The sequence below is a fragment of the Amborella trichopoda genome, chromosome 3 (genome assembly GCF_054954075.1).
Source record: "Amborella trichopoda isolate Santa Cruz 75 chromosome 3, AtrichopodaSantaCruz75HAP2 v2.0, whole genome shotgun sequence".
NCBI classification, from domain to species: domain Eukaryota; kingdom Viridiplantae; phylum Streptophyta; class Magnoliopsida; order Amborellales; family Amborellaceae; genus Amborella; species Amborella trichopoda.
In genome coordinates, this window is record NC_142338.1 from 59,291,370 (window position 1) to 59,360,141 (window position 68,772).

Genomic DNA, 68,772 nt, shown 5'->3' on the forward strand with positions numbered 1-68,772 from the left:
AGAAAGTTATTTCTCTCGAAGTTTATGCACTGTTTTTTATCTTTCTCCATTTTAGCAGCTTTTAAAAAATTTAGACTCAGCTGGGGACTCGCCCTTGGCTCGGTACCTGACGAGTTCGGAGGCGAAATATCGGTACTCTACCCTGTAATCTTAGTTTCTTTCTTTGACAAGCACCCGTCCGAATCATGAGTCGCCTGAGTCAAACCGGGTAACTCGTCTGGGGACCCTTGTGAGTCCCTGCCCATGCCTGAGTGCTTAAACTCGGATTAAAAGTCTGACTCTCTCTGGGATTTCTATGACCAAAAATGGGTAGAGAAACCATGCCTTGTTCACAGGTACGCTGCACGAAATTTAGATTATTTAATTTTCTACTGTTTGGAGGCGCAAGTAAAGGCAATAATGAACGGGGTTATTAATGAACATGCTGTTGTCAAATAAGTAGGTGATAGAAAGGGGCCTACTAATGAATAGGTAGAACTGACCATGTAATTCTCAAAGATATTTATCAGTGATCGAACTCGGCGAGTCCAACTCAGACTCTACAAGCTCCAGCTCCGGAGTCGTCGGATTCCTCGTTTTAAAGCACTGGTAGTCCTCGTGAACTTGGGGGAGGAAGTGGGATTATTCATCAATAAGATGGTAAATCCAAACAGCACAGTGCTTTGAGGGTAATATGGTATTAAGGTAAATTCTTATGTTTATTAAATTGCCAGGAGGGAGTGGTTTGAGGGGATAGAAAAGGATAGCTTGGCATGAAATAAATACAATACGACATCCATTCCTTTTATTTTCTTGTTCATCGAAGGGATTTATATTTTTTTATCACCAAATATATAAATGAAAAATTAAAATAATAATAATCGTTTTCATCTGAGTCTTATCTCAACTATTTAAAATCGACTATATGAATAAAACATAAAAATTTATGTACAAGATAATAATATAAATATTTTTTTTATAAACACATAATTTATTTGTGAGTTCTAACCTTTCAAATTTCCACGTGGCTCAAAAAAGGGTCCCATTATGGGAGCCAGGTCAAATAATCATTTTGATTGAAATGATTAAAGCATCCGAATCATAATAAATATCTCTTTTTTTCCCTATATTAAAATGGCAAGCTTTCTATGCTTTTTCTACAATATAAAAATTATATACTTCTCCTTATCCAACCGTCCATTCTGAATGGAAGGTTAAGTTTGTTCCAATCATAATGTCACCTCTTTACACTATTTTATTTTTAATGTTTTTTTGTAAAGTATTTTGACACTAAATTTTGTACATCCAATCCTCTATTAAGCAAGTACTAGCAAAAAATATAAAAAAAGTATTTCCAATTAAATAAAATGAGCAAAATACCCCTAAAATTTTAAGGGTTATTTTGATCATTATATTTTATCGAAAATTTATTTTTAACACTTTTTATAGGTGCACCCCAATGAGAAGATTGTATGTACCAAATTTCATATTCATACAATTTGTATAAAATAAAATAAAAATAAAATACTATGAAACTTCGGATCTAAGATCAAACGATGAGTGACTCTCTTGATCAAAATTGGACGGCTGGATGGTAGGAGAAGCATAGATCTTCTCTGTTGTAGGGGAAGAATTGAAACCTTTCGATTTTAAATTCTCAAAGCAGTTTGTATTCTTTATCAAGAAATGGTCAATGCACACCACTCATGGTCTCATACTAACTATAGTATTGTATTACAATGTTTCGGGTAAGTCACCATAATAGAATATTCAGCCCTTTTCGTTCTGGGCAATGATTTCATGCAACCATTGTATAATAATATGCACTAACATTAAAAAAACCACCTTATAACCATTTGTTTGATCCAAATTTGGAAATATATACTCTTTTCCTTCTAATGAACAATCACAAAAGAAAGAAAAAATTGAAAACATAACCTAGAAAGTATTTTTTTAGCCCAATTAACATAGGTCGTTCATTTTGGTAATATGCTTAGATCTAGGCCTTAGAAGGATTTTTTCATTTCCAATTTTTTTGGATGGCTTTATTATTATTAGATGAACAATGTTAAAAAAGAAAAAAATGATTTTGAGTTTATAAAGGCTAAGATCTTGAAATTCACAAAATGAGTGGTCTAAATTCGTTTTTGGATGGGACTTATTTTGTCCATATCTAGAATTCAAATTGAAATTTGTTTTGGGGGGAATTGATTATTGAGATGAAGAGAGTGTGTGTACAAAATTTGGGGTCATACAAATACCACAAATATAGTTTTCTAAAAGTATCATTGCATTATACTATAATACAACCGTTCCATTGGATCATTGCTCTTTGGTTCCTAATTATGTATATCTAGAGCTAGGATAAATGTAACTCTATAAAACTACAACATGTCAAAAGCTCCCATTCATATAATTTTTTTTTTTTTTGAGTAGTAACTTCTTTTCGTACATGATGAGCTGCCTCTCACATGTGTCATGGAACAAATGTTTTTTTCATAATAGAACTCTAGACATCACACTGTGGCATCTATCACTACCTCTTGAAGATTGTTCTTGCCTTTATCTTTTCTTTTTTTTTCTTTTTTTTCTTTCTTTTTTTTTTTTCATTTGACCTTTGTTCGTTCACCACATATAATATGCCATTCTTGTCTTTGCGTCTTTTTCTCCTCTACAAAAATGCAGTAGGATCCCATGGAGTACGGTAAAATCATGATCAATTGGAACATCATGATCAATCAATGGGCAACGGGTGATGAAGAAATAATGGTTTTAAATAATCCAAAGGATTATAGTGTTCATAGATCCATACCATGAGATCTGAACCTTTTTCTCCACCTCTAGCTTCTTCCATCTATTTCTCAAGACCATAATAAAGACTATACTCAACCCCAATTTCTATCTCCAAATATGGTAAGGGTCTCACACAGTGTCTCTTATTTTTATTTTAATGAAGATGACCAGGAACCAACTTTCTCAGCTGATTCACCCAAAAAAAAAAAAATTATCGCAAAATTTAGGACAAGAGCGAAATTGACCTTGAAAATTTAATAATTACGAAAATTACATTATTAGGAGGGGGAGTGTAAGGACCAATTTGGAATAGCCACTTATTTTCCTCACTTTTACTCTAGAGTATATGACATGGTATTTTTGTTTATAATAATACATCTATACATTCTAGAACAATAATATGAGATTTTACCATCTATGTCTGTCACTCAAGGACCATCATCCCCCATTATTGGAGGGTGGAGATTATTTCAACAAAACTTCATGGCACCAGGTTTACTCGATTTCAATACAACAAAATTATAGTGAGTTTAAAAAGAAGTTTTGTTTTCGTTTTTTTTTATTTATTTTTGGTAATTCATTGATGTGAATCGAACTTTCTTACATCAACTGCTAACTACTCGAGCCCAAGACCCATTCTCGAAGTTTGGAAAGGAGTTGGAATCCATTTTGTTCACCATTGTGTTGGTAGTCAACTGACCATCGATTGGTACTTGTGTCTTGCATCCTTATACATTCACCTGGTACATTCTGTTTGGAATAGAGTTTAGACCGGTTAGATGCTTAACTACAGCATAATCTTGACTTTTCTTTTTCTTTTGGATAGTTTAGCGGTAGGAATCGAACTTGAGATGTAATGCTGCTAATCGTCAGCTGCTAACCACTCAAGCCCAAGTGCCGTTAATCTTTTCCCCTCATAACCTATCTCACTTACTAGCAAAGCATTATGAATAATTATTTTCTTTTTTGGTAAGGGTGTGGTTTGTCATCTTAAAATATATTTTCATCTTTAATTATGACATTTAAAGTTTTAAAAATAGTGTAGATCGAGCAGATCTATGAAAACTTGAAAATCTTGAAAATTGACGGTCCAAAAATGCGTTACAACATGTACTATTTCCAAAACTTGAAATCCATTTTTTTCTCATGTCTATGCATCTTGATGTCAAGATGATTAATTTGAGCATATTTGTTCATAAAAACATCTTCTAGTGAAATTTTTGAGATGGGCTTTAATTTGATTGTTTAGAGCCTTGGCTCTATATAAACTTTTTCTTTTTGGTAATTCAACTAAAGCATCATAATGTTCCAATCGTGAACAATAAACCACTCTATAAATCATCACAAAAAACCAACATATTGGACGCATGAGATTAGTTCAAACTTACTTGGTCGATTTCAATAGCTATGGACACGGGATCCTCTCTCATGGTTTCCTGCAATATGCCTAGGAGGCATAGAACAACTTGCCAAATGGAAAACGTTAATGTATTGTGAACGTGTATACTATGTTAATACATGAGCAAATTGTTCAGCTGCTTCCTCAAGTAAAAGACCTATGTGGTAAGATTTTTTTTAATCTAAAAATTTAGGAACTATCTAATAATTACTAGATAATTATTTTCAAAAGAGAAAATTTGAATTTTAAGCATTGTAACTCTTCAATCTCATCTGGAGAAAACTAAAAGGTCTCAATTCGATATTGAGATATTATTTTTTCAAGTTCATAGAGAGTGGGACTTGGAGTTTTTCCTTTTTTTTTTTTTGAAATTACCACATGGGTTGAAGAGGTTACATTCTCACAATTTGGGATCCTAAAATTACCCATAGATTAAATTTTACCCGAGGGAGTAAATGGACGGTGTGCTTTTGCGAAAGCTAAAATTATTTGGGCATGCATCAAATCTATTGTTTACCTTGTGTGAAAATTTGTATTTTTTTTATTTTTATATATTTGGGCCTTATTACATGACACACAAACTACATTACAGATGTCACAGTAGATGTGTGTATAAGCTGCAAGGGTCAAAGATGTCAGGTTGTGTAATGTATAAAGTCAAAATATATTATCACATTCCCGTCAAACTCAACATGGTTTAAGAGAGAGCAAAGCGGAAAACGAGCTTAAATAAGGCAATACCAGAAGAACTCCATTAGCGGCAAATAAGCAATCCGCATAAACAAAAGCCTCAAACAAAGTAGGTACGAGTATCAACAGGTCTCAGGAAGAACGGCCATATCAGAGTATGCTCGAACAATCAGACAAAAACTTTAGATTTTCTCTGAAGACACAGTCGAGAAAATAAAATACATTTGGAAGAGTCAACAAAATTCAGTGTGGATCTGATACGGATTCAACAACTCGTAGACATATATATACATGATGCTCAGTGTGGATCTGATACGAATTCAGCAGCTCACAGACAGATATACAAGATGGGAGTAACAAACTCGATCTTATAGACAAAAACAGACAATGGATGAAAGGAACACAATGACCTCGTTTACTTTTGACGTGTTAGTGAGGGAAAGAAAGGGAAATTGAGAATAAGCGAGTAGAAAAAAGAAGCGAAAGGTAAGAGAGAACATCTTCCTTTCCTCTCTGCAACCGAATGAATCATATCCGTAAGAGGAAGAACATGTTGGCGGTGCTTTCATATCATGGTAGAAGCAGCGATGGCGGAGTTTCAAATGGACGATTTCAAATATTGTTCAGAGCGGATTTTCAGATCCGGATGCACTTTCAATGGTATTTTTAGAGGCCATTTATCACAGGCCAGGCCAGTCAATTTCAGAGAGAAGGCCATGATTACTAGATATGGCAATTTTTCAGAGGTCAGCCGTTTTTTTCACTTTCACACGGTAAGTAGTTCAGTTCTAATGGTTTTTGGAATATTTTTTTGTTTTTTTTTGGACGGTGGTTTCAAGATCAAAGGGTTTCAGATCTAGTCGAGGTTTTAGATGAAGAAAAAGGGCCTCTCTCTTTCTTCTCCTGTGACTCACGTGATTTGATTAAAGGAAAGGCCACTCATGTTGCTTTTGCTTTCAAGTAAGAATTGCAAAAAATGTAAAAATTAAATGTGGTCCCTGTGGACCACGCTATTTTGGGTGAGAGGCTGGTTTTCAAGATGGGGTTTCAGAGGCAGCAGATCAATAATATCAGACTGGATGGCTGGGTAAAAACTGTGTGGTTGGATCAAATTTCAGGTAGGTATGGACCTTGAGATCAAGATCCAGAGGCAAAAAACAAGCAGAGGGGTAAAAGGATTGTTTTCAGATGGGGCATATAAGCTATTTTCATAGGCTATTTTCCAGATGTTGATGGTTTTTTAGATCAGGCGTAGTTTCAGTGGTAGATCTCAGAGGGTTGAGTTGCCAGGCAGAGGGAGGTTTCAGGCTCACATATCAGCTCGACAGCACATCATACTGTCTTTTTTCTTTCAAAAATATGTATTTTTTCTATTTCTGTATATTTGGACCTTAAGCCCCATAGATTGATGCAATGGTTTAAAAACCGGATCGGTGACCCGGATCGGGCTTTTTAAAAACCGATCCGGATCGGAGAATCGGCGATCCGGATCGACGAATCGGCGATCCGGATCGACGATTCGGCGATCCGGATCGAAAACGGGTGAATCGGTCAGAATAAAGCTTCAAAAAAATCCGAAAAAATTATTAAAATTCATTATAAATATTGGTTTTTAGGAATTCAATAAAAAATGAGGGTACTCCATTAAGAATTTTCATGTTTTTGAATGAATATGCGAATATTGATATGTTCTTTCCCTGCATGAACCGCCATTCAGCATTTAATTTACAGTATTTCGTGCTCATCCCTACACTGTTGCTGTTGGGACTCGATATGTGAATAATATGGCTGGGATAGGGTGGCCTCAGAATCATCATCTCTCTCGTTTTCTCTTTGAATAATATGGATTAAAAAAAAAAAAAAACAAATTTTTAAAAAAATCGATCATGGATTAAAAAAAAAATCACAAATTTTCAAAAAATTCTATCATGGATTACAAAAAAAAATTCGATCATGGATTAAACAAAAAAAATCACAAATTTTCAAAAAATTCAATCATGGATTACATAAAATTCGATCATGGATTACATAAAATTCGATCATGGATTACATAAAATTCGATCATGGATTACATAAAATTCGATCATGGATTACAAAAAAAAACAAACAAAAAAAACAAAAAATTCAATCGTGGATTACAAAAGAAGAAAAAAATAGTTCGATCATGGATTACAAAAAATTCAATCATGGATTACAAAAAACTCTATCATGGGTTACAAAAAAAGCAAAAAACAAAAAATTCAATCATGGATTAAAAAAAAACAAACAAACATTTCGATCATGGATTACAAAAAAAAAACAAACATTTCGATCATATATTACAAAACATTCGATCATGGATTACAAAAAATTCTATCATGGGTTACAAAAACAAAAAAAAAAAACAAAAAAATCGATCATGGATTACAAGAAAAGAAAACAAACATTTCGATCATGAATTACAAAAAATTCTATTATGGGTTACAAAAAACCAAAAAATTCGATCATGGATTACAAAAAAATCTATCATGGATTACCACAAAAAAAAAAAAAAAAAAAAATAAATAAATAAATAAATTTCCGTACGGAATCGCCGATTCACTGTTCGGACTCGCCGATTCCGTACAGTGAATCGGCGATTCACTGTACAGAATCGTCTGGTTCTCTCTAGAACCGGACGATTTCCGATTTTTGGGCGATCCGGTTCCTTTTTCACTATTTCCGAGTCGAACCGGGCGAGTCCGGTTCGACTCGGCGTTTTTTAAAACGCTGGATTGATGTATTGCATAACACAAACTGTATTATTGAACCCACACAAGATGTGTATAATACCGTATTTTATACGGCTACAAAATTGTAGTATACCCTGTTTATAGGTTGTTCAAGCTAGTTACATCATTACTAAAAAAATGTATGTATGTCTACACAGGTCAAAGATGTCAAATTGTGGGGTGCAATTGGCATATGGATGTATCCGTAGCTATAGAGCTAAGGTGCAACTTCAAATTTTATCATGGTATATAATTTTGATATAAAATGTTCTTAGGATCATCTCAAAATCTATTTTTATATCTAATTATAAAATTTTAAATTTCAAAAATGGTTAAAATCAAGTAGATCTAAAAACATATGAAAAATCTTGAAAATGGACGGTGTAGATAATATGTTGTAAAATGCACCATTTCTGAGACTTGAAATATTTTTATTTGTCATGGTCATACATCTCGATGTCGAGATGATCAATCAAAGGGTTTTTCAACATTAAAACTACCTTTTCCGTTGGATTTTTTAGATGCATCCATAGTTCTACTTGCATCCTTGTATAAACTTTTTCCCAAATTGTGCAATGTACAAAGTCGAATATATTTTCATACACATTATTAAGAAAAAAGAAGGGAAGATGTACCATGCACATTACAGGTATAGTGCACCATGTATTAATTACAATGGCATTCGCCCTCCTTTCTCAAGATGGAAGGTGGAGATGAACAATTAGTTTGTGAGGGTGTCTATTAATAGAACCGTGGATCACCTCCGCTGTCTATTAATGAAAACAATGGTGATGTCTATGATACTCTTTTGCATGCGTTCTTTTGTATTAGCAAGTGGAATCTAAGAAAACACAAAGGGATTAAGGTAGCGTGAGTCACCCAACCAACAAAATAGTTGTGAACTTGGCATTATCAAGGGTCTTTAGTATTTTCTTAGTGCACCTAGGTGCACTACTTTCAATTTTCTTTTTTTTGGTTGAATAAATTGTCAACTTTAAACTAAATTAAGGCACACCTCTAAAATTTTCGAAAAGATGATGTATGGGAAATCCTTGCAATGATCTAAAACTCAACTTTCACTTCAAATTATGAAATTTAGAGTTTGAAAAATGGTGTGCATCAAGTAGATACATAGACACTTAAAATGTTTGAAATAGACAGTTTTAAATAATTTTTTACAAGAGCACTATTTTTAAGATGTGAAATCTGTTTCTTTCTCAAGGTCGAGATGATCAAATCCAATATTTTTCAATATTGAAACAACACATATATTTCAAGGTTGAGATGATGAAATCCAATATTTTTAAATATCGAAACAATCATATGGAGTGAATTCATTTCAAGGTTGAGATGATCAAATCCAATATTTTTCAATATCGAAACAATCATATGGAGTGAATTCTCGACCGGAGGCGCACCTTACTTCCACATTATATGGTCAGCACCTCATACTACTTTTTCCTTTTGTCATTGAAGCAAATGTTATAGCTAGTTTTGGTCACTGTCTAGTTTCGGTCATTTAAAAAGGAGACCGTTAGATAAATGACCGTTGGATTCAAAATTCAAATTCGAAAGGTACTTCTCTCTCTCTGAACCCATAAATTCAAAAGCTATTTGCCGTTAATTCTTTTGCCTTCCCCCACTTTCTCTCTCTAGAGCACAGAACCATGACATTGCTTCCCAGCAGGGCCTGCTCTGTGAAACACCACAAACCCTAACCATTTCCCCTATCCAAAATCTCTCTCCACAAAGCAAAACCCTCTTCTGTCTCACCTGCTTTTAAGACCCCCCAAACTCAAAAGTCTCATCTCCCTCTTCTGTCTCTCAATTGATCCCGACAATCGACTCTCTCTCTAGACCCAAAAAAAACACAGAAACATTAGAGGTGATAGATAATAAAATCAAGAAAGAGAAACATGAGCGAGAAGAAGATGAGAGAAGGAACAAAGAAATCTATGGTATGGAACACCACCACCCCACCTCCTACCAGAGGAGCCCCAGAGACCAGCTCCTACTTCCCAAACTGCCTGAAATCCGCAAATTGCAATTGTGAAATGTGCCTAGCAAGCATCTCTGCAACCCTCGATCTCCTCCCCAATAACTCCTCTCTCTCTTCTTCTATCTCCTCTCTCTCTCCTCTCACTTTGGCTTCCCCTTCTCATCCTAAAACCCCAATTCGACGAAATTCTCTTTGTCCTCGCCCAAATATTGCTGGCTCGGCCCTTAGGTCCACTGCTAAGTCCAGGCCTATAAAAAGCAAGACTTTGGAGGATGCTAAATCATGGGTAAATTGGAAAATTTGTGGATTTTTGGGTTTGGTTCTGGTGCTGGGATTAATGGGGCTTTCTGGTTTAGGGCTGTTTCCTTTCAAGGGATTCAGGCCTTCTTTGACGGCTGAGATGGTGGGGGAGTTTGGGTTGGGGGCTAGGATTGTGACACGTGCCAGTGAGAGGATGAATTTTGTGGGGCTTAAGCTTGAGAAGATTTTACCTGGGCAAGTCAAGAATTGCAGTAGTTTGGATTCAATATGGACATTGAACCAGGTAAATTTTTACTGAATTTTATTTTTTTTTTTATTTTTTTATTTTTCTTTTAGTTTGTAATTACTCCCATTATTACAAAATCCGATGCTTAATAGTAATTATGACATTGTGTTGTTGAAATTACTTGACTTAACATTTGTGAAGCCGTTTTCAGGAGGTTTATCTTTATGTATTTTTTATTTTTTATTTTTGGGATGGTTTACTTTTTCTTGATATTTTTCTCATGGATTGATCATTTAATCCTATTTAGTAATAAGTGATTAACTGTAATTCAGCAATATGTCATTCCAAATTATTATTTTTCCGGAGATGTTAGCAATTGGCGTTGATAGTTGATAAAAACAATGAGTTTTGAGAATTAGTTATGAAATCTAATTGAAATTACAGGATGGTTTACTGTTGTGTTCTCGCTGCGTGCTCTACGAATCAATGGCAGAGGAAGTGTCTGTGTGGGGTTGGCCCCTCAAGACCGCAGGGGTGCTCGCTGCCGGATTCAGTGATCGTTCCTTAACCATTTTGTCCGGCCGATTACTCGAGGTCTCTCACTCTGTGTCTCTCATTTTCATGAATTCCAGATTGCTCTGGTAACTCTCTCTTATGTTCATGAAGCTAAGATCTCTCTCTCTCTCTCTGTACATTGGCAGTGGCCCGAAGGGAAATTGGAGGTGACAGTTCGTGGGGAGAACAGTTCATGGACGCAGAAGAGATGGTCGTCATCAGTGGCTGAGCTTCATCCGATGACATGGCTCCTCGAGTATCGGAGGCACATAGCTTTGCAAAATGCAAATGTTTTCAGAGTAGCCTATGAATTTTTGAGCTTTACAATCTCCACCAAATTCAAAGAATTGAAGAAGAAGAATCTTGGGATGATGCTTCCTTTTTCCCCCAATTTGTATCTGGACCATGCTCAGGGTGACGATGCATTCAGATTTCCAACTTAGAGTGTGTGACAATAATTTCATCAGTTAGAAGAATTTAGGAATTGACTTTTGATTTCAAAAAGAGAGAGAGAGAGAGAGAGATCTATAGTTGTGGGAATTGGGGAGTATTGAAACTTAGGGTCATGCCTTAGTTTGAAAGTGAGAAAGGGATACTCATTCCTTGCGAGGACAATTTGTGAATGAGTTTTTCTAATTAGGAGAGAGGTACTCATACCTTATGAGGATCATGTTACAAAATTAAGTTAAATTTGTGAGGACTTATTTTTAATTTTTTCTTTAAAATATAATATTAGGTGCATTGTACAAATTTTATTTTTTTATGTTCAAACTAACCAAGAAAAAATCGTTGTACAAACTGCATTGGGCTATAAAAAAACATTTGTTCAGACTTTACAACTGCTACTTACATATGGTAAATGTTTATAAAAAGCTGCAACCTTACTAATAAATGTCCGGGTTGCAGTAATCTACACCATCTATTTTATTTAGTGGGTGTAGATTTGATACTACAGTAAAACACTATTTTCAAATAGCCAAAACTATTTTTTGACCAAAACACCATTTTTTCTCTCTTCCTTTTTGAACTTATTATTTTATATTCTATCTCTCTATACTTAAAAACTCATTGACTACGGGGTAGATGTAAGAAAAATTAGTGTTAGGATTTAAGGTATAATACAAAAAATAATAGGGGTACGGTGTGAAAAAAGTTGAAATTGAAGGGCGTCTATAATTATCCCAATATTAAACCCATCTGTCTCTCAATTTGTCTTCATCTCCAGCCTGTTAATTGTATTTAAGTGATCGTACTCTCTCTCTCAATTCGTCTTCATCTCCTGTTAACTGTATTTCAGTGATTGAAATGATGGTAGCTCATGAAAAAAGTCCAACATGTTTCTCTCCATATAAAAATAAGTCCAAAGAACTTTTGAGAAGGACAATTTTTAATTTCCAAACATCGAAGAGTAACATGCCAGCCATTGATCTATTTTTGGAAAACAAACAGGATAAGCTTTTCTTTCAAAATAAGTAGTAAGTACTTTTATTGGAAATCTAATTGAAAAATAAAACTTTTTTTTTAGGATAAAGTTTTGGCGCTGCCAAGACCGCACCTCTTAACCTCGTCAGAATGTATTATGACTTAATGTTTATGGAATTTGGAGCTCCAAAAATAATATATTGAATACTTTTAGTAAGTAGGTAACAGTAAAATGAGATTTAGGTAGTTTTTTTTTAAACCTAATCTTTAATCCCCAAATAATTTAGGATTCTTTAGAAAATAACTCTCTCAATGTGCTTTCATGGATTTGAGATTGTAATTAATGTGCACAGCATGAGCATCGTACTAATATAATTATTTGTAAAAAGCAATTGATGTTTTAAATAACACAATTGGGTGTGCAATGCTACATACGACGATCTGAGCCCCCCACTCGGTTTGAGACGAATCCCAAGTAGGATAGAGGAATTTTAATAAAAAAAATACTTATGAAAAACTGGTAGACTGAAGCGGTCCGAGGGTTTTATGCCTTCGAATTATCCAACTTCCATCTAGTCAACCTTATAATGTATTAGTAAGGTGCACCTCAAAATTTTACCCTAGAAGATTGTTCCGGCGTCCAAAAGCATTGTAATTAGTCATCTCGACCTCAATATGATGAATTTCAAATCATAAAATTAAGATTTAGAGGTGCGCCTTGTTTTGATTCTTTAAAGTTGAGACCTCATACAAACCTATATATATATATATAGAGAGAGAGAGAGAGAGAGAAAGCTGATACTCTAAACAAACAAATTTGAGCCCACCTCAAAAATTTTATTAGAAGAGGTTGTTTTGATATATATATATATATATATAGAGAGAGAGAAAGCTGACACTCTAAACAAACAAATTTGAGCCCACCTCAAAAATTTTATTAGAAGAGGTTGTTTTGATGCGCAAATATTTTTAAATTGATCATCTCGACATCAAAATTCATGTACATGAGAAAAACAATGGATTTCAAGTTTTAAAAATAGTGTATCTTGTAGCGTGTTTTTTTACCGTCGATTTTAAAGATTTTCAAGTTTTCATATATCTACTGGATCTATAGTATTTTTTAAGCTTTAAATTTTATAATTAAATATTAAAATATATTTTAAGGCTATCACAAATATTTATATTATTCAAACTACTTTTCTCGATACTATTTGAAGATAGGTTCCAATGTGATTGTTTAGAGCCTCGGCTCCATGCAAACTCCACCTATATATATATATATATACTTTGATTCTTTAAACTTAAGACCTTGTACAAACCAATACATATAGGGTGAGTATGGGGTAAATCCGCTCCCGCACCCCATTGAGATGAGCTGAACATTGGTGATGAGAAGTTGAAAATCGGACGGTCTAAAATGCTGTAAAAACAAGACGCTTTGTCTCTCTCTACTCGCGCCCTTCTCTTCTAATTGCGCTAGGCCTCTCACTAGACCTCTTTTACAGCGTTTTAGACCGTTGGATTTTCAACTTCTCATCACCACCGTTCAACGCATCTCAATGGGGTGCGTGAGCGGGCTAACCCCATACTTTCCTATATATATAATTTGTTCATATGAGTTAATGGGCTAATCCTAGCTTTTTCCATATATATATATATATATATATATATATATATATGGTTATTTTAGAATGCTTACACTATGAACTAATTTATCATTGTACTCAACAAATTTTAGTAATGAATCATTTTTTTAATAAGGGTATTTTTTGTTACGGGTTGTGATGTCATCCACATAGGGTGTGACATCACCCACATTGAGCACACTAGTGGCATTTAATGCTCAATGTGGATGATGTGACACATCATATACATGATGTCACACCCTACCTAATGACAAAAAATACCATTATTAAAAAAACATTCATGTACAAAACAAGAGTATATAAATTTCCAAATTTTTTAGTACAATGCTAAATTACTCGTTCATCATAAAGATGTATGCAAGTAGGTATACCATCTAAAAACAATAGAAACTAATGGTCCAAATGTTACCTAATGATAAAAAATACCATTATTAAAAAAACATTCATGTACAAAACAAGAGTATATAAATTTCCAAATTTTTTAGTACAATGCTAAATTACGCGTTCATCTTAAAGATGTATGCAAGTAGGTATACCATCTAAAAACAATAGAAACTAATGGTCCAAATGTTTTTTTACTAAAATTATTATTTCTAGCTTTTAAATTTTATTTATTTATTAATATTCATTATCTCCATGTTAGAGATTACATGTCCTTAAAAATTAAGTTTTAAAATCTACCTCAAAAATAGATTTATTAAGAGGCCCACATTTCTACATATGCAGGTTTGAACTCATAGAAATCGGGTCATATTATATATATAACGTCTTCACACCTATAGGACAAAATGAACAGTGATTTTTCATACTTTCATCACCGTCTAAAGTTCATCGCACGGTCACAATTGTCCGGTAGTGTTTTATTTTTCTTTTTTCTTTTTTTTTTACAAATCGAAATGATCTATAATTTGGAACATGTGTACATCTCAATGAAGCACACCTAATAAAAATATAAAAAAAATATTTCGCGAAAAAACAATTGACCAAAATACGCCCTAAAATTTTCGAGGGTATTTTGATCAATTGTTTTCATGCAAAATATATATATATATATATATATATATATATATTAACCTATAACTCCATGACCGTCAAATGACAGCCACATTCTAAATGATCTTAGTCAACCTCTAAATATCGTTACAATAAGCAATAATCTGAGTGCTAAACCTCTCACAGGACTGAAGCCATAAGTCTCATATCTCTATTTTCCAGAAGATATGTTTCCTCTCCAGCAATTGAAGCTATTAGTTGTCTGATTCCAGTTCCAAGTTCTCTTGAACTGCATTTGCATCGTCAAATGGAAAATCAAAGAGAGCATCATTACTCCTTACACATCTCATCTCCACTCCTCAGTTCACTTTGCAGCCGCCTAACAACTTCGTGTGTTCATATCATTTAGTCTTTACAAGGAGAGAGCAGACAAGGAATCTGAAACCGTAGCCCTGATTTCAGGGTTCGATGAGCACATGGCGTCCAAATCAAATGGTTGAACGATAGAACTAATAGACAATAGAAGACAGCAATGGTCAGGATCCAGCCTGGGTCGAGTTTGTTTTCATTGACAGCATTAGCCCACTCTTGACCAGTAAAAGGCCATATCCAATTGTCCCCATATAGATTATTTTGGCTCAAGCTTCTCCATTGTTGGATCATGTGAACTCAATGGAAATAAGGGTTCAGTGAGCCCAAAGGATGCTCTTGCTAAGATTTATTATTTGGTTTAACAAAGCCAGAATTAGCATAATATATAAAATTTGACCCACATATTGTAGCATATAACACATGCAAGACAAATATACAATTTGTCATGTATATAAAATGCTAAACTAGCATTTGGATGGAAAACATTCCGCTATCAACTACTCAACAGTCCAAAGTTGACAACAAAATGAACTTTCGAGGGAAGGAAAGACTCAACCATCTATTGTTGAGGAGTTGCTATAAGACCCTTAATAAAACCCAATTATAGTACAGAATAAAGTTTAATGATCAAACAATGGACCGTATAATTCTAAGTATGTCTCATAGGGCATAACATCAAACTACTATAATATTAAAATTATAAGGGTGTAACACACATGTAATTAGAAACTACTAATGAACCTGTGAAATATGGGCACAGAGGACAGATCACACACACAAATAGCACAGATTATAAGATACAATCATGAGAAATTCTATCCAATTAAAGATATCGGTGTTTAAAAACAAGTCCACTTGCCTAAGTCCAGTTTCCCTAGCAAGTGCCATCGAACATATAGAGACTCATCCAAGTCCAGCATTTTTCAGCCCATTTAGGCTTTTTTATCACTGAGACTCAGCCAAGTCAAACCAGGTGTGATTTGGCTTGGGACCCTAGCAAGTCCTGAACGGAGTCTTGAGAAAATAGGATAAGAGTTCATTAGGAAAAAACATGATCTTCCTTCATCTCAGGCTCTTGTGAAAATAGGAACTATTTTTGTAAGGGATGTATACAATGATCATACTACATTTTTCCTACAATAATTCCCCCATCCAAGTCATCACATCTGGCAGGTGAGTCTGTGAAATACCACTTTAAAAATGTAGTGTGCTCATTGTATGCTTTCCCATAATAAAAATCAGGTCAAACACCTAAATATATCCTCATTTTAAATAATCTAATTAAAACACACACAGTAGTGACAACTTGGAAATCACATTTTCCAAACAAGTACATTTGAAAGATAACAATAAGAATTCAAATTTATGTTTCAAATTTATGAAGGAAGCTATGAGTATCTAACCAAGAAATCAATGAGAAAACATGTGTTGATAATTTAAAAACATGTTAACATGGCAAACTGTGGTTTGATGGAAAACAAGCATACGTACCCCACTTTAATAAGTAGCACAAATATTAGAGCACAAAATATAGTATTCAAAAGTAAAACAGTACTCAATTTTGACATAAAACAATGTTTTTCAAAGCTAAAAATGCATATTAATATTCTTTAAATAACAATGTATAGTACACATGCTTTGCATTAAGAAATACTATATGCTTTCGCTTACGAAATTGTATACTGCGTTATTTAATACAGAAGATACCGTTTACAATTAAGAAACTCAATTTTATTTACCTCTTTGCATATCTATGTACCATACAGCATTTGTTACAGACTTCGCATTTGAACTATCTAGTCATGCTCACAATTTGTGGAAATCCAAGAGCAATGACATGACTGGAGGAAAAAGGAAAGCAAGGGAGACACAAGCGCCGTCAGATACTTCTAGCACAAGCATAGAGACTCCTTCAAGACTACTGTGTTGGACAATTGATGGGCCTAATGCGATAATGTCTCCATGAAGAATTCTGGTCAGGACTCGGGGTTAAGGGACATGCCAAAGTTGACAATGGGGGGCATTCATGTGTACCCAAATAGTTATTTTAGTCTTCTAATGGCAGAAGAGGCTTCAAGACATTTTATGTCAAAAACTTTTGGGAAAGTAAGCAATTGCTTTCAACTTCCAAACTATCAGGCTCCTGAAACCTTCTTGTCTGGTTTTGAGTGAGGATAACTTGCTTTGACGCTTGCTCCTAGAAATGGCGGGTCCTCATTCTATCCGTCCATGCTTTCAACTTCCAAACTATCAGGCTCCTGAAATTGCTTTCAACTTCCAAACTATCAGGCTCCTGAAATTGCTTTCAACTTCCAAATTATCAGGCTCCTGAAACCTTCTTGTCTGGTTTTGAGTGAGGATAACTTGCTTTGACGCTTGCTCCTAGAAATGGCGGGTCCTCATTCTATCCGTCCATGCTTTCAACTTCCAAACTATCAGGCTCCTGAAATTGCTTTCAACTTCCAAACTATCAGGCTCCTGAAATTGCTTTCAACTTCCAAACTATCAGGCTCCGGAAACCTTCTTGTCTGGTTTTGAGTAAGGATAACTTGCTTTGACGCTTGCTCCTAGGAAAGGCGGGTCCTCATTCTATCCATCAATGCTTGCCTTTGAGTGTTGGAGCGGTTGCTAGTAGATGACTCAGAGTTTAGGATTTTTTGGATCAAAATGAGACAAAGGCTCCCCTCTAAAGCCCCAGTTTCAAACTTTGAATCTTTTGCTTACTCAAATAAGCGTTTGAACGAGTAGGTCCTCATGTTCCAATGGCAAGCTCAAAGTTTCTTAGGGCATACTTTACTCCGTCTGTGCCCACTCATGACATGAATAGGTAGATAGTCTGACAAAACATCACAATAATCCATTCCATAAATCCCTGCAGTGATGATTCACATATCGTCCTTGAACTGTCAATGGTACATACAGAACCTTGCTCAGAAGTTCCATCTAAACTTTGAATGTTCCTTGAGATGTTTCCAAAGTTGCTCTGATTTCTTTGCTTATGGGACCTCTCTATCACCTATAAGCTTTGATGTTTCCAATATAACTAACTCAAAGCATAGGTTCAGAACCAATATTTTTCCATACTGAACTTGAAAGGTGGCCCCCTGCTCTACTTTGGCATTGGATCCTTCACATCCTTTAGAAAGCAACATGTTGGGGTATACCACAACAGCCATGCAACAACGTGAATCTATACACCATTTTCCTAGGCATAATTGGTTAAATGGACCATGTTATTACTCTAGGTAATTCTGAACATCATGAAAGCGAAATGAGACACTCAAGAATTGTTGGACTAATAAGTATCTTATGACCTGGATCAATGCATAGGGTTTCAACTAATTTGTTCCAGAAGAGTATGCCCAAGTTATCTCTCATTCAGCATGTGTATGTGGCTCTTTTTCACAATTCTCATTCTCAACAATTTCATTCCCATACATTAAGAATACCAAGAGAAGATTATAAATTCAATTCACTTTCATTCTCATGCTCAACAATTTCATTCCCATACATTAAGAATACCAAGACAAGATTATAAAGTAGTTAGATGACATTAAAATTCAATACCACTGTTCTAGTGTTTGGAAGCAAGTGTGGTTTTCTAGAGGACCAAAATTGATGCTGTCAACCTCCCATAGAGACTAGGTGGGGGCCTCATCATTACTTTCCCATGTCACAAATTTATGCTGAACCTTTCTCACAAAGAACAGGTGCAGGGGCTCATCTTTACCAACACAAAGTTAAATGTGAAAAGAAAATACTACGAGGCATATGAATGTGACGAGGATGCAATTTAATTTAGCGTACAACATCAATTGTCCAAAAGAAAACAAATATGCAGAACTTATTAGAAAATTTCAGCCTTCTTGGTAACATACTGTATCCACATTGCAATTTTTTTTCTTGAGGAATATGCTCCATAGAGATCGTTGATGAGGATTTATTAAGTTTGAAGTATATTGAACGTAATTAGATGTCATTTTCCATTATCACATCAATGCAGAAGGTTCATTGTAGAAGAAGGCATTGCTACTAAGTAAAATACAAGACAAAATATTCAAACGAAATAAACGAAAGAATAAATAATCTGAGAAAGAGAGAAATATGTGTTCCATTCATATGAAGGATTTCACATTGAAGAATAAATAATACAAAAAGACAGAAATCGTGGGATTTCTTCACCTCCGATCCACTCGTGAAGGAAACCCTGGAGAGAAAGGAACAGTATCCTTATCTTCTCCTACATTCTTCAACATAGTAAAGGCCAGAAAAGAAAAAAATTATCCATATCAACTAGCCGCTACTGCATTCAGTCGGCGGCAGTACCCTCCTCCTATAAACCGAGCGAAATGTCTGCCCCTCATTCCTGGCAACCTTCTGGCCCTCCTCAGTAGCTGAATCCAAGATCGCTGCAACAGGGTCGGTACACACTTCTTCCTCAGAAAGAGGCTCAAAGAGGGGGTGGGCATCAAGACACCCTTCCATCCATGCCCCAAGCTCTTCGACATCAGTGAGTGTGTAAATGATGCCGCCAGGGGCGAGCACGTAGGCATACTCGGCCAGCAGGTGGGGACTGATGACACGGCGCCGGTGGTTCTTCTCCTTGAAGTGGGGATCAGGGAAGAGGAAGAAGAGCTTTTGGAGCTGCGCCTTGCCAATGTAGTTAGGGAGGTACTTCATGGAGTTGGTGCGCACCACAGAAATGTTGCCGTACTGGCCAGGGTTGGCGTCTCGTAGGGCGGAGATGCGCTCCTTCACATACTCTGTAACCTTGTCCCGCAGCTCCATGCCGAGCATGAGGGTGGTTGGGAAGAGGGGAGAGAGGCGCACCAGGAGCCCGCCAAAGCCGCAGCCGACGTCTGCAAACCTTACAAGAAGAGGAGAGTCTTTTTGTTGGCCTTCAGAGTTTGAGTTAACGTTCGAGAAGTGGGGGAAGTGAAGGGAATAGTTGAAATCGGAGGGGGTGATGGGGATGGGGAAGTGAGAGTCGCTCAGGGGATTGCTGTGGGCTCGAGCCCGGTAGAAACGCTTCCGAGGCAGGCCTTTGCTACTAGCCATTTGCAAAATCCTAATCTATGTTGCTCTCTCTCTCTCTCTCTCTCTCTCTCTCTCTCTCTCTCTCGCAGGTATCAGTTGCTCTCGCTGCCAAGCCCTGTGTCCCTCACCCAATGCCCCCCCCCCCCCTTCTCTCTCTTCAAATACTATTATTTTTCTTCAATCCCTCCTTCGCTCTACTTGATGGCTTCTCTAGCCCAATCTGTCACTAGGTATATCCTTTCAAAATTTTCTCTACCTAGAAGAGAAAACAATTAAAATGCTCGACTAAGTTAACGATAAAAATCACAAGGAATAGAAAGTAAAAACATGATTATCCCAAATGAAATAAAACAGAAATATAAAAATAACGAAATCAGGGACCTCACAGGCATAAGAAATAAATCTGAGAAAGGAAAAAGAGGAAAAACCCAAAAATATGCATTCCCACATATAGAGAGAGGGGAAAGAAAAAAAATTTAAGACCCAAGATGGAAAGGGCAATGCAATATTATAGCGTGCAAACAAAAATGAAAGCAAAGCAAACACATACTACAGACGAGAATAAATATGATGACTCTTTTACATTAGGAGTGGCCATTGGATTGGTTAGAACCACTGATCCGGCGGTCAACCTGACTCAGAGAAGGTCATGTTGGGACTAGGTCCAGGGCCGGTTTGGGTCCAAATGATGGGACCTGACTCAGAGCAGGTCATGTTGGGCGACCCAATGTGTGTGTGTATTTAAGAGAAGTATAGAAAGAGACCATTTACTTTTCGTATAGAGGTCACAATTACTCTTATCCGCCAGATTTCAGATCAAGTGGTCGTAAGAGTGCCATTGACTAGACTCCCAAGTTTAAAAAAAATTCTCAAACTACGTGACACTTCTAAAGCTATCCAGTGGCTAGGAGCAATGTTAAAAAATGCGGAATCAGCCGCCTGGGTGGCTGCCCGGAGACAGGCGACCTGCCTTTTGGGGAAATGCAGATCCTTGCGGATTTTTGCCCCCCCCCCCCCCCACCTCTCCCCATTTCATTGTATATAGAAATGACTTTTTTACATTTAATAAGTAAGTTTTGTATGAAAGATATTGTTCAAAACGCAGAAGTCAGAAGTACAGATCAAACATAAACATTTACGACTTTAGATTGTAAATTAAATAGTTAAAACTCAAACACAACATTAAACAAACTAAAAACAAGGGTAAAAAACAATATTCATTCGATTTGGGGCCAATGGACTTTTTTATTAAATTTCTTTTCCAAAGGCCCAAACCAATTATCAAAATCGGAAAATAATAATGCAAATAGTTAATAAGTTATCAAATATATATCATAAAATATCACAAAAAAAAAATACAAATAGCAAAAAAACAACATCATAAAACATAGTGAAAAAAACAAATACATAACCTAACAAAAACTGTTGAAATATACCAACATTCTTGAAGTGGAATTGATATCAGGCCAAAACCCAAATGTTTTGATTCCCAAGTCTCCTCTTTTACAACCACTAAAAGCATCAAAAAGATTGGGAATGAATATCCTTTAATTTCGTGACCATTCAAGGAGGTCGAAAGAAATTTCGATCTCCCTACAAATCTTCAAAATCTTGTTTTTTTCTCACTCTAAACTTCACTAACAATGTTTTTGGGAGAAAAAATGGCCCCCAACCCTTTTTCCCCTTTTTTAGGGGGTAAAATGATGATTTTATCCATTACCTGAGTTTTTTTTTCTGCCATTGGGCGAGGCCGCACCTAGGCGGGCGCCTTGAAGGACCCACCTTAAGCAGGCCGCCTAGTCCCAGATGAGGCGTTTCTTAAAACCAAAAAGTTAGGTGTTTTTTCGTTTATTAGCTAAGAGTAATTGTGACCTCCTTATACCAAAGATAAATGGTCTCAAAGATATATTTTATATTATAGATACTCATAAACGATCTCATAGATATAATTTTTATTTTTGTTTTTTAGACCCGAAACCGACCCAACCTGTTGCAACCCGTATTTGACATTATAGGTACTCATTTCAAGAGAATTGGACCATCCAAAACCACCACCCAAAAAAAAATATACAAGCACATTGACGGATGGCCCCCATGATCAGATGTCCTTTTAATCTGGGCTGTTCATTTACATAAAATAAAAAATGAAATTTTGAACATAAACAAGCTCACCATCCACAAATTTATACAGTTTAACATATGCTTCTGCCTTTCTACCCCCATTAAAAGCATTGAATTGGGAGCCACATAAAATATACACAATATATATGATTTACCTACCCCTAAGGGCGTGTTTCGAAGGCACGGCTTCCATGGGTTAGCATGGAAGATGCAGCTTCCCCATTTAAGTGCAATCTATAGCTATTTTGAAAGCTGTGGGAAGCAGCAGCTTCCAAAACATCGTTACAATTCCCATTAACAAACGGGAAGTGCAACAATGACTGGAAGCCACGACTTCCACTTATCAAACACACCCCAATAGTGGTTGAATAATGGATGGAAATGGATAATTTGAGTTTTATCTCAAGGGGCATTCGTGAGCATCCATGACATGTCCATTATGCAGTTCATTACAACCATTTTGGTATCATTCCTAATCATTGGGCTCCATTTCTGTTGGAAACTTGAGAAGCAATAATGCCATCGCAAGCATCCCAACAAAGTGAGGCATCTTGTATTTAAGAAGAGATGCATGTTTTAGAGGCCCATGATCCCGACTGTTTCAGCCGAGAGAGAGAGAGAGATGTTAAGCAACCCTAGTTATAAATTAACTAAGCTTACCATTTTGTATCAGATATCAACCTCAAAATGCATAATACACTTTGTACAACAGGGTACTTTAAAATCCCAGACTTGGATGAAACACCCCTCACTGCTTAGTAGTTGTTACGTTAGATAGATAGATAGATAGATAGATAGAGAGAGAGAGAAAGAGAGAGGAAGAGATAGATTTCACTATTTGGCCAAAAATGATAACACGTAAATCAGTTAAAGATTATTATTAAGCATATTGATCATTTTCCACCTGACCACATAATTGGAACATCATACATGGGCATGTAGTAACAGCCAACCCACCTACAAGAGAGGCTATATCAGCATGATATCTTTTGTAGGTAATGACATCAGCATGACATCTCATGTGTTGTGGATGACACCATCATCATATAAAAACAAGGGAAAATTTTCGAAATGCCAATGAGAGATGCATTATTTATCATTCTGCACATTTGCAACTATTCGGACTCGTGATGCTAAATATTTTCATAAGTATTTTGAAATAAAATCAAACAATATGGGTAAATTGTTAAAAATTTTATATCTTAAGGATATTTTGATAAATTTCCCAAAAAGCAACTTATACTGAGGCATGAACATGAATTTCACACGTCCAAGCCTACTTCAGAAACCATGTAAAAGGATTGAACAAGAACAACTTTCCAATAAATGCAATTAGAAGCTTCATCACCATGGCTAAACCCGGATCCAAAAGCTAACACAAACCCCAATGAATCAACAAATCCATGTATTATCCTGATTACCAAACATTGTGTGTGCACATGAAAACTAATTCAGATATTTCTGAAAACAAGGGCCAAATTGAAAAAGTTAGGGCCAATCTACCCTTTATCATTGGCTTTCAGTGTAACACTCATGTGGAGGATCAAGTCACTAGGACACCTCCATTCATGTATGGTTTTTGTTGACTTGCTAACTCAACATAAGGTCGTACTGAAAGAAGTGGGAAAATACTAAGGTTTAATGATGTCTCAAACAAAACTTCAATAGTATTCAAATTCTACTTGTAGGTGTAACCGTGTAAGTTTGAGAGAGCAAAATGTGGTGAACTTTTAAATACCCAGATCAGTACACAAGTTTAATGGGTGAAATCAACTGGTAGAAACCGCTTAGAGCAATATTTCTGCTAATGCTTGCATTTGAATTTATTTCAAAATATTTCTCAACTTGAAGCCCAAACATTTAGCACAACTGACTCTGTTTTTGTAGTTTTTTACTGCAATCAACCCATTCAAGCACAAGAAATGTATTAAGCTTGATCTTTCACCACTTATGTTGTCACTTGACATGTATCCTCATCCCATGGCTGAAGTCCCATGGCTGAAGTCCTCAGTTTTAGTGAGCCTGAAAATTGTCTACAGTAAGGAACTCTCAACCACTTCAGTCATTGGTCAGTACTTCCAACTAATCCCCACCAAATGCAAGCCACCAACAATAGATCTACAATAAAGGATCATTTTCTACATACACCCAGCTCTATCTCAATCTATAAGAGTAAGAAAAACTTCAAATACGGAAAACTCTGCAGAAAACATTTTTCACAGATTTTAACCACCATTATCTGAGTTTTACATTCTCCCTCGTTTCTAAAAATTTTTTCAGAGAATTCAACTCTAGAGGCAAGGCCAAAGCTATGGAAGATGAATAGGAATGCTATGCACCTTAGAAGTTTCTGTAGAAAGTGCAACTCTGAAAAAACTTTCACAGGTACTCCGGACTCGCTTGTATCCTAATAGTATATTTGTCAAGGCTTGTCAGCATCTTACAAACCCCAAGTAGACAGCATTTAATACCTCAAAGATAGCAGACTAGCATGATTTTGAGTCATTAAATTTTTTTCAAAACCCCTAAATTGAAAACGAAACCAATTCCCCTTGATCGTAGATAAGTTCAACCTCCAGCTAAGGTCTCCAATCGATCGAGGAACTACTTTACATAATTTTCACTTAGTAGTCAATTGTGTAAAAAGAAAACTTCTGTTGTTTTTGGATTATTATCTTTGTTAAAAACAACTAAATCTCTAATCCCAACATATTTTGGAATTCTTTAGGAAATAGTATTGGTTCTTACATGATTTCCCTTTTTTTGGGAAAAATTTTCTTTATAAACATCATTTCCCCACCTTGAATAACAAATCTAAAATAGATTCATCATTGCAAATACTTTTTCTTACTCAGGATATCGTTCTTTTGGCTTGTTTCGTATTAGGTTCGCTTTACTTTCAAATCTTGTATGCTTGAAATAATGCAGTTATAAGGAATTGTCGTTGGAATTCCAACTGAAAAATCGAATAACTCATTAAAATTTTAATTTGCTAATCGATTAATACAAACACTCGTTTTTTTTAGCAAATATTCCTATTGAATTTCAATCTCAACCCTACCTTTCTACTCTCAATGCCCCACCACCGAATTGCCTCTGATAGATATGATCTCGATTGTGAATCCTCCCAATCCAAACCAAGCCACTTGGCCAGTATGCTTGAAATAGTACAGGACCGATCCACTTGGCCAGTACGGCTTCAAAAACACTGTAGTGAAATTACACATAGATTCTCACCTATCCAATTAACCAAGCCCTCCTCAGCTTCATTCCCTCAATCCATATTGCATAAGGAAATGTATACAATGAGACCTCTTATTTTTGGTACAAAAAAGTCTTTTGCCCCTAGCTGTTAGATGTAAAATCCAGAAAAGGGAAATCGATACAGTAACTTTAGGTACAAGGAAGTCGAGATGTAAAACTGGGCAGCTAGAGGCATGCCATTGACTTGCTAGAGTTCAGGTGGGTTGCAGGATCTACTTCATGTTCTACTTGCTGAAATTATTCGTAACTTTCATGAAAGAACATTACATGATCACCAACTTCAGGTATTTCAAACATATGGCCTACAATAGTTCTCCATAAAATTGGTTCGACATTCTTCATAGCAGCCATATGCACTGTATGAATTTACAGGCACTCCAATCTCACGCAAAAGAGTGCCTTACGTTGATCTGAATACCAAAACAACTACATTGTGTCATTTTCCAGTTTCATAAAGAGTAATCCCTATATGGAAAGAATTCTCGTTTTAGAATCAATGTCAATAAAGCTTAAGTTTAAAATCATACAGAATTTCAGCTTAATAGACCCTCTGCAAACAAATGAAGTGCCTGGTAGTTACTCATACAAAATAATGAAAACCATTTCAGTTTAAGGCCACAGAGAACCGCATGGTATGATTAAACGGCCAAAAATAAAACTAAAAATTAAGAAAACACAGCAACGAGCTTCATGAGAACTACAAAATACACATACAAAGACACTATGATATAAACAAAAGTTGAAGCTCTTACTTGTCGGATTTCTTCCAGGTTTTAAGCACCCCGGTCCTCAATTTGGGACCATTCATCATTGAGACGTCCAAATCGGCCGGAACATGGAACTAACGGCGAGATCAGCGAGAAAACCGCAGGAAAACCCTAGCAAAAGCGTCTAGCCGCTTTATAAACCAGAAAGCGAGAGTGAGAGAGAGAGCTACAAACCAGAGGAACTAGACGGCGCGTATAAATTTAAAACTACGGCGCAATTGAGATTTAGGGTTTGGGACGTATTTAAAAGGGGGAATATCATGAAAGGGGTAGAAACCCCTTACGATTTTACTGGAAGGGGTTAAATTTTTTCTAGAGACATTTGAGCGTTTAATTTTATTTTTCTATTAAATCAGATATATAGAATAACTATAGATTTCTCAACAAAATAATAAAAGGAAAAAGTTTATATAAGGTTGCACCTCAAAAATCTATTGGAAAAGGATTTTTCAATGTTGAGAAACGCTTCTAATTGATCATCTCGACATCGAGATGTATGAATATGAAAAAAATAAATATTTTGAGCCCCATAAATAGTGCATCTTGCAACACATTATCTAGACCGACCATTTTCAAGATTTTTATATGTTTATAGATCTACTTAATTTTAACTATTTTTAGAGTTTAAAATTCTATAATTAGATATGAAAATAGATTTTCAAGATAATCCTAAAAATTTAACACCAAAATTACATGTTAAGATAAAATTTGGAGGTGCACCTTAATTGGATTGTTTAAGGTTGCAACCTTATAGAAACCACTCCCATAATAAAAATACCCCTAGTTATGTATTTCAAATAAAAAAAAGACTATAAAAAATTTGTAATGCAACATAATTAGAGGTATTTTTTATAATTTGATAATATAAAGTATTTAAGTGTAAAATGACAAGCAACTCTGTTTGTTCTGCATTTCTGATATTGAACAGTGTGATCCTTATTTGTAATGCCGAACAAATAAGGCTATTTTTGTCATCCGAGGTCAAATTACATAAATGCTTATAATTTGTTCCTCATTATAAATATCGAATAAGGGAAATTTAGGTTTTAAAAAAAAAAAAATATTGAGGAGGTATCTAATTAAAGTAAAAGAAAAATATACCTTCAAATGTTACCGGAGAAAATTTAATCCCTTTAAAGATATTTTAAAGGGTTTCATACCCTTTGATGATATTTTAAGATATTTACTAGTAAGATGAGTATTATATTTTGTGGCCACATGATAAAAACAAATCTAGCGTCATGATTTATTTTTATTTATTTTTATTTTTTATTTTTTATTTTTAAGACAAAAACCCAAAACTTTATTAATCACAAATAGAAAACATTAGTATTACAATGATAAAGAAAAAACGACTGAAGTGGTCAACCACCGCCTCCTCTTTAGCCAAAGAATCCACCCTATCATTTGCCTCCCTATGAACATGGATGAATACCACCACTTAGTGACGACAGATATCCAAAGCTTCCATTCAAAACCTTCTCAAACTCCATAGAAACCTACCTTTCCAAAAGAAAAGTACCAATTGATTATATTTAATGAATCGTCTTCCACCGTCCGACCAAAACTAGCACACCGAATGCTCAATAGTTTTAGTCTACGCAACAACGCTAATAATTCAGCATTATGAGCTATCGCTACACCACATGGCCCATAATATGAGAAGATCTCCGCACCCATGGAATCTTTAACTACTCATCCAAAACTAGTAGGACTTGGATTCCCAAAGAAACTTTTATCAAAGTTGAGCTTAATACATCCATTAACTAGTGGTGTCCATATACCTTTAAGTCTAAAATTCACCAAAAATTGTTGAACCAAATCACACAAATTAAGAATGAGATACATCTTAAAACACCCCATAACGTTCTTTTGTATTGGAAAACCAAAACCATTATTTGTGAATAATCTTATTTTTTATTCAGGCTAAATCTGAATTCATCTCTTTAAAAGTTCATTTGTTTCTTTCCGATCAAACCTCTCATGGCGCAACCGGAAGAATCTGCAACAAAATTAGCGTTTTTTTGGCAGTGATGGAATTACGAGCTGGTCAATAATTCAAGTGTGTACAAAGAACATCCTAGTGCTTGCAGAGCCCACATCCATAATCCATGAACAACGAAGGGATAGATGATCCCCAGTCCTCATCTTCCTTACACAAAATGCAAACATTAATAATCAGATTTCCCGTTCTTCGCAAATTGTGAGAGGTTGGATCAGACATAGGTCATGAAGTGATTTGGGTGGGTCACTTTCAATTAAACAATGATTACGCTGGTAAGCATAGACTTTAAATAAATTTATCTAATATCTTTTAATCTAATTGCAAATAATATATCATTCTTTTGATCAAATTTTAAATAGCTCGTCAAATGACAAATCAAAATTTTGAAATTAGTGAAACCTAAGGGTAAGTAGTTTTAAGTTTGAGGTAAAATATTTTATATGGTCGCATAAAGCATAATGTACTTTGGGTTGAGTTTACAAATAGCTTTTAAATTTTAGAAATTTATCAGACATCTAAGATTTGAACTACTAAAATTCTTACTCGTGTTTATGATCTAATGTCAAACAGCTTGTCATACTTTTGATCAAATTTTAAATAGCCCAGCAAATGACACATCACGATAGATTTTGAAACTCATCAAATCACACCTAAGATTAAACATTAAATTACGCATATAGTGGTATAGAAACATAACTTTTCAAATAAACAAATTAAGCAAATCTTTTAGTGTTTCCCATTAAATTTAGGTTATCTTATTCCACTAAGATATGCATTATCTTGATAAGCAAACATTACGTATGCACACCAAAACTCGTAGGACTCGGTTGGATCTTAGGGTAAACAAAACCATGTTTTGGATCTTAACATGGTTATGCAAATCCAGATTATGCCAAAACCCGGTTATTGATAAATGATTGTTTGGATAGCTTGTAGATAATACCGAGGTTATGCAAATCTCTCGTTTCGATAATCTATTTGAGTAACTTGGGTTTGCACTATTTAAGACACATTTGGTAGGTATGAAACATTTTCGTGCAAAATGTTTTTGTGTGTAAATTATGTTACACATATTTGGTATGCAACAATACATATAAAAATTTTTCACATTATAAAAACTTTTACCAAATTTTTATAGAGAAAAAACTATACCAAATTTTAGAGAGAGAAAGTACCTAAAAAAAATTAGAGAGAAAAACTTTTCAACATGTTTAAAAAGAAAATTGTTTAAAACTTTAAATTTGATATAGTTTCTCTTCAAATATTTTGAGATAGTTTCTCTCTCTAAAAATTTGAAATTTCATATAGTTGAAACTTTCTCTCTCTAAAAATTTTGATATAGTTTCTATCTCAAAAAAATTTCAGGTAGTTTATCTTTCTAAAATTCAACATAGTTTATCTTTCTAAAATTCAGGTAGTTTATTTCTCTAAAATTTTTGAGATGGTTTCTCTCCCTAAAATCTTTTAGACTGCTCTTTCTAAAACTTTATGCAGTTTATATCTCTAAAATTTAGATACGTTCTTTTTTTAAAACTTAAAATGTTGAGATATTTTATCTCACTGAAAATTTTCAAATATTTCTCTCGCTAAAAAATTTTAGTAGTTTCTCTCTCTGAAATTTGATATGGTTTCACTCTGTAAAATTTTACAATGCTTTCTCTCTAAAACATGAAATTTGAGATAGTTCCTCTCTCTAAAAATTCAGGTAATTTCTCTCTCTAAAATTTTATATAGTTTCTTTCTCTAAAATTTTAAGATTTATTTTCTATTTAAAATTCGAGATAATATCTCTCTCTAAAAATTTAATATACTTTATCTCTCTAAAAAAATTGAGTAGTTTCTCTCTCTAAAATTTAATATAGTTACTCTCTTTTAAATTTTGAGATACTTTCTCTATCTAAATGATACTTTCAAATTTTCTCACTCTAATAAATTTCAAGTAATTTCTCTCTCTAAAATTAGATTAGTTGCTCGCTCTCAAGTTTTAAGATACTCTCTCTCTCTCTAAAAATTCAAATTTGATATAGTTCTGCTTTCTAAAATTCTTGAAATAGTTTCTCTAAAAAATTCAAGTAGTTTTTCTCCCTAGAATTTGATATATTTTATCTCTCTAAAAATTTAAAAAATGTTATTCATCTAAAATTTATAATTTGATATAATTTCTGTCTCAAAATTTTTTTAGAAAGGCTTGGTTAGGTACCTCGATCTCGCCCTCTGGATCTAGATGACCTGGCATCACGTGTCTCGGGTTTCAAGGGAACCCGGGACATAAGATCGCTCTATCGAGAACCTTGTTAGGAAACAAGGGCAGGTATACCAACCGATGAGAGAAGAATTTAAGGTGGGTTCGGGACTTACTCGAGCTAGCTCACGTGGGCACCCTCTTAGATCACGAAAAAAGCCCCCCAGTCGTACAACTCGTTCGGAATTGCCTCCCTTGGCTTGTATTCTCCTGTTTCTACGATCACACACGTATGGTTAATTTTACAAGATAAGTGGGCCAAAGGAGAAAAGAGAAGAAATACAGGCCAAGGGAGGCAATTCAGGTTTGCACACTCAAAGGAGAAAATAGAAGAAATGATGAGATGAGGGTTGGGAGAAGGAAGAAAAGAAAAGAAAAAGACATTTGACCGGGTGGCTAACCTAGCACAGTGGCTAGATTGGTATGGTGATTGACCTGACGTGGTACCAAGAAAGGCACAGAGGCAATACTACTCAATGGCAAAACACCAACACCAACCAGCCCAGCACAATGACGAGTTCGACATGGCAGCAAGACGGGCACAGCAACTTAGATTGGTACAGCGGTAAGCTCGACAGCGAGACTACCATGACAGAGCTAAACTTGGCCTGTCCTTTGGTCAAATGAGAGAAGAAGAAGAAAGAAGAGAGAAAAGGAAAATACAGAGGAAAACCAGAGAGAGGAAGAAAGAGATAGGAGAAGAAAAAGATGAGAGATAAAAAAGAAAAAAGATGAGAAAGAATAAGAGTGAAGGAGTAAGGGAGAAGATAGAAGAAAGTGAAGAGAGATTAAAAGAGAAGACGGAAAAGAGAGAATAAGAAATGAAGAGAAAAAGATAAGAGAAGGGAGGAGAAGAATAAAAGAAAAAAAGAAGAGAAAGTAAGAAAAGAATAGAGTGGATAAGAGAATAGAAGAATAAGAGAAGAGAAGAGATGAGAAGAGGGAAGAAGAAGAAAAGAGAATAAGAGAGAGAAAAGATAGTAAAGAGGGAAGAGAGAGAAAAGAGAGAAGAAAGGGAGAAGGAAGAAAAGGAAGAAGATAGAAAAGAAGAGAGAGAAAGGTAAGAGAATAGAAGAGAGAGAAAAAAGATAGAAAAGAAGAGAGAGAAAGAATAAAGGTGAAAGAAAAAAAGGGAGAATGAAGCATGGACGGCGATGAGCTTCCGTCAACCATGACAAAGGAGAGGGAAGAGAGAATGAAGCATGGATAACTTTCTCTTTCTTCCTCTTCTATCTCTCCTCTTTCTTTTTTCTCTCTCCTCCTCTTTCTCTCTCATATTTCTTTCTTTCACTCTCCTCCTTCTTTCTCTCTCCACTTTCTCTCTCTTCCTATTCTTCTCTATGTCTCTCTCATCTCCATCTCAAATATGCATAGCAGTAACCATTGCCGTGTATGTCTCTCTCTCTCTTTCTCTCTCTTTTTCTTCTTTCCTCTGTTCTATCTGCTTTCTTTCTTTTCCTATTCATCATCTTTCTTAATCTTCTCCTTCCTTCTCTCTCTACTTTCCTTTCATCTCTCTCTTCCTTAAGCTCTCTTTTTTCCTCTGTCTTTCTTTCTCTCACCTTGTTATTTATTTTCTCTCTCCTCTCCAGTTATGCACGATGATATTCTTCTCTCTCCTCTCTCTCTCCAAGACGTGCCTCTCCAACTCAACGTAAAAGCTCGAACTTTATTGATGAATTGAAAGTATGAGGGAAGCTCTTTACAATTAGGTTTAGCATGTATTTATAGAATTGAGCCCTTAACATGGGTGGATGCCCAAAACTATCCTAATTGATGATAGTTACAATTTTTTTGAATTAAAAAAATTAAGAAAATTAGTGCAAAATGACAGTTTTGCCCCTGCCCAACAATACATGGAATTCCAAAACAGTCTCTGCTGCTGCTCAAGAACGTGCATGATCTTCCATAGATGATCCAACGTTGCTATTGTGCCCGTTTGACAAAAAGATGATTGCTTTTTTGTAAAGCTCGTCATATCGATCGATTTGATACCAACTTCGAGCCATGGATCATGTTTTTAAGCCACGATCATGCGACTTGAAATTCATGCGAATCTTGAAAACTTCTGATCGTTTTTGCGCTCGTTTCTTAATGTTTTTGCTTAATTTCTTCGTTGTATTGCACTGAGCATGCCGTCACCATCACGTGGCAACAAACGCAGCTCGATTTCGTGCCTGGACAAAGATTGTGCGATATTGGGTTTTTTTGCCAGAATCTGAATTTCGGCGGCCGAAATTTACAACAACTTTATCTGCTTCGCGCGTGAAATCCGATCCGTCATCACGTACGGGGTTCGGACCAATGTTAGCTTTGGACCTTACGCATGCGATGGAACTGGTTTCGTGTCAATCTGAAGGGTCTAATGTAGGCTCACAGGGGACCTGTAGTGGGATTTCCTCTTGGATGGGAGCGCTGGCTTGAGAGTGTTCAGGGAGGATGGCACATATAATGTGGCCTTTCTGTACCTTCTCGGCAAGTATAGCTTCAAACCCATAGCATTCAGGGAGCTCGTGGCCCCATACCTGGTGATATAGACACCAGAGGTGTTCCGTATGCTGGGCAAGACGCTTAAGTTGTCTAGTGGGCTTGGGAGTGATGAGACCCTGTTGGAGCATCGCCTCAAAGAGGGCCTACAGAGGGTCTGGCTTGGCACTTCCCGGGGCTTGTGTCAGGAGGTCTTCTTGCACTGGTGGAGCAAGGACTTGAGGGTGTCATTCTGGGTTACCATGAACTTCTTGATGCTGCTGCATCTTCTTTGCCAAGAGCTTTGTGGAAACCAGTGCATTCGCTCAGGTCATAGCCTCGTACTAGATGATACGGACACCGAGATTCTCAGTTCCATGGGGCAGGAACTTGGGCTGCCTTGTCGGCTTTGACGTGATAAGACCTTCTTCGAGCATCATCGAGAACAGTGCACGGAGGACAGCAGGTGCCTCGTCATCTTCTTGTATCGTCACTATGTGGGAAGCCTCAGTTGCCTTGAATACTTTCTTTAGCTCTTTGAGCTTTATCTGAACCTTGTTAATAAGGGCTTCGATAAAGTCTTTAAGCGTTAGCACTCTTGAGTGGGGTGGGCTACTCTCCTGTGATAGGCGTCGTACCTTTCACATGTCTCTTGTCCAACTTGTTCTGGGCTGTCGACCTCCAACAGCTGGATCATGTTTTGCTCTAATAGTAATAGAAGCAGCGTAGGAACCCGTTCCTTCTCGAAGGGGTACACCTTGTTCTGATGTTGGATCCAGTAATCGCTTCGATTTATATTTTTAGGAGGCGGGACCCTGTTGTAGGACTGTTGTTTGCCCCTGGCCTGAGGTGTATGTGCCTTGGAGAGATCCAGGGTTTGAGGGGCGGCTTTTTTAATGTCAGTCACGATGACAACTATACTAATCACCGCTTTTTCTTGGTTGCCCCGATTGTTGGAGTGGGAATTCGAGCCAGAGGGTTGCTGACGAGATCCACCATGGTGCTCAGGCAGCATATTTCGTATGCAGGTCTGAACTGCTTCTTTTTCAGTCATGGGAGTGGCATGAAAGGTTGCCAACTCTCTCCATCGAGCGATGAACTTGTCAACTGGCTCACCAGGTTCTTGAGTCAAAGTGAGGAGTTCAATGGTTTCTACGTTTCTCTGAACTTCATAGAAGCTTTGGTAAAACAACTGCTCCATTTCTTGCCACGTGTGTATCGAGTTTGGAGGCAGCCGAGCATACCACTGAAAGGCTGGCCCTTCGAGAGTCTCGACGAACTGATGGAGGAGGAGTCGTTGTCTCTCTACAAGCCACTTGGAAGTGAGTAGTATGCTGGTGAGGGGATGTAGTACCGTTGAACAGGGGGAGCTTCCCTTTTTGATAGTTTGGGAGAAACGGCACCTGGTCAATGTATGAGGGTTATGGCTTTGAGATGCGTCGCTGCTGAATTTCCTACAACTTTTATCACGAATCGCAACCTTCTCTCTAGCTTTTCTCCATGTTCAGGGATCGTCACGGGGCGTACCACATATCGAAACGCTCATCTTGACGAGACGAACACGCTCACAAAATTTGAGCTCGATCTGACTCAGGATGAGTGAGATATGGCTCCCGAAATTTATTACCCGATACTGTAAAAACAATCACCATGAATGATGATTTGGTGCAGGGAGGGCACGAGAATAGTGTGTGGCCTACCCCTTTTCGGTCTTTTTACCCATAACTTTGCCTTGGAGAGCCCGATTAAGCCGAAACTTAACTCATAGGGGTTTTCGACCATGCCGGATCCAATGGTGGTGGTTCCATGGCCATTTGATGCACCGAAAATAGAGTATTAGTTACGAGGTCTGTTTTAGGGGTGCTAGAGATTGATTTTTCCGAAATTGTTTCTCATCTGCATTGCCTTAGACATGTCGGGATGCGACGAAACTTGGCAGGTGGCTTTTTGAAGTGCTTAGGAAGATTTTCACTTGTTCTAGGGCAATTCCGAGCTGTCAAGGATTCCACTGTAATTCAAGCATTATTGGTCGGCTTCTCTTTTCATTCTGCATCCAGGACCGGAAGTGCTGAAAGATCTCTTCAAGCATGTTTCTCTCTAAAAAATTTAAGTAATTTATCCATCTAAAATGTGATATAGTTTCTCTCTCTAAAACTTGAAATTTGATATAGTTTATCTCTCTAAAAAATTTGAGATAATTTCGTTGTCTAAAAATTTTTAATAGTTTTTCTCTCTAAAATTTGATATAGTTTATCTTTCTAAAATTTTAAGATACTTTATTTTTCTAAAATTTGATATGGTATATCTCTCTAATTTTGTGGATGTTTTGACATAATTAATTGCATTTAATAAAGTGGGCAGTGTATGTAAATAGTATTGTCGCAAGTTGTGTTCCCTCTTTCATGCTTACACAAAACAATGTTTTGGATAACTCAATTTTTTTCTTGATTTTGTATACCATGTTTTGGCCCTCTTTCTTGATAAAAAAATATGGTTATGTATCCAAAAAGTTGCCAAACATGTTTTTACACAAATTAACCTGGTTATACAAAACATGGTTTTGGATACCTAGTATCCAAACGAACCCCTTAGAGATTTCTAAAAACAAGGACCAGATTGAAAGAGTTAGGGCCAATATACCCTTTATCATTCACTTTCAGTGCAACACTATTGAGAGAGCAGAATGTAGTGACTTCTGAAAAATGAGTGCCCGATCAGTACACAAATTTGACAGATGAAATCAACTGAGAGAACCGCTGAGTGCAATATTTGTCCTAATGCTTGCATTTGGAGGAGCCGCAATGAATGTGATAATAAATACAAAAGTTGCGGTCTATAAGATTTCAAAATATTTCTTAATTTGAAGCCCAAACATTTAGCCACAATTGACTCTGTTTATGTAGTTTTTTATAGCAATCAAGCGTTTCAACATGGAGCACAATAATTGTTATTGAGCTTGATCTTCAACGCGTATGCTGCCGCTTTACATGCATCCATTAACATTTCGGTTTTAGTAAGTACTTTTGACCACTTCGTTCATTGGTTAGTACTTTCAACCAATGGTTTAAAAAACGGATCGGTGACCCGGATCGGGCTTCCAAAAAATCGATTCGGATCGGTAAATCGACGATCCGGATCGAATATCGGGTGAATCGGTCAGAATAAAGTTTAAAAAAAAGCCAAAAAAATTATTAAAATTCATTATAAATATTATTTTTTAGGAATTCAATAAAAAATGAGGGTACTCCATTAAGAATTTTCATGTTTTTGAATGAATATGCAAATATTGATATGTTCTTTCCCTGCATGAATCGCCATTCAGCATTTAATTTACATCACACAAAAGGATAAATATAGAATTATCATGGAATAAGTATATCAACATACATGGACTACAATAAAGCATAAAATTAATAACATACGATCTAAAAATAAAATGATAGACGACGTTATTGTTCTTCTTGGTCACGTTGGTGCCATTGATTGAATTTGTTTAACAATTCATTGATTCGATCTAAAAACGAATCATTGATATTAGCAGGCGTCTGACTATTCTCAAATCTCTGAGTATTAGTGTTTTGTTGTGTTCCCAATCTAAAATCCCCGAAGATTGTCAATCCGTCATGCTCACCTGCACTGTTGCTGTTGGGACTCGATATCTGAATAATATGGCTGGGATAGGGTGGCATCAGAATCATCATCTCTCTCATTTTCTCTTTGAATAATATGGATTAAAAAATAATAATAACAAATTTTCAAAAAAATCGATCATGGATTAAAAAAAAAAATCACAAATTTTCAAAAAATTCTATCATGGATTACAAAAAAAAATTCGATCATGGATTACAAAAAAAAATCACAAATTTTCAAAAAATTCAATCATGGATTACAAAAAATTCGATCATGGATTACATAAAATTCAATCATGGATTACATACAATTCGATCATGGATTACAAATAAAAAAAAAACATAAAAAAACAAAAAATTCGAACGTGGATTACAAGAACAGAAAAAAACAATTCGATCATGGATTACACGAAAAAAAAACAAACATTTCGATCATGGATTACAAAAAAGTCGATCATGGATTACAGAAAATTCTATCATGGATTACAAAAAATTCGATCATAGATTACATAAAATTCGATCATGGATTAAAAAAACAAAACACAAAAAAAAAAAAAAAAGATTCGATCGTGGATTACAAAAAAAGAAAAAAACAATTAGATCATGAATTACAAAAAATTCAATCATGGATTACAAAAAACTCTATCATGGGTTACATAAAAAATAAAAAACAAAAAATTCGATCATGGATTACAAAAAAAAAAACAAACATTTCGATCATGGATTACAAAACATTCGATCATGGATTACAAAAAATTCTATCATGGGTTACAAAAATAAAAAATAAAAAATAAAATTCGATCATGGATTACAAGAAAAAAAAACAAACATTTCGATCATGGAGTACAAAAAATTCGATCATGGATTACAAATAATTCTATCATGGGTTACAAAAAAAAAAATCTGTTCTTCACAGAGCCGTTTTACATAAGCGATTTTAACTCAAAAATCCACCTCTAAGTGAATAAATTACATCCAATTGAGTATATTTTCTGATAAACAACAATATAAGGAATCAAAACCCTTAATTTTTAACACATTATTTCTAATATATCATGAAAACAAAATCAAAAGGCGGAAAAAAAAAAAAAAACAACGAAATTTTGGTTCCGCAGACATCTCAGTGTTCATCTCAAATTTCATGCTGTAATTGACCAGATTACGTAAAATTGAAAATTTTAAATCATACTAGACACAATAAAGATTAAAAACCCTAATTATTGAACTCATTATGTTCAAAATATGCCGTGAAATAAATCAAATGGCGGAAAAAAAAAAAACCCAAACTTCTTACCTGATTTTGTGAACCGAAGCCTTCAATCTCCAAAAAACTCTGTTTTTCTCAACGATTATCACAAATTAGTAACAAAAGGTTTTGATTCACAGCTTTAAGATCAAAATGCCTACAAATTTTGAAAAATTCATGCCCTATTTGGCATGAAACTTTCAGAAAAGGCGAAAACCCTAAACACCAAATTTTTCGTGATCCAAAAACACCAAATTTTTCAACTATTTAATCCTTGAAAAAGCTGAATAAAGCTGTTTACAGTCGGCAAATTAGATCACATGCTAAAAAAAACAAAAAAAATAATCAAAAAATGACAAATTTCAAAGAATCCCGTGAAGAACACTGTGCAACCCGTATTCTTCACGGACTCCCCGATTCCGCACAGTGACTCGACGAATCGCTGTGCAGAATCGTCCGGTTCTCTCTAGAACCGGACGATTTCCGATTTCTTATCCGATCCGATTCCCATTTCACGATTTTCGAATCGAACCGGATGAGTCCGATTCGACTCGACGTTTTTTAAAACACTGCTTTCAACACATTCAAGACACCAATAATATATCATCTAAAATAAAATAAAAGACAGTGTTTTACAAATGGGTGTGGTTTGTACAGAGCCTAGGCTCTAAACAATCAAATTAGAGCCTACCTTCAAATGGTGTCACTTTTAATACTGAAAATATTTATGATAGCCTTAAAATCTTTATGATAGCCAAATATAATATAGATAGACAGATCTATAAACACTTGAAAATATTGAAAATTGACAATCCAAAAATGTGTTACAAAAGACACTATATTTTTAAAACTCGAAATCCATTTTTTTCTCATGTCCATGCATCTTAATGTCAAGATGATCAATTTGAAAATATATGGGCATCAAAACAATCTCTTCTAGTGAAAGTTTTGAGGCTGGCTGAAATTTGATTGTTTAGAGCCTCAGCTCTATATAAACTTTTCTCTTTACAAATTTCAACCATCATTATCAGAGTTTCACATCCTCCCTTGTTTCTCAAATTTTTCTGAGAAATCAACTCTATGGGTAAAAGACAAAAGCTGTGGAAGTCCAATAGGAATCCCCTGTACCTCAAAGGTTTCTTTTGGCTTGCTTCATGTTAGATTCAGCTAAAAGGCATTATTGTCGCCATTCCTACTGAAAAATTCGAATAACCTGCAGAGATTTTAATCTGCTAACGATTAGGACAAACTGTTTGATTTATTCAGCCAATATCCCCATTGAATTTCAATCTCAACCCTACCTACCTTTAGGGTCTCAGGGCCTCCACCACCGAAGTGCTTCTGATCCTAATGAGATTTGATCTGGACCGTGGATCATCACAATCCAAATCAGTAGCAAAAGGACATATCCACTTGGCCAGTCTAGCTTCGAAAACATTGTAGGAAAACACGGATTCTCACCTCTCCAATATTTATAAAGCAATCCCCCTCAGCTTCATTTTCTCGCGCCATATGGCATGGGGAAATACATACAGCAAAACCTCCTAATTTTGGTAGGAAAAGTCTTTCACCCGACTTTAGAAGTAAAATCGGGCATACACGGAATCCATACATATTAATGAATTTAAAGAAGTGTCGATCGAAGCAGTGGAGACCTCTTACTTTTGGTACAAGACAGTCAAGATGTAAAACTGGGCAGCTAAAGGGGTGGCATTGATTATGCACAAAATTATTTTTCTCCAATGTAAAAAATATAACACAACCAACCATCCAATTTCACATCCAACAGCTCTACGAGTGATTAACGACCACCCCACACCAAAAGGTTAAAAACCTGGACAAACCTGGTAAGAACAAATGAACTACAAAGTTATCTCCTTACAAGGGATCTTACACTCTTCAAAACTGTACCATTAAAAAACAGAGAAGCATAGGAAAATATATTTCATACCAACACCAATGTCTAATCCAAAACATCTTGTAATAATCAAATGAGTATCTGATAAATCCAGAAAGAGAAAAAAAGCCAAACAAATTCACATCACAGGACAGCCTTCACAACGATAGAAACAGTCTGCGTATAACACCATCTAGCAAGCAAACACAAAATGAACAAACTACAACAAACTGGAACATTAAGAAAACATCAACCCCCAGAAAAGAGACTAGCATGACATAGAGTGGTCTCCACTGGTAAAACTCACTCCTGACAGAGCTCCTCCAAGGAACATAACACGCCTTCAAGGAAAAAAAATCTTCAGATCTTCAGCCACAACCGAAAAACCAAACGGTGCCTGCAGATTGGGACAAGAAACATAACCATTCGAAAATGGAACTGGAAAAAGAAATAGCTTACCAAAATTGCAATCTTTTTAAAGACCAATATTCATTTTGAAAAGAATAATGGCATTGGTCCTTTTGTTTTTTTTTTTTTTTTAAGATCCAAAGAAAACTTGCCCAAAACAAAACCAATAAAAAAGATTGAATGTGATATCGAGTACTAAAAATTGAATTTAGAGACAGTTTCAAAGAAGAAAATGAACCATTGGTCTAAGTAACAAACCCTTGCAATTTCTAAGGACGATAGGTGTTTAATTGATCATCAAAATATGAGCAACACACTCAAAATACAAAGAAAAAAAAATTTACCTTGTTTTTTTTTTTTTAAAGATCTAAAGAAAACTTGCCCAAAACAAAACCAATAAAAAGATTGAATATGATTGTAAGTGCTAAAAATTGAATTTAAAGACAGTTTCAATGAAGAAAATGCAACAATGGTCATATAAAATAACAACTTGTAATTTCAAAGGAAGATAGGTGTTTAATTGGTCATCATACAAAGAAAAAAAACATTACCTTGTAATGTCCGCTTTCCAGCACTTTCTCAGAAGAACCATTGAACTTGATTCAGACTCTAAACCCTTTGCCATCCCAGATAGAAGAGAGAATAAAAACTGATCTAATCAGACGAAATAAGGAAAAAGAAGGAAAACAATCAAGGTTTCCCCGCCCAATTTTCCCATTTCAAAAAACCCAGGGAAAAAGGGAAAAGGGGTTAGATTCAGAGTCAGGACTTATGATACCCAGGAAGATATTGCAGAGGTGTGAAAAGGTAGAAGAGAAATAAAAAAGGGAAAGAAAAAAAAAAAAGAAAAAGGTAGCCAATTAAGAAGAAACCACGAGTATTTCAGAGAGGATGGAGTGAATGAAGAGAAATGCTACACCTAAAAGGTCAGGAGATGGCAAAAGAGATGGATCCTATGTTTATTTACACTGCGAAAAACAAGTGAAAAACGTAAATCTGAAATAAACCTAAGTAAAAGGTTAACTGGGTAAAGTCTACAGCAATTACTAAGTAAGAAAATATAAAAAGAAAAAATAGAGGAGAAAAAACCAAATGTGCAAGTGAGGATGAGGATCACTAAACTGAAGGCAGATTATGAGAGAACCCACCGCAGCCTAATAGGTACCCAAAGTTCTTAAGAACCTTCCAATCAAAGCCTAAGTCACCCCATCATCCACTTCACAATTTCTACATGCTAAAACTCTAAAACGATCTGGTAAAAAGGACTACACCTTATTGGTTCCAACCTTACTTTCTATACACATATTTTACAGTGTGCAATGTCATTTCCAGTGTTGCAAACTCAATCCTCTTCAAGATTCAGATTGAGAATGCGCCTCAAATTCTGAGTAGCAGAAGCAATATCATCGAAGAAACCATCACTAGAAGGGCATGGATCCCTCGAGGGAGAAGGGGGAGCAGATTTGGCAAATGTGGGGAGAGTAACATCAGCTTCTGCAGGAGGAAAATCAAGAGAATTACTTCTCTTTTGGCGAAGAGAGAATTTGGGGATTGGAAGGGAACTTGGAGGGGGGGAGTTCGAATAGGTTGGACCAGCCCAAAGCTCGGGGGAGTTGAACACATCTGCATCTCCATTCATGTCAGAGAGATAATCAATGGCTGATTTGTTTCTGTAAAAGGTAGGTGTGACATTGATAGGAATTGGATTGCTATGCTTACTTGTCTTCCCAACCCCACTACCACTCTTACTAGTTGATTGTTTCGAGGCAGGCCCAGATGAAGAGGAGAATCCACCAGCTCCTTGATATGAAATTTCATTAGCAAATGGCTTGATTTTGTTACCAGGTGGAGTCATTTCAATAGGAACCAAGCTGCTCTGTTTGTTCTTCTTAGAACCCAAATAGCTATTATTGCTACTTCTTGAGGTTCTATTTTTGTCATGCTCTTTAGACCCAGCATTTATGGCATAGTTGGGCCTAGAACTTGATGTAAGAGCGGATGGGGACTGCAGAATACCTGGTCGAGAATGGAAAGTTCTACAGTTGAGCTCTTTATAGCTCATAGCACAATCCGAACTGAATTCTTCTGGGTTCCGAGATCTGTTTCTCTTGTAATGCATAGTCTGTGATTCATGGTGATTGATGTATCTTTCAGAAGACAAAGCAACTAGGGTTTCCATAACACTATAACCGCAGAGTCCCACCACAACCTTTAACTGGATCCTTAAATCAGCTTTCTGCTTGCCTTCTTCCCTTTTCCAAAAACAAGGATCAGGCACCAGCTGTAAAACAAATTTCTTAGGACCCTCTTTCTTTCACTTAAGCAAAGCAAAGATCTTACCTTGCTCTGACTACTCACTGCCAAATTAGTAGCAGATTCTAAAAGAAGCCCAAACAATAACAATTTGTACAAAACAGCAATCCTGTTTTACCAGCTTTTAGACAAAAAACATGAGATACTAAACACTTTTCACCTCAACCCCTGTCAGAGCAAGAATTTAGTCCTCTGAACACTTAGCATTTAACAAATTCAGCTGAGCCAATTTCAAACAACATACCCTCTCCGATTATTTCAACCTTAGGACAACAAAATAGATCTTTGATTATCACTACAGCATCAAAACTTCCCTCTTCTGCTGAATGACAGGCAAATCTTAGAGGACTGGCTGAAGTTCCATATGCTTTTGTCTCTGGATTGAAAGACAAGCTCAAACACACTTTTGATTCCACTCCAGAAAACACAGTAAATCCTTCAATCAAAAGATATGACGAGCATGCAAAATATTGCAATACGATTCCAGTTGCTATTGCATTAGATCACAAGAACTGCAAGTTAACAAGTAAGAAAATTTTCACCTAAGTGTTCTTAGTCTTAACACAATCTCAACGTCATCAATGAAGAAACATCAAAGTATCCAACAACCACCAAAACATAACCAAATATAGCTGAATACGAAGTAAGCATTAGCTGAAGATCCTTATGCGACTTCTGAAACCAAAAAGTAGATCTCTCCACTGGGGAGGAAACTCCATATCTCAAATACCAAACACCTCAAAATGATCTGAAAGGGTTTTCAATCGTTATGCAATTCCTAAATCACAACCAAATCTCCCCAACAATAAGACAATTTCACTGTACACAAACACCTAAACCTTCAAAACCCAACAAATTTGCACCTATAATATAGTGTGTAAGGGCTAAAACCAGGCAAAACCGTTAAATCTCAATGCTATTAAAGAGTCAACAACCAGATGTGAAATCGTTTATGAACACGATATTTCACAGTAAACCACCAATCCAAACCCTAATTGCATCATAACCCGCAGATACAGCCTCTAATTAACCCGATCCAAAACATTAATCAGTAAATTTCATGGAAGAAGTTCGAAAGGAACCTGATAAAAGGTGTTAATGGAGAAGAAAACGCCTTACTGAACCAGTATGCATTTGTCGATAAAATCAAAGCCTTAAAGAGCATGAAAACCCTTGAAACGGGTACCAAAATGCAGCTTACTGCGAGAACAGCACACTAAAAGAAGCCAGCAAGGATCTGATGCCGAAATCAAAGAACTTCAGGCCGTTTTTACAGATAGAGCTCTGGTTCTGGACCTCCAAATGGAGAAGAAACCAGTAAAAGACGGATCCCAAAGATCTATTCAATCGAGTGTATAAATAACCAGAAAGGGCGAATGTGCAGTATCAAGACCACGCTCACGTTAAAGTGAAGCTTTTGATTGTTACAAAAATACCCCTTGTATTTGCAATAATTTACGAAGGTGTTCATGAGTACGTTTGAATTTTATTCGGGAAAAATGACCTGGGAATCACATCTCTTCCATTAATATATCTAAAGTGCCCCAGTTGTTTGTAATGGATGCAGCAAGGTTTTAATATCCAGATCGGCAGGGTAGACTCCAAATATTTTTGTGCGAATGTTTAATTGTTAATCTGGATCAGGTCTAGATCGGTCTGAATTGTTGATATAAAAAATAAATAAAATAAGGTGTGGTTTGTTGATTTGGATAAGACTCAAATGACAATAAAAATAAAGTGTGAATTTTTTAAATATCTTAAAAATTTATTTTGTTTCAAATCGTGAATTTTAAAACTCTAAACTTGAGCAAATCATAAAACCTTTAAAGGGACGATCTAGACAATAATACACAACAAATTGCACTATTTTTATTTTATAAAATTAATTTTTTTTATATTCATACATCTCGAAGAGGTCATGATAATCAACCAGAGGGTTTTGTAGCATTAATACAATCTGTCTTCTACATTGTAAGGTTGAACCATATGAACTTTCCTCGATAAAATAAAGTAATAATTAAATAAAATATTTACAAGATGGGGATCTAGAGAGTTATGAAAAAAATATTATATAAGATTAAGAGAAAAAAAGAAAAATACATACAAGATTTTAGGAAGGGTCAGACAGGGACCGTATTATCTCAATACCAGTTCGGTCGCGATTTATTTCTATCCAGTGATCCAATTCGAAAAGGGAAAAGTTTATATAGAGTCGAGGCTTTAAACAATCAAATTCGAGCCTACATCAAAAATTTCACTTGAAGAGGTTGTTTTGATGCTCAAATATCTTCAAATTGATCATCTCAACATCAAGATGCATGGACATGAGAAAAAAATAGATTTCAAGTTTTGAAAATCGAATATTTTATGACGCTTTTTTGGACCGTCAATTTTTTAAGATTTTGAAGTTTTCATAGATCTCTCAACTTATACTATTTTTTAAACTTTAAACTTTATAAATAAAATACAAATATGTTTTAAAGTTGTCAACAAAATTTACAATATTGAAGGCACATTTTTCGACACTATTTGAAGGTAAGCTCTAATTTGATTTCGATTGTTTAGGGAGGCTCTACGCAAACCGCGGAAAATTGCTCGTTCTTAAAACACCGGATGCGGTGATACTGCCCTTTGTGACCGTTGAGGGGTATTTTGGGCATGGTAGGAATCTCGCATTAAATAAAGTAGGTAGCATGGACTCGTAATTTGAGAGATAAGGAGAGGGTATTTATGTAGTTTTGGCGGATTCCAAAATGTCACTCAATCGAGTTGAGTGATGGATGAAGACGAATTTGACAAAAGGAAGCGAAGAGGAAGAGGGATAGGGATAAAAATATCACATTTTTGACGGAAACGTGGCAAATTGCAACCGGATGTAGGGCCGTAGCGGTACAGTGCGTGGGACCACATAATGGGCACTTGCCAGTTCTTTACTGGTTGTCCGAAATGACGGATATAACCTCGGAACTTTTTTAAAATATACATGACAACCTCAACAAATATGGAACGACCAAAATGCCCCTTTTTCCAAGATTACAATCACGAGCCCCTTGGGTCACTCTCACTAGGGTAGGGGGTGCCAATAAACCGGGTGGCGCGGCTTCGTTCGGTCTAGCCCGTAAAACCTAAGACGACAGCCATGGAATGTGTTAGACAGAGTTTATATTTTATTTTTAAAAGTAAAATAATAGTTCTCTAAATTTTAGGATATCGATGCATTTACATGAATAGTTTATATAAAGTTGCATCCTTAAAATATAAAATTAAAGCTGTACTTAAAAAATCCATCAAAAAATGTTATTTTAATGTTGAAAAAACCTCTAGTTGATCCTTCAAAATTGAGATGGATAAATACGAAGAAAAAAATATTTTGCATCTCATAAATAAGGCATCTTGCAACACATTGTCTAGACCGTCTATTTTTAAGAACTTCATATGTTTATAGATCTACTTGATATTAACCATTTTTTTAATTTAAAATTTTATAATTAGATATGAAGATAGATTTTCGGATAATCCTAATAATGTTTTAGACCAAAATTATATGATAAAATTTGGAGGTGCACCTTAATTTGATTGTTTAAGGTTACAAACATATAGAAACCTCACCCTTTTTATAAATAAAATAATAAAAATATTTTTGAATGAAAAATTTCACCAAAATACACCTAGAGTATATTAAAGATATTTTAATTAGTTTTTTTATAAAATATTTATTATTATTATTATTATTTGATGTATCATAACTAAATTTCATATAAATTTCAGTTTAAAATAAAAATTATAAAACTCTTTTGTGACTATTGGATGCAGTCGTTTTTAATTTGAACCATTAAAAATGTGCTTGTGTACCTTTTCACAATACACGTGATGCAGAAAGGATACTGTGTGATGTAGAGAAATAATAATAAGCTATAAAAATAAAAATAAAATAAAAATTTGGGATAATATACCCTTTCAAAGGGAAGCCACCCTAAAACTATCTTTTTAACTGTATGAATTTTACTCAATTTCAATCTCCGATCTATTTTACAAATAGGGACCTTTCCCCTTTAAATACAACTCAAATAATAAAACAAATAAATAAAAACACATTTATATATCCTTCTAAAACTCCTTTATTTCCTTAAAAATATTAGCTTTCTAGCTACATGTTTATCACAGACTTTCTAACTAAAAGATTGATTTTTGACATATTACAACATGTCATCAAAGATATTATTTTTTATTTCTCTCTATCTAAAAGATAAATTCTTAATAAATTTTAAAAACTAAATAATACCAAATCTAAAAATATATAATATAAAAAACCTCAAATTTTTTTTTGCATCATTGTGCCCCGTGATAACGTGCAACCACAAGCCAAAACCTCCCGTGAGAGTATATTTTGCAGTGTTTTTTTTTTTTTTCTAACCAAGGTTGCAAATAGTTTTCATTGAAATCAACGAATTCATTGGTTATGATTGAAAATTCCTCCAATTTTCGCAAATTTCTTATAAGATAAGTTTTGTTTTAACCAATGGTTTGAAAAGTGGATCGGTGACCCAGATCGGGCACCTCAAAAACGGATCCGGATCGGCTAATCGGCGACCCGTATTGGGAATCGGCTGAATCGGTCAGATTAAAGCTTCAAAAAAATCCAAAAAAATTATTAAAATTCATTATAAATGTTGTTTTTTAGAAATCCAATAAGAAATAAGGGTACTACATTATTAACTTTCATTTTTTTCATCAATTTGTGAATATTGAGATGTTATTTCCCTGTATAAACTTAAGTATTAAATTTGCATCACATAAAAGAAAAATCATAGAATTATCATGGATAAAATATATAATTATACATGGACTATAATAAAGGGCAGACTAAATTAATGAAAGAATGGCCATTAAAATATCTTTTTGACGAAAAACCCTAATCCACTATAAAAACCCAAATTATTATATCCTAACTAATTATAATCCAAAATTATTACAACCTAACTAATTATAATATTATATACTGAAATTATAATTATTAGTTTACATTTTATAATTATTTTATTAGATAAATAATAACAAATTAAAAATATTTTATAATACTATCTAATTTAAAATGTATTATTGACAACTGTAAGAAATATAGTACATTACATGATTTATAATGTAAAAATTAATAAATAAAATAAAAGATTTGGTTATCAATGTAAAAAATAATTAACTGCGTACAAATTTTGAAAATAACACTTTAATTTATTATACGCCCCAGAGAGAACAAAAATTAGCTCAAAAGGGGTTTGGGAATTATCCCACATCGAATGATGATTATTCAAATATGCTATATAAATAACTATGTAATTGGAAGATAAACACAAGTGTGAAAATACTAAAGCATCCGTGCATATGCGTGTCGCACATGTGGGAGTGGTGTGTGTCGCACGTGTGATGCGTACACACGTGTGACGCGTACACAAGTGTGAAAGTGTTTTTTGAGGCCTGAACCAGCTAGAACCGGTGCACGCGCGCATGTGTGTGTCGCACGTATGGCACGTGTGGGAGTGTGTGTGGCACATGTGGGAGTGTGTACCAGTGCACTCGTGTGCATGTGCGTATGGCACGCACGTGTGGGAGTGTGTGTGGCACGTGTGGGAGTGTGTGTGGCACATGTGGGAGTGTGTACCAGTGCACTCGTGTGCATGTGCGTATGGCACGCACGTGTGGGAGTGTGTGTGGCACGTGTGGGAGTGTGTACCGCTCGTGTCACATGTACACACGTGTGGGAGTGGTGCGTGTCGTACGTGTGACGCGTACACACGTGTGAAGGTGCTTTTGAGGCTAGAACCGGATGGGAACCGGCCATAACCGGATGGGAACCGGACAGAACCAGGAGGGAATCGCTAGAACCGGGAGCGAATCAACGGTTCTGCTTTAGAACCGGACAGTTCCCGGTTTTGTGCTGGAACCGGCACGGGCAGTGCCGATTCCCATGTGGAATCGGGCGAGTCCGGTTCGATTCACATATTTTTAAATCATTGGTTTTAACAAATACTTGAGGACCTCAATTTTTCATGGATAGGTATACAAAGAGATCATTTACTCTTGATACAATGATGTCACAATCACTGTTGTCGTATCGGGTGGTTGTAACAGTATCATTGGCTAGATTCAAAGTTTAAAAAAATAACTGCCGATGATTGTGACTTCGTTGTAAGAGAGATAAATGGTCTCACGCAATCCCATTTTTCATTGTTTCCAAATGGTTGTAGAGTTTTCGAACTAATTTAGAGGCCACCATATCTATGACGTAAAAGGTTCACCAACCATCTCTGAAATTTGAGCACTAGGACTCTCATCATGTCATTTAAGGGGCCAAATGAGAAATTTACCAATTTTTAAAGGACTATCAAGAAATTTTAGACCATTATTTGCAATTTGGAAGGCCGCAAGTAATTCTAACAAAATGTTGGAGTAGAAATTTTGATTGGTTACAACTTAAGGCACTATTACCTCTGTTGCTTAGGGCTAGGGGTTCTTGGCTTAGGTCCTAAGGACCATAAATGTGCCCCACCTCACCCATCTAAAGGGACAGGGAAAATGACATGCAAACTCATTAGGGGAATTTGCAGGGGTTCTGAGAGAGAGAGAGAGAGAGAGAGGGGCCAATGATGAAGTTGAAGTCTGAAACAAGAAGGATCAATGGATTCATACAATGGGGGGTAAAAAAAATATAAATATTATTGCATGTAAGGGCTAAAAGGAAACATGGCAGCGACTCTAAGAAAGTCAAGCTATAAACGTGGTAAAAAAATCGTCGATTCAACTCAGAATTACACAGAATCCAATAAAAAACATTCGATTAGCAATTCTAGTGCCACAGTTCCTAGAATCGTCCTGATTCTCCAAATTTCTATTTGTTTTTTCTTATTTCCACATTACCTACAGCCCAATCAGCTTGATAATTGATCGAGTCAACCCGGTCGAATCAAAATAGACCCTAGCAAGTGGGGCCCGATTCCCATTTTTGAAACACTCCGTTTATTCACACTAGCGGGGTGCATGTCATTTGATTGTATTTAAAATACATAAAAAATTATACATATGCAACGAACTATACAAGTTCGATGATGTTTGAAAGACCTTCAATGACTAAAAACCTAAGAAATTATACTATTTTTTTTTATTAATATAGTATGTAAATTACATTTAAAATGAGATAACTATATTTCTCTTTTAAAATGACACTTCTCTTTAAAAAATAATCTAATTTATAGTATTTGAGATTTCTCTTTTGAAATCACACTTCTCTTCCAAATTACAATTGAACAAAAACAAGCTTTGATTATTTATGACTTTTTATTTGGACTTCTTGTTCCAGATTTTCTAGGATAAATTTATACCATTTATTAAAAGAAATAAGTTAATTTATAGTATTTGAAGCGTTCTTTCGAAGTCAAGTTAGTGTTTCTCTATGAGATTTTATTTTACAATCTTTCTGATAGTGTTTCTTAGGGAAAATATAAGAACTCTGAGATATCTATTATTTTTCTCTAAAATATACCAAATACAAAAATTATTCTTATTTTGTGGAATTAATGTTAAAACCGTAATATCCGTTTCTCTCGTAATCAGTAATAAGCCTCTTAGAATTTGTTATTACGATGGCATTTCATAAAAACAGAGTTAATGGAATTTTAGATATCTTTACGCGCTCCAATCTGAAATATTATTTCATTTTGGTTATTATCAATGAAATTTTTTTCATCTAGGTTTTTTTTTCCCTTCTTCTTTTGGTTTTTGTGAAGGACATTTTGTAGTCTAGGGTTTCCATGTATGTGGTTCATATTTAAAATAAGAAAAAAAAAACCTGTGTTGAAAACGACCAAAATTTAACAAAAAATTGCTAACTTACAGAAATTCCTAGCTTTCAGAAGCTCTAAATTTGGCTATAAGAATATATATTTTTTTTGTGCTCCAATCTGAATCTGTTTTTTGGTATCTATAGTGTATCTTTCAAGGATACCATCAGCCTCATCACAACTTCGGTAGGCATCTATCTCTCTCTTAATCTGCAATCTAGAATAATTTTGTCGACATTTACTTGGTCATTGTAAATGAAATTTATTAAATCTAGGCTTTCTAAGTTTCTTGTATATATTTATGTATAGTTCTTTGTAAGATTTCCTTAAAATAATGTTTAACAAATAATGTTTAACAAAGATTGCCAATAAAATTTAACAAACATTTCCTAACCTTGCATAAATCCCCTAATGTCACAAAATATTCCTTAAATTAAATGTGGTGTATATAAATATATTTTATATGCTCCGATATGAATTTTGTTTTCTTGGATTTTTTGTGAATGAATTTCTGATTTTGTTAAAAATATTTCCTTTGGTATCTACTTTGAGAACCCATAAAATTTAGTATAGATTTGTTTACCCTACAGGAACACCCCAAATCTACTAAAATATTAAACTTCAATAGGGGAATTTCGATGAATGTGGTCATCTTGCTGTAATTTTGGTTGTTCAATATATATTTATTAGTTTTTTTGCAATTGTGCTTGATTTCTATGTTCATTAGGATTTTTATGGGTCAACCTTTAACTTCTGTATCATATATATTACCGTCATTCATCGCTTCTTAAGTTTCATGATTGATTTAAACGTTCTCAAGAGGTCAATTTCATGATTGATTTAAACGTTCTCATGTAACATGTTTCAATTTACACCATTTTGAAAAAGAAATAAGCTAACTTATAGTATTTGAGGTATTATTTTCAAATCGAGACAGGGTTTCCCTTTGAGATTTTTTTTACAATATTTCTCAAAGATTTTTTATTTTTTTACAATTTGTATATAAAATGATGTCTCCTATTTATATGCAGATAAGCCTAAGGGACTATAAATACATAAGATGAGAACGTGGTCTACATTTTAAGGTCGTATAACTTGAACTATTATATGAAGCAATTTAACGTCATGCGGCCAAATCGTGCGCTATAATTTAAAGTCGTATAATTTGAACTGTTGTGCGAAGCAGTTTAACATGATGCAGCCAGCATGTCATGCAGCCAGGATGTGTGCTACAGTTTAAAGTGGTGTACCTGGACCTTGTGTCCAAATGATGAAGGTAGCTCGACAAGTACTCTCTTATTAAATTAAATTAAGAAGAATCACTAAACTGAGGCTTATGGTTAGGGTTTGGGCCAAGCCTCAACAATCTCTCCACATATTTACCCAAAATATCGACCTCCAAATTAACCCTATCCCCACCCTCCTTCTTAGCAATAATCACCTTTTCTTGAGTATAAGCAACCAACATAAAGGTAAAACACCCCTCTTCATCAATCACATCTACCACCGTTAAACTCGTCCCATCGACGGCGATAAACCCCTTGGGCACAATGTACCTCATCAACTCATCAGAAACCCTAATTTTCATCCAGAGCGAGTCACCCTCCTTCCGCTTCATCACGATCGATCCTGTGCCGTCCACGTGTCCCTGAACAATGTGCCCGCCCATTCTGGCCGTAGGTTGCAGTGCCCTCTCCAGATTCACCGGAGACCCCAGCAAAAGGTCGCCGAGGTTGGTTTTCCGGCGATTTTCCGGGGCCAATCGTACGGTGAAGCCGTCAGCATCGAAGTCCGTTACCGTCTTTGAAGCCCGTGTGTTTTATGTGGTCGATCTCTTCAACCAGGCCGGTAAATAGACAAAAGATGGGGGGCAAAATGGGGATTTTGGAGGGGTAATTTGGGGTGAGAAGATTGGATTTTAGGGTTTCGCAGTCATGAGAGAAGGTGGGTTGAGAGGAGAATGATAAGGGGTTTCTTGGGTATTTCATTATTTTTTTACTGAAAAGCGGTTTTGGGTAGTGGTTTTGTGGGGATAGCAGTTTGTTGGAGGGGAGGTTTTGGAGGAGAAGCGGTTTTGTTAAAGAGTGGTGAAGCGCCATGTCTGGTGGTCTTACAGAGTGGAAAGGGCAAGGTGTGAGGGTTTTTTACCTGAAAATGAGCTGGAATGGTTTTTAATCGATATGCAATTCCTAAATCACAACCAAATTTCCACAAAAATAAGACAAATTCACTGTATGCAAACACCTGAACCTTCAAAACCCAACAAATTTGCACCTATAATATAGTGTAAGGGGCCCCGTTAATCTCACTGCTATGGAAGAGTCAACAACCAGATGTGAAACCGTTTATGAACACGATATTTCACAGCAAATCACCGATCCAAAACCTAATTACATCAAAACCCACAGATACAGCCTCAAATTGACCCGATCCAAGACATTAATCCGTAAAGTTCGTGGAAGAAGTTCAAAAGGAACCTAATAAAAGGCGTTAATGGAGAAGAAAACCCCTTACCGATTCCCACTTCTATTCACAGTATTAAAGGGAATCCACAAAAGCAAATATGTGATATTAATTTTACTTCAAAAAAATTTCGGATACGTGTCACATGTAATAGTGATTTTTTAGATGTTTGAAATAAGTAATTTATTTTCAAGTCTTTATCGTTTTTTTTTTTTCAAAATTACCATTAGTTTAAAACTCCAATGTTCAAGACCAACTCTTTTTCTTTTGTGTGAAAAAACAATCCGAATATCCTAAGTAAAACAAGAATTCAGAACTTAAAGTTCCATAACCCACCAATTTAACAAAAGAGCAAACCAGAGATGGGTTTGGAAACCAAGTTCCAACCCCATTATTTCACTAAATAAAATACAAGTGTGAGTGCTATATTCGTATAGATTTTTTTTTTTTTTTTTAAGAGAATTACCGATTGGGAAGTCCAAGTTTGGAACTCGTGTCTCACCCAAACTTGGTCTGAATTTTTTTTTTTTTTTTTAATGTAAACAATTGAATTTGGAGTTCCTAACAAAAGGTTGGTTGAGAAGAGTAAAAAAAGTATTAAAAAATGTAAGATTTTTAAATTAAAATATAAAATACTTGAGATGCTTGAAAATGATTGTATACAACTATTTACTTTTAGTTTAAGTAGGTTGCAATAACTTATAATTATTGGATGTGAAATTTGATAGCTTGTGTGAGTCATAAAGTTCGAAAGAAAGTCTTTTAAACTTTAAGCTTGTTTAATGAAAAAATGCGGCCGTCCAATTTCACATCTAATACTCGTGATTAATTATAACCTATTTTGTATTTTTTCTTTAAAATACATAAAAATAAATAAATAATTTCATAAATTTCCTAAATATTAACTTCTACCTCAATTGTTGACAAACCTATTTGAATGAGGGGGGACCATAATTCCTCCCCTCTAGGCTTGTACGAGAACACTTTGACCTTGTTTTTTTACAAAAAAGACAAATAGATACTGCATGACATGGATGCTTGGATAGTGCACAAATACATTTCAATGGTTCATATTGAACCTAGTAACGTCCAATGACCCAAAAAATGTTTATATTTTATTTTTAAAAGTAAAATGATATTTATCTAGATTTGAAGATCACGAGTTGAAAGAAAAAATTTAGTATAGTTTTGGAAAACCCTTTATTACTTTTATTTTCGACTATAAACGATGGAATTGACCATTTCGATATATAGAAAATGACTAATTTGTAAATACTGTAAAAAATAAAATATCTTAATATTTTTTTAACACATGTCTAAGTGATGGAAAACAAGTAATATCTTTCGCATATCCTCTCAATTTATCGACTTTTTGGGAAATGATACAAAAAAAATGTCTTTATGTGGTATGAAAGAATTATATCCCAAAGATAAAAATATGTATAATTATTGGGTTTTTACAAACGAACAAAAAAGAGATAAAGTATGCAAGGAGTTCATAAATCAAATAAAAGCTCTATACAGAGGATATATTGTTTTGGATTTACTCCAAAAAAAGGTATGCAGTGATCAGGATGAAAAAGAATGCTTACCCAAGATTTTTGAGCTATAGATATATTCATATAAATAAAATAATAAAAATATGTAATGAATAAAAATTTAACCAAAATACACATAAAGTACATCAAAGATTTTGATTAATTTTTTTGATTTATATGTTGTGCCATAAAAAAATAAATCTATATCTACATTTCAAATAAATATAAAATTAAAATAAAATTTATGAAACTATTTTGTGACTATTAGATGTGGCCATTTGTGACTATTAGATGTGGCTATTATGGAATTTGGAAATGGGTTCACCAGTCATCAGTGAAATTTGAGCTCTAGATCCCATCATGTCATTTGGAATTGGCCAATTTTCAAAGGATTATTAAGAAATTTTAGACCATGGTTTGCAATTTGGAAGGCCACAAGTAATTCTTACAAATTTGTGAAGTACAAATTTCGATTGATTAGAACTTAAGGCAGTATTACCTATATTGCTTAGGGTTAGGAGTTCATGGCTTAGTTTTTTTTTTTTTTTTTTTTTGAGAAAAAAAACTTACAGTTCTTGGCTTAGGTCCTAAGGACCACAAATAATCCCCCCCCCCCCCCCCCCCCCCAACCCCTCCCCATCTAAAAGGACAGGGAAAATGAAATGCAAACTCATTAGGGGAATTTCCCATGTTGACCTGGGGTTATGAAAGAGAGCACCATCTAAAAGGACAGGGAAAATGAAATGCAAACTCATTAGGGGAATTTCCCATGTTGACCTGGGGTTATGAGAGAGAGAGAGAGGCCAATGATGAATTTGGAATATGAAACAAGAAGGATCTATAGATTTATACAACTGTGCAGTTTGCATACGGATGCGCATCTGTCGGTGTAGAGGTAAGGTGTACTTTTTAAATTTTATCATGGTATATAATTTTGATATAAAATGTTTTTAGAATTATATCAAAATCTATTTTTATATCTAATTATAAAATTTTAAATTTAAAAAATGGTTAAAATCAAGCAGATCTATAAACATATGAAAATCTTGAAAATTGATGGTATATATAATATGTTGTAAAATGCACTATTTTTTATACTTAAAATATTTTTATTTTTCATGATCATACATCTCAATGTCGAGATGATCAATCAAAGGGTTTTTCAACATTAAAACTACCTTTTCCGATGGATTTTTAAGATACATCCGTAGTTCTACATTATAAGGTCGCATCCTTATATAAACTTTTTCCTTTATACAATTGGGGGGATAAAAAAGATACACATTCTTGCATGTAAGGGCTAAAAGGAAACATGGCAGGGACTCTAGCAACAAGCATCAAAGTCAGGCCATAAAAGTGGTAAAAAAAAACGCTGATTCAACTCAGAATTGCTAGAATCCGATAAAAAACATTAGGTTAGTGATTCCGATTCCACAAAACATTAGGTTAGTGATTCCGATTCCACAAATCCTTGAATCGGCCTATTTTCTTTTCTTACTTCTTCATTACCTACAACTCAATTGGCTTGAAAATTGGTCGAGTCAAACTTTTTTTTTTTGGGGTAAGCAAGTGGGGGAGAAAGCCGTCTAACCATTTTTATTAATAAGAATAGAAGAAATACAAATCATATTGACAATCTAGAAGGCCAAATTCTAGTATAAAAAAGAGAGATTGCCTTTTTAACAAGTATATCTACTATCATGGTAGCTTCTCACCGGTAGAGTCAAACTGATTGAATCAAAATAAGAGCCGATTCGGATTTTTGAAACACCATCTTATTCACTAATTTTGTCTCCTCCCTTTCTCCTTTGAGTATTGCTTTTCTCCATCTTTAAAAAGGAGAGAGATTTATATGATTATGGGGGAGCAAGTGGACCAAATATTTGTATATGGACGACGTTGGAAGCTATCACTTTCTCTCTTTACAACTTTTTGTCCGGTAGACCAAAAAAAAACTCTCTCTAGTCTTCTTTATACTCTTGTGCTCATCCGTATCTATGGTCTATTTTCTCCCTTGGGTAAAACTTCATTTTGGATTAATTTTAGTGATGCAACCTCTTCAACCCATACATTAACCTCAACAAAAAAAACACAAATACTATTTGTACTCTCTACTCACTGGAAAACAATAATGTCCAAAGTTTGAATAGATTGCAGGGTGGGATCTTAATGTTATAAACCCAAAATTTAAATTCTCTTTTTTCTTTCAATAATCATCATCTAGTGATCCTTAGGTGGTTTTAAAATTTTATATTAAAAAAAATTACTCTCAAGTAAGTCTTCTAACCGAGGGAGTAGATGTACACTACGCTCCTGCGAGAGCATAGTATACGCAGTCCTTTGTCGTTCTTCATTAAACCTCACTATTATAACGTAGAAATCATTCACCATGTGCTCATTCAATATTTATTCATACTGAACGATTAGGTCTTTTGACTGGCATAATGATTAGGTAGTAGGGATTCATTTTTTATGACTTAGTAGGCTTCCACTCATGAGATAAAAGGCCGACATATATGGTATCATGGCATATACTAACGTATAAAAGCAAATAAAAGGTTTATATCCACACGTGTTTTTTTTCTAAAATTTATTTCAAAGATGGACTTTTTTATCTAAATTTTTTAAGATTCATTGATAAGAGCTTTTACCTAACTATTTGGGTCGGTTAACGAATATTGGTTTATCATTGTTTTTTTAAAGATCATATTTTTCGTGGGTCAGTTAACGAATATTGGTCTATCATTCTGCTTTTTTAAAGATCATACTTTTTGTGAGACTACAAGGTCTTAAATATTTTCTCACTACTTCCAAACATATACTTTTAGGCTTATTTTTTACTTTTTTTTAACTTTCCACTTGAACAAACATGCACTTCTTAACAATTGACGCATTGGATATGCACTACACATGACCAATCCACCGAAGCTTATTTTTGCTCGTCTTATCACCTAATGAAGCTGCATCTCAATTCTCCTTAAAATATATTAATTTCAAATTCTATCCCTTATTGTCTTGACAAGATGATAACTAATATGATAATACTAAAAAAATAAATAAATTAAAAATATGTTTTTAAGGATTTTCTTGCACCGTCTATCAATTATTTGGGTCCAATGAACTTCACATTGCGAGTGTCAGAGTCATATGAAACTTCATTATGAAGCAAGTGTTGCATACAAACAGATAAAGACCATTTACTTTTGGTTACAAATTTAAAAAATATGAGACTATTAACTTTTGATATAAAGAAGTCACAATCATCATTGATGATTATATTTGAAAATGGTTGAAGATGTATCATTGTCTTGGCTCATTGTCCAAACTAAAAATTTTCAAATGTTTTGATAAACTTTCATTTATTGGATTAAACATACAATAATTAATATGATTGTGACCTCTTGTACTAAAAAATAAAGAACAATATGCAAGTTGGAATGCATTTCTACAATGTGTGGTCCGTCCAAAGGTATAAAACATCCATCTCAAAGATGGATACAAATAGGTGGTCCATCTAGTAACTAACAATCCAAATGTTTTATTGATATAATTATTATTTGTAGTTTTCAAAATTTATTTATTTATTCATATTCATGTCCTCGCATTAAAGATTATATATTATCTAAAAATTGAGATCAAATTATATTTAAAAAATATATTTATTGCCGACCCTGCATTACTATAATATGCGGGCTGGCCACATGCTAACCGTGTCCAAAAATAATATACAATTCCATTTTTAAATATTTATATGCAATCTTTTCCAAAAAAAGACTTACATTCAAATTCTATTCCTCACCGTGCATGTTCAAAGAACCTTTGACTTAATTATGTATTTAACCATCATTTTAAAGTACTAAAAAATAATTAGGTTCACCAATAATCTTTACATGAACATGTCCCATTCTTGAAATGGTGGAACCTGTGTCTATCCCTCAGAATTATCTCCCTATCAAAAGCCTTGGAGATTAGCTTCATAAAGCAATGACAATCCTCACAAATCCTAAGGTTCTTCACAATTCTCATACATAGGCCATGATCGAAATTGAGAAGCCCAAATGAAACAGCAAGCTTTTCACTGTGCAACAATAGGGCCTCCCTCTTCTTATCCTCTTCCAAATCTACAAGCACATTTGAAGTGTTTGGAGAATACCCAATTGATATTAGAACCCTAAAAATCTCATCCAATTTATCATATATCAAATCAATTTGTGGGTGTGACCTATCTCCCACTACAAACTCATGGGTCATGCTCTTCAGCTCTATCCAACTGAAACCAGGCTCCTTTAAGACCCCTTTCTTCTTCATCATCTTTCTCACTCCTAAAGCTTCGTCCCACCTTCCAAACTTTGCATAAATGTTAGATAGGAGCACATGAGCCCCATCATGGTCAGGATCTAATTCTAACAACTTCTTTGCAGCCAATTCCCCTAGCTTCGTATTGCCATGGATCTTACAGGCTCCTAAAAGGGAACCCCAAACAATCACATTAGGCCTCAAAGGCATGGACTCGATCAATTCTTGAGCTTGGCCTAAGAGCCCAGCTCTCCCCAGTAGATCAGCCACACAACCATAGTGCTCATGCCAAGGCACAAGTTTGTAGTCCTCCTTCATTTCTTTGAAGATTTGAAGACCCTGAGTCACCAACCCTGCATGGCTACAAGCGTACAGGACCCCGACAAACGTGACCTCATTAGGCTCAACCGCCTCATTTCGCATTCTATAGAAAAGTTCTAATGCAGCTTCACCATCACCATGCATTGCATATCCATTTATCATAGAGGTCCAAGAAACCACATTTCGCTCAGGCATGTTATCAAAGACTTGTTTCGATCCCTCGAGGCTACCACATTTGGCATACATATCGATTAGTGCATTGTTCACTGACATGGTATTATTGAATCCATTTGAGTCTATGAATCTGTGAGCCCACCTGCCTTGGTCTAGGGCCCCTAGAGCTGAACAGGCAGACAAAACGCTCAAGATGGTGATTTGGTCAGGTCTTATGTCCGAGAGTTGCATTTCTTGAAAGAGCTTAAGACCATCATTAGGCCTTTCACTTTCAACATAGCCTGCTAGCATAGCACTCCAAGAAACCAGGTCTTTCTCAGGCATCTCATTAAAGAGAGAACGTGCAGTTTCAACCTTTCCAACCTTACAATATCCGAACACCATGGCGGTCCATGAGGCCAAGCTCTTATGAGCCATTCTATTGAAAATCTCTCGCGCTTGTTCCATGCTACCACAACTAGTGTACATATGCACCAATGCCCCTTCTAAATGTAGATCAATTCCACCTAAACCCTTTTGTCGCACATAGCTATGAATTTCCTTTCCTAATTCCAGATTTCTAGCTTGCCCTGAAGCTGAGAGCACGCTTGAAAGAACCACCTTATCGGGTTCTATTTTGGCCCTCCTCATCTCTCTGAAGAGCATAAAAGCCTCTTCATAGAAACCCAATTTCGTGTATGCATCGATCATCACACTCCATGTGATGACATCTCTTTCAGGCATTTTATCAAATAACTTTCGTGCTTTGAATATTTCACCACAAAACGCATACATCTTGATCAGACCAGTAACTATGAAGGGATCAAATTCAAAACCCAATTTACAAATATACCCATGAATCTCTCTACCTTCTTTCCAACCTGAACAAATTGCAATCGCCTTCAGTAAAGGTGGGAAGCCAAACTGGTTCATGGAAGCCCCACATCTCCTTGTTGAATTGTAAAGAGAGAATGCTTCTTTAGGAGACGAGCTTCTTGAATAGGCAGTGAGCAGAGAGTTGAATAGAGAGTTATTATTGATTAATCCGGTTTTTATCATTTGGGCATGGGTTTGTCTGAAGTGGGGAATGGTGGAGCAGGAGTGAAGTAAGGTTTTGTAGTGTAACTGAGAATATGGTGACGTCACCAAGGTTTCCTGGAGAGAGAAGGGAGTGGGTAATTGGGTGAGAGTTTCCATGGGTGAGGAGAGAGAATGGGAACTCAGAGGGTGAGAAAAGACTGAGAAAGTTGGGGTTTTGAAAGCATAACATTGGGGACGAAATGTGGGAATGGTGAAACGAGCCAGCTGAGAGAGAGAGAGAGAGAGAGAGAGATTACTCGAGTAATCAGATGTAACAGTGGATCAAACAGTTAGAGATAGATTGAAAAGGAGGATACACATTTTTTTGGGTAGGGAAAGGCATTGTTATAAAAACCGCGAACGACTTTGTTGGATTGACCGATTCCAGTTTTGGGCCGTTTAGGTGATCATTTTTTAATATTTTTTACATTAAAAATTATTTTTATGATTAATAATCTTCTAATTTAAAAATCTATTTGTTAAAATCTAGTTTTTCATTAATTTTTAACTTCATATGAATGTATTTTGTTTTAATCATTCTTTACATGCTTTTCATATTTTAGCATTTTTTTTTTGTATCATTTTTATTTTTTCAACACTTTTTTGACCGCTTGGGACTTGCCCGGTTAGAACGGTTAAATCGGCCGATCTACCTGTTAGGCCGGTTAAACTGTTTATGGGTCCATGTCTTGTTAACTGTTTCTGTTCGATTTTGTGAACACTGGGGAAAGGAGAATGGACCCGGCCCCGGACCCAGACCTGACCTAGGGTCTGACGTCCGGACCCAACCTGGGTTTACATATGGGTCTAAGAATTGAGTATTGGACCAGGCAGGTCAGATCTAGATCCAAAATTGGACCTGAGCACTATGTGGGTCCGAGTCCAGGTCCAATCAAGTCCAATCGGGTCTAAGTTGAAGTCCATGTCCCATTCAAGTCCGGGTCCAACCCGTTGCCACCCCTAGTAAGATTAGAGAAAGATGTTAAGAGAATATGTGCATATTAGATAAAGGGTGTAGTTTATACAAAGTCAAGGTTCTAAACAATCAAAGTAAAATGCACCTTCAAATAGTATCGAGAAATAAAGATTCAACACCATAAATCTTTGTGATAGCCTTCAAATATAGGAAAATTATTTCATGTGGGCTGGACCGCATTTCTACAATATGCAGTCCAAAGGTATAAATCATCCATCTTAAAGATGGATGCAAATAGGTGATCCATCAAAAAATAATTGTAACTGATTGTCCAAATGTTTTCTCAATATAATTATTATTTATAGTTTTTAATTTTATTTTATTTGTTTCATATTCATGATCTCCATGTTAGTGATTATATATTATCTAAAAATTAGGATGAAATTATATTCTTAAAAGTATATTTATTGCCAAGCCCACATTTATGCAATATGCGGGCCTGCAACATAGAAACCGTGTCGTAAAATATATTTTCATATTTAACCATAAAATTTAAAGCTTAAAAAATAGTACAGATCTATGAAAACTTGACGGTCAAAAAATACGTGACAACATGCACTACTCCCAAAACTTGAAATCTATTTTTTTTTTCATGTCCATGCATCTTGATGTCAAGATGATCAATTTTAGTATATTTGAGCATCAAAACAACCTCTTCTAGTGAATTTTTTAAGCTGGTCTCAAATTTTATTGTTTATAGCCTTTGTTCTAAATAAATTTTTTCCATTAGATAAAAAGTTAGAGATGGGCTGTGCACGATTAGGGAGTGTGGAGCTAGATAAAACAGTACCTAATCTTGCAGGCGAGCTGGCCATCCAGTAAATACATTTGGATTAGCCAAACTTCGATCCAGATCGATGATCCAACTAATTCTCTAGTTGAAAATTGGTGTATAAAAACTTTAAAAATAAAAAACAAAAAAATATAATATATGAAAATGGGCCGATCCAGATGGCAAAGTTCACTGAGGGAACCAGCAATCCAACACCGACTTGGACTCAGATCATATACTTGTTGGAACCAATTCGTCCTCGAATGATTCCCAATCCCGATTGAAGATTCCGAAAAAGGGTGAAAAACAGTATCCATACTACCCTATGTTGGAGCCTCATGGGTAGTAAATTTGGTCCAAATTTGGCGCACACATAACTCTTGGTTCCATCAAAGACCCATAAGATAAGATGATTTGTTTTAGAGAAAAAAACACAGTGAAAAGCAATACAATTTACGAAAATGTAGTATTAGAAGGAGGCTCTACATATTCATTTTACCCTAAAATTTGTAGGTTGTCTCATTAATGAATAATTTTAAAAGGAAAAACTAATTTTGAGTTATTAAAGGGCTAGATCTAGCCACACGTGAAATGGTTGACTTGCGTCTTAGAGTTCAAGAAAATCATTTTTCAATTTCCTTTCAATTTTCTAATGAATTTTCTCATTAGGGCCAATAGGAAAGCATGTACCAAAATTAGGGTACGTTGCTTCGCATGAAAAGGTTTACATGAAAAAATTCATATGAAATTACTTCCCATGTACGAAGGTATGGAGTTTTTTTCAAACCAATTAACTCCGTAACAGTATAATTTACCGTAAAATGGACCACTTTGTGTGAAAAAGCCTCCATACCTGTACAAAAGTACTTTTATATGAAAGTTTTTCCATTGAGACTTTTTTCATTCGAATCCAAGGTTTTAAAAAATGGATCAATGGCTGGGATCAACCCTCCAGATTTTCGTTCCGGTTTGGCAGATCGATGATTCTGTCTACAGAATTAGAAATTTAAAAGATTAAGTGTGGTTAGTTCTTGTCAGAGAACCGATCCGAACTGAACAGTTCTAATCATTAAAAAATAAAAAAATAAAAAAAGTGGGCTGGTTCTAACCGTTTTTTCACAATACTGGAAATGCCGGTTCTATAAGGGAACCGACCAGTTCATAAGGGAGCCACTTGATTCCTAATATTTTACATAATTTGGATCGGCATGACTGATTCTTGATCGGATTGACCAATTTCGATCCGGATCACCGATTTCAATCCGGATCACCAATTTTTTCAAAACCAAATACAAAACAAAAGAAATGCCCCTCAAAAGAGTTTTAGGAAGCTCAAACAAGACGTGTTTTCTTCAAACAAATTAGAATGACCCAAAAATTATATTAAGTTCAAGAAAAACGCCACGTACAAGTATTTTCGAGATCCCAAATTTTGAGATATAACCTATTCAACTTAGCAACAAATAAATAAATAATTAAAATAATTATGTGTTCTAGAAGTGCCTATGAAAAATAGACCCTTGGATATTAAGACATTGTTCAAAGGAACATTTTAGGGCTCCAAAATATTTTCTCCTCTTTTTTTTATTTTTATTTTTTTAAGGTTTATTTCCAATGCAACGGTTGTATCATAGTATAATGCAATGACACTTCTAGAAAACTATGTTTGTGGTATTTATATGAGTCAAAATGAGTGCCTTCCAAAAACGAATCTACACCATTCATTTTGTGAATTTCAATAGCCTTTATAAATTTAATATCATTTTTTTTCTTTTTTAACATTGTTCATCTGATGATAATAAAGACATCCGAAAAAATTGGAAATGAAAAAATCCTTCTAAAGCCTAGATCTAAGCATCTCACCAAAATGAACGGTTTATGTTAATTGGGCTAAAAAAATACTTTCTAGGTTGCGTTTTTATTATTATTTTTTTTTATTGTTCGTTAGAATGAAAAGAGTGTATATTTCAAATTTTGGATCAAACAAATGGCTATACGATGATTTTTTAAGATTGTTGCATCATATTACTATACAACGGTTGCATGAAATCATTGCCCAATCTTAAATATATTCATTTGACTTGTCATTGCCCAAGAGTGGAGAAACCAAAAGTAGAATATGGTCATTGCGTGCTCTAAAACTAGCCTTTTTGTGCTAATCTTCACATCATATGCTAATTAATTGGTGCAAAATACCTAAAAACTATGAGAACCAAGAAGAAATTGCGCATGATACAATGTATGATAAGGATTAATAGTGTACATGATAAATTTAAGGTAAATTTTCCCTTTTTTAGCTTCCCAATGACATGTCTTCTCCATAAAATCGCATTTACTCTACAAAAGAAGCATAGCAAAAAAGAAATAAAAGAATACTTTATCAGCCATTTGTTTTAAGCCCTTTAGAATGGAGAAAATCAACATGAAAGTGGCTTTTGTTATCCTCCTCTTGGACATGGTTACTGGTCAGTATCTTGCCCCTTCCCCTGTCGAGAAACTTTTTTTTTTTAATTATTTTTGGGTAAATTAAAAGGGAAGACAGGCCCTACTTGTTTTTTCAAGTAAATTAAGAGTTGGCTTTTTTTAAAGTATTAATGGGTGGTGTTAGTTGTGAAAATGAAAACTACGACGTGGTAACTACGGTATGAGGTGCTACCACCACGACTCCAGCCACCTTCTCAAACTTATCAAAACACTTATGACTTATCAATTATTTAATATTTTACCCATTTTCAACTATTCATATTGTGAGTTTGGTTAGGATTTTTTTAAATTAAATTAAAATGGGTAAAAGTGTTGAGTAGTACATCTCCTAGGTATATTTTATATACCTTTTATCCTAGGTATATAAAATGATGTATCGTGCGTCTGCAGGCTCGGAGTTTGCTTCGGTGTCCCTAGTCGAGGCGAGGGATGGATATCACGTGACGTGTAGTTATGACCCCCAATGCCGGAAAATGTGTCCTCCGGGTTGTAAGGCCGCCAGCTGCGCCGATGGCAAATGCTTCTGCGGCTGCATCGATAATCCCTCGGCCAAATGTCCATGCGGCTTCATGAAATAACAAGATAGAATAATGCATCTTTAAAGCACATAGATATACTCAAGAAGCAGGTCACGTTATTTTTTGATTATTTTTTTTAACCGTATCAAAAAAACACAAGCAGGTCATATTATTGATCTCTTCATGAAATAAAAAGATGTTCTTTTCTTTTGTATACTTCGTTCTGGCGTATGGACCCCGGCTCCGAATTGTTCATTTGGACCTGCAGCTGGACTGGCCAAGTAGAGCTCCTACTGGGGGCATTTTCATGACTTAAATTTGGAAACGGTTGGTTGTTATGCGGGCTAGCCTGCATAAAACAATTTTCCCTTAAATTTTATTTTTTATATTTATTTTTGTATGGAGAAATTCAAGAATGCAGTAGCATGGGCAACAACAACAATAATAACGACCGTAATTAATTTTGAACTCAAACGATCCCAAATATAACAATCAGCTAGTTGAAAAATAAAATAAAAAGGAAAAAAATTTATATAAAGTTACAATCTTATACTATTGAAGTAAGGTGTACATCAAAAAACTTCTAGAAGAGAGTTTTTCGATGTTGGACAACCCTCCGATCGATCATCTTGACCTCGAGATGTGTGGATCATCATCATCGTCAAAGCCTTTTTTCAACTATTTGAGGTCTTAACCTCAAGATATATGGATCATCATCGTCAACACCTTTTTTTGACTATTTGGGGTGGGCTAAATATAGACATTGAGATGTGTGGATATGACAAAAAAAAAAAGAATTTAAAGTCTTAAAAATAGTGCACTTGTAACAAATTATTTAGACGGTATATTTTCAAGTATCTATAGATTTGCTTGAATAAATTGATATTTAGATCATAATAAAAATGATTCATTATACTCCTAGGTTTGGGGTTGGCAATGGGCCTAGCCCTAGCCCTAGCCCGATCGGCACCGACCCGACCAAAGAGTCTCTAGCCTAGGACCAGCCCTGGCTGGCAAAATAATTTTTTTTTTTTTAAAAAAGATCAGAAATAAGGGCCAGGTCTGCCTTAACCCTAGCCCATGCCCAACCCGTCCCGACCTTGCCCTAGGGCCACATATTGTGGCCCAAGCCCCAACTTTTAAGGCTTGGCCACCTGGTCCATTGCCACCTTTATCTCTTGCAATGCTTAACGAATCGGGCGAATCCACTCGGACTCGACCGATTATCCTCAAGTTGGGTATCCAACTTTGGGATTTTAAAAGTAATTCCAAAAATATATAAAAAATTTAGAAAAATAAGAAATCTATTTGTAATAGATATTTTTATGTTTTCTACCATTTTTTAAAAAGATTGGAAGGTATTTTGGCTATGAATACTAATCTATATTTTTCCATCTTTTTGGATTATTTTAAAAATAACCTCAGTCACAATTTGATTTTTCAAAATCTATTTTTTACTTCTTTTTTTAACCTCATTTAGACGTATTTTGTTTAGTCTTAGTTCCTTCTTTATTTTTTTTATATTTTTAATTTTTTTAACACATTTTTTGCATAGCATGTACCTACCCGACTCGGCCAGTTACCCGAGCCTGGGCTCGGGCCCGGGGCATGGCCCGTTTGCGCAATCTAACGCCTATAGGTACAAAGAACAATGTGGATTTGGGTTCACAATCTTTGTTATTTTTATTCATTGTGGATTGTGGGTCCACAATCTTTTTTATTTATTTATCTTGGATCATCAAAATCTTCAGGGATGGTATAAATAAGGAAGCATATATATATTCATCCAAAGCATATGTTGGATACCACTTCCGTCGGTTTATTCGGGAAGATTTAGATTTTTCGATCTCAAAAGAAATTTTTTGGTAGATCAATGGGGAATATAGACCACTACCCATTTTTAGAAATAATTAACTATTTTCGATTGCGTAAGTGGGAATGAGAATGAAAACCTAAACCGGTAGCTGAGGCTCATGTGGGGCTAACACCACGACCTCAATCTCATTCCCAATCTTAAATTTTGAGAACCACTTAAAATTATTAGATAAATTTTTTAAAAGAAAAAAAATTGAATTTTGAGTTATATCGTGATCCCAAATATTGGGTAGTCTCTGTTCAATATTGAGATATTTCTTTTCCAAATGTATAGTGAGTGCAATTTGGATTTTATTGAGGTTAGGCTATGTATTAGATCCCCAAAATTTGAAGGTCCTGACTACTCCTAAATTGGGTTTTACCTGAGGCAGTCCGAAAAAGACTACTAAAAATAATCAATTACACAAGTATATCAAATAAAATTCTATTTCATCAGATGAACAATCAAATACAAGATAATCATTGATTTTTTTTATTCAGCAAAACCCATTGCACAAAATAAAATCAATGAAATAGTGAAATGTGCATATGCATGGAAGATCAAATCTAAGAGCAAACTAAAATTTATGAAGACAGAGACACTATGAGATGGAGTAACGAGGCACGCCCAATGAACGAAGAGAAATAGCTACAGATTAAGAACTTTAATGTAATTGTAAGAAGATTTATCATAAGTTTTCTACACAATGGTATAATATAGCTATAATTTTTTTTTCCTAAAAAATGGTGTAGACTTTTTAAAGATGTTTTAAACTCATACATTTTAAATTAGTCTTAAAAATGGAGAGCCCCTTCTTTGAGAAATTCATGCCAATACCCTTCCAAATTTATGTTATTTGGGAAATCCTTCTTAAAAATTGTCTTATATTCATACTCTATTATCATATTTTTTTTAATTTTCTCCCAAATTACTTGTATTTCGTACCTTGAAGATCTGAAGTTTAACATAATAATCCACCTTTAAATTGAATTCTTTTATTTAAGGAAAAAGTTTATATAAATGTGAGGCTCTAAACAATCAAATTAGGGGTCCTAAAAAATTAATTAGAGGAGGTTATTTTGATGCCCAAAATTCCTCAAATTGATCATTTCAACTTCAAGATGTACGTGCATGACAAAAAAAATGGATTTCAAGTCTTGAAAATAGTGAATATTGTAATGTATTTTTGGACCGCCAATATTTAAGATTTTCAAGAGTTTATAGATCTGTTCGATCTACACTATTTTTTAGACTGAGAATTTTATAATTAGATATGAAAGCATCACAAAAATTTTCAGTATTGAAACAATGTCTTTTGATACTATTTGAAGGTGCGCCCTACTTTGATGGTTTAGAGCCGAGGCACTAACCAATCAAATTCGAGCCTATTTCAAAAATTTCACTAGAAGAGGTTGTTTTGATACCCAAATATCTTCAAATTGATCATCAACATCAAGATACATGGTCATAAGAAAAAAATGGATTTCAAGTTTTGAAAATCGTGTATTTTGTAACGCATTTTTTTACCGTCAAATTTCAAGATTTTGAAGTTTTCATAGATCTATCGATCTACACTATTTTTGAAGTTTTAAAATTTATAAATAATTATGAGAACATATTTTAAGGCTATCACAAAAATTTCCGGTATTGAAACCACATTTCTTGACACTATTTGAAGGTAGGCTCTAATTTGATTGTTTAGAGCCTATGCTCTATACAAACCGCACCCTCAAAGTAAAGCACACCTTCAAATAGTGTCTAGAAATGTGGTTCCAATGCCGAAAATATTTGTGATAGCCTTAAAACATATTTAATTATAAAATTAAAGCTTAAAAAATAGTATAGATCGAGCATATCTATGAAAACTTGAAAATCTTGAAAATCAACCGTCCAAAAATGCGTTACAAGATGCACTATTTCCACTATTACAAACCTTGATACTCCAAAGCTTGATACTCCAAAGCTATGGTTGATAAGAACAATATCGAAGTGGAACGACCATGA

The 68,772-nt window shown here is 35.0% G+C and overlaps 4 protein-coding genes and 1 pseudogene across 6 annotated transcripts; 1 reads left to right on the top strand and 4 right to left on the bottom strand.

Annotated features, from left to right (window-relative positions):
• Positions 1-9,267: 9,267 nt before the first annotated feature.
• Positions 9,268-11,402, top strand: LOC18421390 (C-8 sterol isomerase). 2 transcript variants are annotated; one of them, XM_020665995.2, is made up of 3 exons: positions 9,268-10,154; positions 10,542-10,691; positions 10,799-11,402. In XM_020665995.2, the coding sequence occupies exons 1-3, from the start codon at positions 9,528-9,530 to the stop codon at positions 11,093-11,095; spliced, it is 1,074 nt and encodes a 357-aa protein (XP_020521654.1). In that variant the 5' UTR covers positions 9,268-9,527; the 3' UTR covers positions 11,096-11,402. The 2 variants fall into 2 exon arrangements, with proteins under 2 accessions (XP_020521654.1, XP_088717931.1); XM_088861805.1 differs by having other exon boundaries at positions 10,591-10,691.
• A 7,771-nt stretch (positions 11,403-19,173) lies between these two features.
• Positions 19,174-26,490, bottom strand: LOC18421391 (tRNA (guanine-N-7) methyltransferase). 2 transcript variants are annotated; one of them, XM_088861808.1, is made up of 3 exons: positions 26,260-26,490; positions 25,305-25,917; positions 19,174-20,378 (listed from the first exon to the last, which is right to left on the bottom strand). In XM_088861808.1, the coding sequence occupies exon 3, from the start codon at positions 20,141-20,143 to the stop codon at positions 19,379-19,381; it is 765 nt and encodes a 254-aa protein (XP_088717934.1). In that variant the 5' UTR covers positions 20,144-20,378; positions 25,305-25,917; positions 26,260-26,490; the 3' UTR covers positions 19,174-19,378. The 2 variants fall into 2 exon arrangements, with proteins under 2 accessions (XP_088717934.1, XP_088717933.1); XM_088861807.1 differs by lacking the exon at positions 25,305-25,917.
• A 13,303-nt stretch (positions 26,491-39,793) lies between these two features.
• LOC18421392 (flocculation FLO11-like protein) lies at positions 39,794-43,677 on the bottom strand. The gene is made up of 2 exons (XM_011622506.3): positions 40,719-43,677; positions 39,794-40,156 (listed from the first exon to the last, which is right to left on the bottom strand). Exon 1 carries the CDS (start codon positions 42,344-42,346, stop codon positions 41,510-41,512), a length of 837 nt encoding a protein of 278 aa, XP_011620808.1. The 5' UTR covers positions 42,347-43,677; the 3' UTR covers positions 39,794-40,156; positions 40,719-41,509.
• Positions 43,678-51,583: 7,906 nt separating this feature from the next.
• On the bottom strand, positions 51,584-52,125 carry LOC105421807 (riboflavin synthase pseudogene; annotated as a pseudogene).
• Positions 52,126-58,159: 6,034 nt separating this feature from the next.
• Positions 58,160-60,549, bottom strand: LOC105421810 (Pentatricopeptide repeat (PPR) superfamily protein). The gene has a single exon (XM_011630737.3). It carries the CDS (start codon positions 60,278-60,280, stop codon positions 58,187-58,189), a length of 2,094 nt encoding a protein of 697 aa, XP_011629039.3. The 5' UTR covers positions 60,281-60,549; the 3' UTR covers positions 58,160-58,186.
• Positions 60,550-68,772: the final 8,223 nt, after the last annotated feature.

Coding starts and splice junctions, on each gene's coding strand:
- LOC18421390 (XM_020665995.2), top strand. CDS start 9,528: ATGAGCGAGAAGAAGATGAGAGAAGGAACAAAGAAATCTATGGTATGG. Junction 10,155..10,541: donor CAATATGGACATTGAACCAG/GTAAATTTTTAC, acceptor TTGAAATTACAG/GATGGTTTACTGTTGTGTTC. Junction 10,692..10,798: donor TGTCCGGCCGATTACTCGAG/GTCTCTCACTCT, acceptor GTACATTGGCAG/TGGCCCGAAGGGAAATTGGA.
- LOC18421391 (XM_088861807.1), bottom strand. CDS start 20,143: ATGGCTAGTAGCAAAGGCCTGCCTCGGAAGCGTTTCTACCGGGCTCGA.
- LOC18421392 (XM_011622506.3), bottom strand. CDS start 42,346: ATGGAAACCCTAGTTGCTTTGTCTTCTGAAAGATACATCAATCACCAT.
- LOC105421810 (XM_011630737.3), bottom strand. CDS start 60,280: ATGGAAACTCTCACCCAATTACCCACTCCCTTCTCTCTCCAGGAAACC.